This window comes from Zeugodacus cucurbitae, chromosome X, assembly GCF_028554725.1.
Source record: "Zeugodacus cucurbitae isolate PBARC_wt_2022May chromosome X, idZeuCucr1.2, whole genome shotgun sequence".
NCBI lineage: Eukaryota > Metazoa > Arthropoda > Insecta > Diptera > Tephritidae > Zeugodacus > Zeugodacus cucurbitae.
The window spans coordinates 541,114-613,202 of record NC_071672.1 but is presented as its reverse complement, the minus strand read 5'-3'; the positions used below and the strand labels follow the sequence as shown (position 1 = coordinate 613,202).

Here is a 72,089-nt window from a genome sequence, read left to right as displayed (position 1 = left end):
TTTTCATACTCACGCATTTCGGCCTCTTTCTTTTTTTGTCTGCAAATGCGTCTCGCTTCCCTCTTCAGCTCTCGGTATCTTTCCCATCCCGCTCGTGTTGCGGTCGATCGCAACATTGCGAGATAGGCAGTCTGTTTTCTCTCCACTGCGAGACGACAATCCTCATCATACCAGCTGTTTTTTTGACTTTTCCGAAAACCAATGGTTTCGGTTGCAGCTGTACGTAAGGAGTTTGATATGCCGTCCCACAGCTCCCTTATACCGAGATGCTGATGAGTGCTCTCAGAGAGCAGGAGTGCAAGTCGAGTAGAAAATCGTTCGGCTGTCGGTTGTGATTGCAGCTTCTCGATGTCGAACCTTCCTTGTGTTTGTTGAAGTGTACGCTTTTCTACACAGAGGCGGGTGCGTATCTTAGCTGCTACAAGATAGTGGTCCGAGTCGATGTTGGGACCACGAAGCGTACGCACATCAAAAACACTGGAGACATGTCGTCCATCTATCACAACATGATCGATCTGGTTGCGAGTGATTCGATCCGGGGACAGCCAAGTAGCTTGATGGATTTTCTTATGCTGGAATCTAGTACTACAGACGACCATATTTCGGGCCCCGGCGAAGTCGATCAGCCTCAGACCGTTTGGTGATGTTTCGTTATGGAGGCTGAATTTTCCGACTGTTGTGCCAAAGACACCTTCTTTACCCACCCTAGCGTTGAAATCGCCAAGCACGATTTTGACATCGTGGCGGGGGCAGCGCTCATAGGTACGTTCTAGGCGCTCATAGAAGGTATCTTTGATCACTTCGTCCTTCTCTTCCGTCGGGGCGTGGGCGCAAATCATATAAGCTCGAATACTTATATATTTCTAAACTCCGTGAACATCAAAACACTTTGGCTAATGCTTTGGTACATTCCTGCAATCAAACACGTTTAAAATGGAGAGATCTACCAGCCTATTAGAGAGCACCGTTCTACCAAAACAGCTCAACCACATTCCTGAGCTTTTTTAGTTGTAAATAGATTTAAGATTTTATTACTTATTGTTCGGCTTTAAACAAAGCAGACTCAATAAATAAAGAAATATGTATATAAAAAAAAAAAAAATATATATATATATAGATACTAAATAATTTTCATATAGGTACTAAGTTTATGAATTCATACAAGTAAAAAATTTTCATATAAATACTAAATAATTTTCATATAGATACTAAGTTTATGAATTCATACAAGTAAAAAATTTTCATATAAATACTAAATAATTTTCATATAGATACTAAGTTTATGAATTCATACAAGTAAAAAATTTTCATATAAATACTAAATAATTTTCATATAGATACTAAGTTTATGAATTCATACAAGTTAAAAATTTTCATATAAATACTAAATAATTTTCATATAGATACTAAGTTTATGAATTCATACAAGTAAAAAATTTTCATATAAATACTAAATAATTTTCATATAGATACTAAGTATATAAATTCATACAAGTAAAAAATTTTCATATAAATACTAAATAATTTTCATATAGATACTAAGTTTATGAATTCATACAAGTAAAAAATTTTCATATAAATACTAAATAATTTTCATATAGATACTAAGTTTATGAATTTATACAAGTTAAAAATTTTCATATAAATACTAAATAATTTTCATATAGATACTAAGTTTATGAATTCATACAAGTTAAAAATTTTCATATAAATACTAAATAATTTTCATATAGGTACTAAGTTTATGAATTCATACAAGTAAAAAATTTTCATAGAAATACTAAATAATTTTCATATAGATACTAAGTTTATGAATTCATACAAGTAAACAATTTTCATATAAATGCTAAATAATTTTCATATAGATACTAAGTTTATGAATTCATACAAGTTAAAAATTTTCATATAAATACTAAATAATTTTCATATAAATACTAAATAATTTTCATATAGATACTAAGTAATTTTCATATAGGTACTAAGTTTATGAATTCATACAAGTAAAAAATTTTCATAGAAATACTAAATAATTTTCATATAGATACTAAGTTTATGAATTCATACAAGTAAACAATTTTCATATAAATGCTAAATAATTTTCATACAGATACTAAGTTTATGAATTCATACAAGTAAATAATTTTCATATAAGTACTAATTAATTTTCATATAAATACTAATTGTATGAATTCATACAAGTAATTAATTTTCATATAAATACTAATTAAGTTTCATATAGATACTAAGTTTATGAATTCATACAAGTAAAGAATTTTCATATAAATACTAAATAATTTTCATATAGATACTAAGTTTATGAATTCATACAAGTTAAAAATTTTCATATAAATACTAAATAATTTTCATATAGATACTAAATAATTTTCATATAGGTACTAAGTTTATGAATTCATACAAGTAAATAATTTTCATATAGATACTAAGTTTATGAATTCATACAAGTAAAAAATTTTCATATAAATACTAAATAATTTTCATATAAATACTAATTGTATGAATTCATACAAGTAATTAATTTTCATATAAATACTAATTAAGTTTCATATAGATACTAAGTTTATGAATTCATACAAGTAAAAAATTTTCATATAAATACTAAATAATTTTCATATAGATACTAAGTTTATGAATTCATACAAGTAAAAAATTTTCATATAAATACTAAATAATTTTCATATAAATACTAATTGTATGAATTCATACAAGTAATTAATTTTCATATAAATACTAATTAAGTTTCATATAGATACTAAGTTTATGAATTCATACAAGTAAAAAATTTTCATATAGATACTAAGTTTATGAACTCATACAAGTAAAAAATTTTCATATAAATACTAAATAATTTTCATATAGATACTAAGTTTATGAATTCATACAAGTAAAAAATTTTCATATAAATACTAAATAATTTTCATATAGATACTAAGTTTATGAATTCATACAAGTAAAAAATTTTCATATAAATACTAAATAATTTTCATATAGATACTAAGTTTATGAATTCATACAAGTTAAAAATTTTCATATAAATACTAAATAATTTTCATATAGGTAGTAAGTTTATGAATTCATACAAGTAAAAAATTTTCATAGAAATACTAAATAATTTTCATATAGATACTAAGTTTATGAATTCATACAAGTAAACAATTTTCATATAAATGCTAAATAATTTTCATATAGATACTAAGTTTATGAATTCATACAAGTTAAAAATTTTCATATAAATACTAAATAATTTGCATATAAATACTAAATAATTTTCATATAGATACTAAGTAATTTTCATATAGGTACTAAGTTTATGAATTCATACAAGTAAAAAATTTTCATAGAAATACTAAATAATTTTCATATAGATACTAAGTTTATGAATTCATACAAGTAAACAATTTTCATATAAATGCTAAATAATTTTCATATACATACTAAGTTTATGAATTCATACAAGTAAATAATTTTCATATAAGTACTAATTAATTTTCATATAAATACTAATTGTATGAATTCATACAAGTAATTAATTTTCATATAAATACTAATTAAGTTTCATATAGATACTAAGTTTATGAATTCATACAAGTAAAAAATTTTCATATAAATACTAAATAATTTTCATATAGATACTAAGTTTATGAATTCATACAAGTTAAAAATTTTCATATAAATACTAAATAATTTTCATATAGATACTAAATAATTTTCATATAGGTACTAAGTTTATGAATTCATACAAGTAAATAATTTTCATATAAATACTAAATAATTTTCATATAGATACTAATTGTATGAATTCATACAAGTAATTAATTTTCATATAAATACTAATTAAGTTTCATATAGATACTAAGTTTATGAATTCATACACTTAAAAAATTTTCATATAAATACTAAATAATTTTCATATAGATACTAAGTTTATGAATTCATACAAGTTAAAAATTTTCATATAAATACTAAATAATTTTCATATAGATACTAAATAATTTTCATATAGGTACTAAGTTTATGAATTCATACAAGTAAATAATTTTCATATAAATACTAAATAATTTTCATATAGATACTAAGTTTATGAATTCATACTAGTAAAAAATTTTCATATAAATACTAAATAATTTTCATATAGATACTAAGTATATGAATTCATACAAGTAAAAAATTTGCATATAAATACTAAATAATTTTCATATAGATACTATGTTTATGAATTCATACAAGTTAAAAATTTTCATATAAATACTAAATAATTTTCATATAGATACTAAGTTTATGAATTCATACAAGTAAACAATTTTCATATAATTGCTAAATAATTTTCATATAAATACTAATTGTATTAATTCATACAAGTAATTAATTTTCATATAAATACTAATTAATTTTCATATAAATACTAAATAATTTTCATATAGATACTAAGTATATGAATTCATACAAGTAAAAAATTTGCATATAAATACTAAATAATTTTCATATAGGTACTAAGTTTATGAATTCATACAAGTAAAAAATTTTCATAGAAATACTAAATAATTTTCATATAGATACTAAGTTTATGAATTCATACAAGTAAACAATTTTCATATAATTGCTAAATAATTTTCATACAGATACTAAGTTTATGAATTCATACAAGTTAAAAATTTTCATATAAATACTAAATAATTTTCATATAAGTACTAATTAATTTTCATATAAATACTAATTGTATGAATTCATACAAGTAATTAATTTTCATATAAATACTAATTAAGTTTCATATAGATACTAAGTTTATGAATTCATACAAGTAAAAAATTTTCATATAAATACTAAATAATTTTCATATAGATACTAAGTTTATGAATTCATACAAGTTAAAAATTTTCATATAAATACTAAATAATTTTCATATAAATACTAAATAATTTTCATATAGGTACTAAGTTTATGAATTCATACAAGTAAAAAATTTTCATAGAAATACTAAATAATTTTCATATAGATACTAAGTTTATGAATTCATACAAGTAAACAATTTTCATATAAATGCTAAATAATTTTCATATAGATACTAAGTTTATGAATTCATACAAGTTAAAAATTTTCATATAAATACTAAATAATTTTCATATAAATACTAAATAATTTTCATATAGATACTAAGTAATTTTCATATAGGTACTAAGTTTATGAATTCATACAAGTAAAAAATTTTCATAGAAATACTAAATAATTTTCATATAGATACTAAGTTTATGAATTCATACAAGTAAACAATTTTCATATAAATGCTAAATAATTTTCATATAGATACTAAGTTTATGAATTCATACAAGTAAATAATTTTCATATAAGTACTAATTAATTTTCATATAAATACTAATTGTATGAATTCATACAAGTAATTAATTTTCATATAAATACTAATTAAGTTTCATATAGATACTAAGTTTATGAATTCATACAAGTAAAAAATTTTCATATAAATACTAAATAATTTTCATATAGATACTAAGTTTATGAATTCATACAAGTTAAAAATTTTCATATAAATACTAAATAATTTTCATATAGGTACTAAGTTTATGAATTCATACAAGTAAATAATTTTCATATAAATACTAAATAATTTTCATATAGATACTAAGTTTATGAATTCATACAAGTAAAAAATTTTCATATAAATACTAAATAATTTTCATATAAATACTAATTGTATGAATTCATACAAGTAATTAATTTTCATATAAATACTAATTAAGTTTCATATAGATACTAAGTTTATGAATTCATACAAGTAAAAAATTTTCATATAAATACTAAATAATTTTCATATAGATACTAAGTTTATGAATTCATACAAGTAAAAAATTTTCATATAAATACTAAATAATTTTCATATAAATACTAATTGTATGAATTCATACAAGTAATTAATTTTCATATAAATACTAATTAAGTTTCATATAGATACTAAGTTTATGAATTCATACAAGTAAAAAATTTTCATATAGATACTAAGTTTATGAATTCATACAAGTAAAAAATTTTCATATAAATACTAAATAATTTTCATATAGATACTAAGTTTATGAATTCATACAAGTAAAAAATTTTCATATAAATACTAAATAATTTTCATATAGATACTAAGTTTATGAATTCATACAAGTAAAAAATTTTCATATAAATACTAAATAATTTTCATATAGATACTAAGTTTATGAATTCATACAAGTTAAAAATTTTCATATAAATACTAAATAATTTTCATATAAATACTAAATAATTTTCATATAGGTAGTAAGTTTATGAATTCATACAAGTAAAAAATTTTCATAGAAATACTAAATAATTTTCATATAGATACTAAGTTTATGAATTCATACAAGTAAACAATTTTCATATAAATGCTAAATAATTTTCATATAGATACTAAGTTTATGAATTCATACAAGTTAAAAATTTTCATATAAATACTAAATAATTTGCATATAAATACTAAATAATTTTCATATAGATACTAAGTAATTTTCATATAGGTACTAAGTTTATGAATTCATACAAGTAAAAAATTTTCATAGAAATACTAAATAATTTTCATATAGATACTAAGTTTATGAATTCATACAAGTAAACAATTTTCATATAAATGCTAAATAATTTTCATATAGATACTAAGTTTATAAATTCATACAAGTAAATAATTTTCATATAAGTACTAATTAATTTTCATATAAATACTAATTGTATGAATTCATACAAGTAATTAATTTTCATATAAATACTAATTAAGTTTCATATAGATACTAAGTTTATGAATTCATACAAGTAAAAAATTTTCATATAAATACTAAATAATTTTCATATAGATACTAAGTTTATGAATTCATACAAGTTAAAAATTTTCATATCAATACTAAATAATTTTCATATAGATACTAAATAATTTTCATATAGGTACTAAGTTTATGAATTCATACAAGTAAATAATTTTCATATAAATACTAAATAATTTTCATATAGATACTAATTGTATGAATTCATACAAGTAATTAATTTTCATATAAATACTAATTAAGTTTCATATAGATACTAAGTTTATGAATTCATACACTTAAAAAATTTTCATATAAATACTAAATAATTTTCATATAGATACTAAGTTTATGAATTCATACAAGTTAAAAATTTTCATATAAATACTAAATAATTTTCATATAGATACTAAATAATTTTCATATAGGTACTAAGTTTATGAATTCATACAAGTAAATAATTTTCATATAAATACTAAATAATTTTCATATAGATACTAAGTTTATGAATTCATACAAGTAAAAAATTTTCATATAAATACTAAATAATTTTCATATAGATACTAAGTATATGAATTCATACAAGTAAAAAATTTGCATATAAATACTAAATAATTTTCATATAGATACTAAGTTTATGAATTCATACAAGTTAAAAATTTTCATATAAATACTAAATAATTTTCATATAGATACTAAGTTTATGAATTCATACAAGTAAACAATTTTCATATAATTGCTAAATAATTTTCATATAAATACTAATTGTATTAATTCATACAAGTAATTAATTTTCATATAAATACTAATTAATTTTCATATAAATACTAAATAATTTTCATATAGATACTAAGTATATGAATTCATACAAGTAAAAAATTTGCATATAAATACTAATTAATTTTCATATAGGTACTAAGTTTATGAATTCATACAAGTAAAAAATTTTCATAGAAATACTAAATAATTTTCATATAGATACTAAGTTTATGAATTCATACAAGTAAACAATTTTCATATAATTGCTAAATAATTTTCATATAGATACTAAGTTTATGAATTCATACAAGTAAATAATTTTCATATAAGTACTAATTAATTTTCATATAAATACTAATTGTATGAATTCATACAAGTAATTAATTTTCATATAAATACTAATTAAGTTTCATATAGATACTAAGTTTATGAATTCATACAAGTAAAAAATTTTCATATAAATACTAAATAATTTTCATATAGATACTAAGTTTATGAATTCATACAAGTTAAAAATTTTCATATAAATACTAAATAATTTTCATATAGATACTAAATAATTTTCATATAGGTACTAAGTTTATGAATTCATACAAGTAAATAATTTTCATATAAATACTAAATAATTTTCATATAGATACTAATTGTATGAATTCATACAAGTAATTAATTTTCATATAAATACTAATTAAGTTTCATATAGATACTAAGTTTATGAATTCATACAAGTAAAAAATTTTCATATAAATACTAAATAATTTTCATATAGATACTAAGTTTATGAATTCATACAAGTTAAAAATTTTCATATAAATACTAAATAATTTTCATATAGATACTAAATAATTTTCATATAGGTACTAAGTTTATGAATTCATACAAGTAAATAATTTTCATATAAATACTAAATAATTTTCATATAGATACTAAGTTTATGAATTCATACAAGTAAAAAATTTTCATATAAATACTAAATAATTTTCATATAGATACTAAGTATATGAATTCATACAAGTAAAAAATTTTCATATAAATACTAAATAATTTTCATATAGATACTAAGTTTATGAATTCATACAAGTAAAAAATTTTCATATAAATACTAAATAATTTTCATATAGATACTAAGTTTATGAATTCATACAAGTTAAAAATTTTCATATAAATACTAAATAATTTTCATATAAATACTAAATAATTTTCATATAGGTAGTAAGTTTATGAATTCATACAAGTAAAAAATTTTCATAGAAATACTAAATAATTTTCATATAGATACTAAGTTTATGAATTCATACAAGTAAACAATTTTCATATAAATGCTAAATAATTTTCATATAGATACTAAGTTTATGAATTCATACAAGTTAAAAATTTTCATATAAATACTAAATAATTTGCATATAAATACTAAATAATTTTCATATAGATACTAAGTAATTTTCATATAGGTACTAAGTTTATGAATTCATACAAGTAAAAAATTTTCATAGAAATACTAAATAATTTTCATATAGATACTAAGTTTATGAATTCATACAAGTAAACAATTTTCATATAAATGCTAAATAATTTTCATATAGATACTAAGTTTATGAATTCATACAAGTAAATAATTTTCATATAAGTACTAATTAATTTTCATATAAATACTAATTGTATGAATTCATACAAGTAATTAATTTTCATATAAATACTAATTAAGTTTCATATAGATACTAAGTTTATGAATTCATACAAGTAAAAAATTTTCATATAAATACTAAATAATTTTCATATAGATACTAAGTTTATGAATTCATACAAGTTAAAAATTTTCATATCAATACTAAATAATTTTCATATAGATACTAAATAATTTTCATATAGGTACTAAGTTTATGAATTCATACAAGTAAATAATTTTCATATAAATACTAAATAATTTTCATATAGATACTAATTGTATGAATTCATACAAGTAATTAATTTTCATATAAATACTAATTAAGTTTCATATAGATACTAAGTTTATAAATTCATACACTTAAAAAATTTTCATATAAATACTAAATAATTTTCATATAGATACTAAGTTTATGAATTCATACAAGTTAAAAATTTTCATATAAATACTAAATAATTTTCATATAGATACTAAATAATTTTCATATAGGTACTAAGTTTATGAATTCATACAAGTAAATAATTTTCATATAAATACTAAATAATTTTCATATAGATACTAAGTTTATGAATTCATACAAGTAAAAAATTTTCATATAAATACTAAATAATTTTCATATAGATACTAAGTATATGAATTCATACAAGTAAAAAATTTGCATATAAATACTAAATAATTTTCATATAGATACTAAGTTTATGAATTCATACAAGTTAAAAATTTTCATATAAATACTAAATAATTTTCATATAGATACTAAGTTTATGAATTCATACAAGTAAACAATTTTCATATAATTGCTAAATAATTTTCATATAAATACTAATTGTATTAATTCATACAAGTAATTAATTTTCATATAAATACTAATTAATTTTCATATAAATACTAAATAATTTTCATATAGATACTAAGTATATGAATTCATACAAGTAAAAAATTTGCATATAAATACTAATTAATTTTCATATAGGTACTAAGTTTATGAATTCATACAAGTAAAAAATTTTCATAGAAATACTAAATAATTTTCATATAGATACTAAGTTTATGAATTCATACAAGTAAACAATTTTCATATAATTGCTAAATAATTTTCATATAGATACTAAGTTTATGAATTCATACAAGTAAATAATTTTCATATAAGTACTAATTAATTTTCATATAAATACTAATTGTATGAATTCATACAAGTAATTAATTTTCATATAAATACTAATTAAGTTTCATATAGATACTAAGTTTATGAATTCATACAAGTAAAAAATTTTCATATAAATACTAAATAATTTTCATATAGATACTAAGTTTATGAATTCATACAAGTTAAAAATTTTCATATAAATACTAAATAATTTTCATATAGATACTAAATAATTTTCATATAGGTACTAAGTTTATGAATTCATACAAGTAAATAATTTTCATATAAATACTAAATAATTTTCATATAGATACTAATTGTATGAATTCATACAAGTAATTAATTTTCATATAAATACTAATTAAGTTTCATATAGATACTAAGTTTATGAATTCATACAAGTAAAAAATTTTCATATAAATACTAAATAATTTTCATATAGATACTAAGTTTATGAATTCATACAAGTTAAAAATTTTCATATAAATACTAAATAATTTTCATATAGATACTAAATAATTTTCATATAGGTACTAAGTTTATGAATTCATACAAGTAAATAATTTTCATATAAATACTAAATAATTTTCATATAGATACTAAGTTTATGAATTCATACAAGTAAAAAATTTTCATATAAATACTAAATAATTTTCATATAGATACTAAGTATATGAATTCATACAAGTAAAAAATTTGCATATAAATACTAAATAATTTTCATATAGATACTATGTTTATGAATTCATACAAGTTAAAAATTTGCATATAAATACTAAATAATTTTCATATAGGTACTAAGTTTATGAATTCATACAAGTAAAAAATTTTCATATAAATACTAAATAATTTTCATATAGATACTAAGTTTATGAATTCATACAAGTTAAAAATTTTCATATAAATACTAAATAATGTTCATATAAATACTAAATAATTTTCATATAGGTACTAAGTTTATGAATTCATACAAGTAAAAAATTTTCATAGAAATACTAAATAATTTTCATATAGATACTAAGTTTATGAATTCATACAAGTAAACAATTTTCATATAAATGCTAAATAATTTTCATATAGATACTAAGTTTATGAATTCATACAAGTTAAAAATTTTCATATAAATACTAAATAATTTGCATATAAATACTAAATAATTTTCATATAGATACTAAGTAATTTTCATATAGGTACTAAGTTTATGAATTCATACAAGTAAAAAATTTTCATAGAAATACTAAATAATTTTCATATAGATACTAAGTTTATGAATTCATACAAGTAAACAATTTTCATATAAATGCTAAATAATTTTCATATAGATACTAAGTTTATGAATTCATACAAGTAAATAATTTTCATATAAGTACTAATTAATTTTCATATAGATACTAAATAATTTTCATATAGGTACTAAGTTTATGAATTCATACAAGTAAATAATTTTCATATAAATACTAAATAATTTTCATATAGATACTAATTGTATGAATTCATACAAGTAATTAATTTTCATATAAATACTAATTAAGTTTCATATAGATACTAAGTTTATGAATTCATACAAGTAAAAAATTTTCATATAAATACTAAATAATTTTCATATAGATACTAAGTTTATGAATTCATACAAGTTAAAAATTTTCATATAAATACTAAATAATTTTCATATAGATACTAAATAATTTTCATATAGGTACTAAGTTTATGAATTCATACAAGTAAATAATTTTCATATAAATACTAAATAATTTTCATATAGATACTAAGTTTATGAATTCATACAAGTAAAAAATTTTCATATAAATACTAAATAATTTTCATATAGATACTAAGTATATGAATTCATACAAGTAAAAAATTTGCATATAAATACTAAATAATTTTCATATAGATACTATGTTTATGAATTCATACAAGTTAAAAATTTTCATTTAAATACTAAATAATTTTCATATAAATACTAAGTTTATGAATTCATACAAGTAAACAATTTTCATATAATTGCTAAATAATTTTCATATAAATACTAATTGTATTAATTCATACAAGTAATTAATTTTCATATAAATACTAATTAATTTTCATATAAATACTAAATAATTTTCATATAGATACTAAGTATATGAATTCATACAAGTAAAAAATTTGCATATATATACTAAATAATTTTCATATAGGTACTAAGTTTATGAATTCATACAAGTAAAAAATTTTCATAGAAATACTAAATAATTTTCATATAGATACTAAGTTTATGAATTCATACAAGTAAACAATTTTTATATAATTGCTAAATAATTTTCATATAGATACTAAGTTTATGAATTCATACAAGTAAATAATTTTCATATAAGTACTAATTAATTTTCATATAAATACTAATTGTATGAATTCATACAAGTAATTAATTTTCATATAAATACTAATTAAGTTTCATATAGATACTAAGTTTATGAATTCATACAAGTTAAAAATTTTCATATATATACTAAATAATTTTCATATAAATACTAAATAACTTTCATATAGATACTAAGTAATTTTCATATAGGTACTAAGTTTATGAATTCATACAAGTAAAAAATTTTCATAGAAATACTAAATAATTTTCATATAGATACTAAGTTTATGAATTCATACAAGTAAACAATTTTCATATAAATGCTAAATAATTTTCATACAGATACTAAGTTTATGAATTCATACAAGTAAATAATTTTCATATAAGTACTAATTAATTTTCATATAAATACTAATTGTATGAATTCATACAAGTAATTAATTTTCATATAAATACTAATTAAGTTTCATATAGATACCAAGTTTATGAATTCATACAAGTAAAGAATTTTCATATAAATACTAAATAATTTTCATATAGATACTAAGTTTATGAATTCATACAAGTTAAAAATTTTCATATAAATACTAAATAATTTTCATATAGATACTAAGTTTATGAATTCATACAAGTTAAAAATTTTCATATAAATACTAAATAATTTTCATATAAATACTAAATAATTTTCATATAGGTACTAAGTTTATGAATTCATACAAGTAAAAAATTTTCATAGAAATACTAAATAATTTTCATATAGATACTAAGTTTATGAATTCATACAAGTAAACAATTTTCATATAAATGCTAAATAATTTTCATATAGATACTAAGTTTATGAATTCATACAAGTTAAAAATTTTCATATAAATACTAAATAATTTTCATATAAATACTAAATAATTTTCATATAGATACTAAGTAATTTTCATATAGGTACTAAGTTTATGAATTCATACAAGTAAAAAATTTTCATAGAAATACTAAATAATTTTCATATAGATACTAAGTTTATGAATTCATACAAGTAAACAATTTTCATATAAATGCTAAATAATTTTCATATAGATACTAAGTTTATGAATTCATACAAGTAAATAATTTTCATATAAGTACTAATTAATTTTCATATAAATACTAATTGTATGAATTCATACAAGTAATTAATTTTCATATAAATACTAATTAAGTTTCATATAGATACTAAGTTTATGAATTCATACAAGTAAAAAATTTTCATATAAATACTAAATAATTTTCATATAGATACTAAGTTTATGAATTCATACAAGTTAAAAATTTTCATATAAATACTAAATAATTTTCATATAGATACTAAATAATTTTCATATAGGTACTAAGTTTATGAATTCATACAAGTAAATAATTTTCATATAAATACTAAATAATTTTCATATAGATACTAAGTTTATGAATTCATACAAGTAAAAAATTTTCATATAAATACTAAATAATTTTCATATAAATACTAATTGTATGAATTCATACAAGTAATTAATTTTCATATAAATACTAATTAAGTTTCATATAGATACTAAGTTTATGAATTCATACAAGTAAAAAATGTTCATATAAATACTAAATAATTTTCATATAGATACTAAGTTTATGAATTCATACAAGTAAAAAATTTTCATATAAATACTAAATAATTTTCATATAAATACTAATTGTATGAATTCATACAAGTAATTAATTTTCATATAAATACTAATTAAGTTTCATATAGATACTAAGTTTATGAATTCATACAAGTAAAAAATTTTCATATAGATACTAAGTTTATGAATTCATACAAGTAAAAAATTTTCATATAAATACTAAATAATTTTCATATAGATACTAAGTTTATGAATTCATACAAGTAAAAAATTTTCATATAAATACTAAATAATTTTCATATAGATACTAAGTTTATGAATTCATACAAGTAAAAAATTTTCATATAAATACTAAATAATTTTCATATAGATACTAAGTTTATGAATTCATACAAGTTAAAAATTTTCATATAAATACTAAATAATTTTCATATAGATACTAAGTTTATGAATTCATACAAGTTAAAAATTTTCATATAAATACTAAATAATTTGCATATAAATACTAAATAATTTTCATATAGATACTAAGTAATTTTCATATAGGTACTAAGTTTATGAATTCATACAAGTAAAAAATTTTCATAGAAATACTAAATAATTTTCATATAGATACTAAGTTTATGAATTCATACAAGTAAACAATTTTCATATAAATGCTAAATAATTTTCATATAGATACTAAGTTTATGAATTCATACAAGTAAATAATTTTCATATAAGTACTAATTAATTTTCATATAAATACTAATTGTTTGAATTCATACAAGTAATTAATTTTCATATAAATACTAATTAAGTTTCATATAGATACTAAGTTTAAGAATTCATACAAGTAAAAAATTTTCATATAAATACTAAATAATTTTCATATAGATACTAAGTTTATGAATTCATACAAGTTAAAAATTTTAATATAAATACTAAATAATTTTCATATAGATACTAAATAATTTTCATATAGGTACTAAGTTTATGAATTCATACAAGTAAATAATTTTCATATAAATACTAAATAATTTTCATATAGATACTAATTGTATGAATTCATACAAGTAATTAATTTTCATATAAATACTAATTAAGTTTCATATAGATACTAAGTTTATGAATTCATACACTTAAAAAATTTTCATATAAATACTAAATAATTTTCATATAGATACTAAGTTTATGAATTCATACAAGTTAAAAATTTTCATATAAATACTAAATAATTTTCATATAGATACTAAATAATTTTCATATAAATACTAAATAATTTTCATACAGATACTAATTGCATGAATTCATACAAGTAATTAATTTTCATATAAATACTAATTAAGTTTCATATAGATACTAAGTTTATGAATTCATACACTTAAAAAATTTTCATATAAATACTAAATAATTTTCATATAGATACTAAGTTTATGAATTCATACAAGTAAATAATTTTCATATAAATACTAAATAATTTTCATATAGATACTAAGTATATGAATTCATACAAGTAAAAAATTTGCATATAAATACTAAATAATTTTCATATAGATACTATGTTTATGAATTCATACAAGTTAAAAATTTTCATATAAATACTAAATAATTTTCATATAGATACTAAGTTTATGAATTCATACAAGTAAACAATTTTCATATAATTGCTAAATAATTTTCATATAAATACTAATTGTATTAATTCATACAAGTAATTAATTTTCATATAAATACTAATTAATTTTCATATAAATACTAAATAATTTTCATATAGATACTAAGTATATGAATTCATACAAGTAAAAAATTTGCATATAAATACTAAATAATTTTCATATAGGTACTAAGTTTATGAATTCATACAAGTAAAAAATTTTCATAGAAATACTAAATAATTTTCATATAGATACTAAGTTTATGAATTCATACACGTAAACAATTTTCATATAATTGCTAAATAATTTTCATATAGATACTAAGTTTATGAATTCATACAAGTAAATAATTTTCATATAAGTACTAATTAATTTTCATATAAATACTAATTGTATGAATTCATACAAGTAATTAATTTTCATATAAATACTAATTAAGTTTCATATAGATACTAAGTTTATGAATTCATACAAGTAAAAAATTTTCATATAAATACTAAATAATTTTCATATAGATACTAAATAATTTTCATATAGGTACTAAGTTTATGAATTCATACAAGTAAATAATTTTCATATAAATACTAAATAATTTTCATATAGATACTAATTGTATGAATTCATACAAGTAATTAATTTTCATATAAATACTAATTAAGTTTCATATAGATACTAAGTTTATGAATTCATACAAGTAAAAAATTTTCATATAAATACTAAATAATTTTCATATAGATACTAAGTTTATGAATTCATACAAGTTAATAATTTTCATATAAATACTAAATAATTTTCATATAGATACTAAATAATTTTCATATAGGTACTAAGTTTATGAATTCATACAAGTAAATAATTTTCATATAAATACTAAATAATTTTCATATAGATACTAAGTTTATGAATTCATACAAGTAAAAAATTTTCATATAAATACTAAATAATTTTCATATAGATACTAAGTATATGAATTCATACAAGTAAAAAATTTGCATATAAATACTAAATAATTTTCATATAGATACTATGTTTATGAATTCATACAAGTTAAAAATTTGCATATAAATACTAAATAATTTTCATATAGGTACTAAGTTTATGAATTCATACAAGTAAAAAATTTTCATATAAATACTAAATAATTTTCATATAGATACTAAGTTTATGAATTCATACAAGTTAAAAATTTTCATATAAATACTAAATAATTTTCATATAAATACTAAATAATTTTCATATAGGTACTAAGTTTATGAATTCATACAAGTAAAAAATTTTCATAGAAATACTAAATAATTTTCATATAGATACTAAGTTTATGAATTCATACAAGTAAACAATTTTCATATAAATGCTAAATAATTTTCATATAGATACTAAGTTTATGAATTCATACAAGTTAAAAATTTTCATATAAATACTAAATAATTTGCATATAAATACTAAATAATTTTCATATAGATACTAAGTAATTTTCATATAGGTACTAAGTTTATGAATTCATACAAGTAAAAAATTTTCATAGAAATACTAAATAATTTTCATATAGATACTAAGTTTATGAATTCATACAAGTAAACAATTTTCATATAAATGCCAAATAATTTTCATATAGATACTAAGTTTATGAATTCATACAAGTAAATAATTTTCATATAAGTACTAATTAATTTTCATATAAATACTAATTGTATGAATTCATACAAGTAATTAATTTTCATATAAATACTAATTAAGTTTCATATAGATACTAAGTTTATGAATTCATACAAGTAAAAAATTTTCATATAAATACTAAATAATTTTCATATAGATACTAAGTTTATGAATTCATACAAGTTAAAAATTTTCATATAAATACTAAATAATTTTCATATAGATACTAAATAATTTTCATATAGGTACTAAGTTTATGAATTCATACAAGTAAATAATTTTCATATAAATACTAAATAATTTTCATATAGATACTAATTGTATGAATTCATACAAGTAATTAATTTTCATATAAATACTAATTAAGTTTCATATAGATACTAAGTTTATGAATTCATACAAGTAAAAAATTTTCATATAAATACTAAATAATTTTCATATAGATACTAAGTTTATGAATTCATACAAGTTAAAAATTTTCATATAAATACTAAATAATTTTCATATAGATACTAAATAATTTTCATATAGGTACTAAGTTTATGAATTCATACAAGTAAATAATTTTCATATAAATACTAAATAATTTTCATATAGATACTAAGTTTATGAATTCATACAAGTAAAAAATTTTCATATAAATACTAAATAATTTTCATATAGATACTAAGTATATGAATTCATACAAGTAAAAAATTTGCATATAAATACTAAATAATTTTCATATAGATACTATGTTTATGAATTCATACAAGTTAAAAATTTTCATATAAATACTAAATAATTTTCATATAGATACTAAGTTTATGAATTCATACAAGTAAACAATTTTCATATAATTGCTAAATAATTTTCATATAAATACTAATTGTATTAATTCATACAAGTAATTAATTTTCATATAAATACTAATTAATTTTCATATAAATACTAAATAATTTTCATATAGATACTAAGTATATGAATTCATACAAGTAAAAAATTTGCATATAAATACTAAATAATTTTCATATAGGTACTAACAGAAAACATATATGTTGTATGAAACTTTGACATGTAAACATATAAATACTAAATACTTTTCATATAGATACTAAGTAATTTTCATATAGGTACTAAGTTTATGAATTCATACAAGTAAAAAAATTTCATAGAAATACTAAATAATTTTCATATAGATACTAAGTTTATGAATTCATACAAGTAAAAAATTTTCATATAAATGCTAAATAATTTTCATATAGATACTAAGTTTATGAATTCATACAAGTAAATAATTTTCATATAAGTACTAATTAATTTTCATATAAATACTAATTGTATGAATTCATACAAGTAATTAATTTTCATATAAATACTAATTAAGTTTCATATAGATACTAAGTTTATGAATTCATACAAGTTAAAAATTTTCATATAAATACTAAATAATTTTCATATAGATACTAAATAATTTTCATATAGGTACTAAGTTTATAAATTCATACAAGTAAATAATTTTCATATAAATACTAAATAATTTTCATATAGATACTAAGTTTATGAATTCATACAAGTAAAAAATTTTCATATAAATACTAAATAATTTTCATATAGATACTAAGTATATGAATTCATACAAGTAAAAAATTTGCATATAAATACTAAATAATTTTCATATAGATACTATGTTTATGAATTCACACAAGTTAAAAATTTTCATATAAATACTAAATAATTTTCATATAGGTACTAAGTTTATGAATTCATACAAGTAAAAAATTTTCATAGAAATAATAAATAATTTTCATTTAGATATTAAGTTTATGAATTCATACAAGTAAACAATTTTCATATAAATGCTAAATAATTTTCATATAGATACTAAGTTTATGAATTCATACAAGTAAATAATTTTCATATAAGTACTAATTAATTTTCATATAAATACTAATTGTATGAATTCATACAAGTAATTAATTTTCATATAAATACTAATTAATTTTCATATAAATACTTAATAAATTTCATATAAATACTAATTAATTTTCATATAGATACTAATTTTCATATAAGTACTAAGTGTATGAATTCATACAACTAAATAATTTTCATATAAGTACAAACAATTTAAAAAAAAAAATAAATGTTAAGCTATTTTTGATGTTGTAATATTTCTTATAAGCATAATGCTCGTAGAAAATGATATAAATTAATTGTGTATATATGAATTCAAAACTTTTATATGGTTAAAAAGATTTTTTCCATACGATTTCGGGTTGGTGAGGTGTACGTGGCAGAAAACATATATGTTGTACGAAACTTTGACATTAGTACTTGTATGAAAATTTTAATACTTATATGAAATTGCATACTTAGTACTTATATGAAAATTATTTTCATGTAAATATAAAAGTATTTAAGTGTAATATATAAATGAGAGCAAACAAATTTATTCCTGGTTTGCTACAGTTGGTTTAAATAGAAATAATTTTGTTAATAATGAAATGTTATTAATTGAGATTATTCTTCTATACCTAACATAATGTAGTCGTTTTTTTTTTTAATTTAACTTTTTTTGGGGTTTGTTCTTCTATTCACATAAAATATATGTGGGTAAAGAATAAAATTCAATAAAGTTAAATATTTATATTATTACGCTCGAATACTTTCATATCATATATGAAATAAAATGAAAAATAATTGAATTGAAATTATTAATTTCAAATCAAAAGAAAAACGTATATACTCTTAAAAAAATATATATACACTATCTTCTTCTTCTTGACTGGCGTAGACACCGCTTACGCGGTTATAGCCGAATCCAAAACAGCGCGCCACGCATCTCTCCTTCTGGCAGTTTGGCGCCAATTGGTTATTCCATGCGAAGCCAGGTCCCTCTCCACCTGGTCCTTCCATCGGAGTGGAGGTCTCCCTCTTCCTCTGCTTCCACCAGCGGGTACTGCATCGAATACTTTCAGAGCTGGAGCACCTTCATCCATTCGAACAACATGTCCTAGCCAGCGTAGCCGCTGTTTTTTTATTCGCTGGACTATGTCTAGGAGTCTATGTCTATGTCGTCGAATAACACATACAGCTCATCGTTCCATCGTCTGCGGTATTCGCCGTTGCCAATTCTTAAGGGACCATAAATCTTCCGCAAAACCTTTCTCTCGAAAACTCCTAGTGCCGTCTCATCGGATGTTGACATCGTCCACGCTTCTGCACCGTAAAGTAGGACGGAAATGATGAGAGACTTGTAGAGTTTGGTTTTTGTTCGTCGAGAGAGGACTTTACTTTTCAATTGCCTACTTAGTCCATAGTAGCACCTGTTGGCAAGAGTGATTCTGCGTTGGATTTCCAGGCTGACATTGTTATTGCTGTTAATGCTGGTTCCCAGGTAGACGAAATTATCTACAACTTCAAAGTTATGACTGTCAAGAGTGACGTGGGAGCCAAGACGCGAATGCGCTGACTGTTTGTTTGACGACAGGAGATATTTCGTCTTGTCCTCGTTCACCACCAGACCCATACGTTTCGCTTCCTTATCCAGTCTGGAGAAAGCAGAACTAACGGCGCGGGTGTTGTTTCCAATGATATCGATATCATCGGCGTACGCCAGTAGCTGTACACTCTTATAGAAGATTGTACCTTCTCTGTTTAGCTCTGCAGCTCGTATTATTTTCTCCAGCATCAGGTTAAAGAAATCACACGAGAGTGAGTCACCTTGTCTGAAACCTCGTCTGGTATCGAACGGCTCGAAGAGGTCCTTCCCGATCCTGACGGAGCTTTTGGTGTTGCTCAACGTCAGCTTACACAGCCGTATTAGTTTTGCGGGGATACCAAATTCAGACATCGCGGCATAAAGGCAGCTCCTTTTCGTGCTGTCGAAAGCAGCTTTAAAGTCGACAAAGAGATGGTGTGTGTCGATCCTATTTTCACGGGTCTTCTCCAAAATTTGGCGCATGGTGAATATCTGGTCCGTTGTTGATTTTCCAGGTCTAAAGCCACACTGATAAGGTCCAATCAGTTTGTTGACGGTGGGCTTTAGTCTTTCACACAATACGCTCGACAGAACCTTATACGCGATGTTGAGGAGGCTTATCCCACGGTAATTGGCGAAAATTGTGGGGTCTCCCTTTTTGTGTATTGGGCAGATTACACTGAGATTCCAATCGTCAGGCATGCTTTCTTCCGACCATATTCTGCAAAGAAGCTGATGCAAGCACCTTATCAGCTCTTCGCCGCCGTATTTGAATAGCTCGGCCGGTAATCCATCGGCACCCGCCGCCTTATTGTTCTTCAAGCGGGTAATTTCTATTCGAATTTCTTCACGGTCGGGCAATGGAACATCTGCTCCATAGCCGTCGATTGGGGAATCGGGTTCGCCATCTCCTGGTGTTGTACTTTCACTGCCATTCAGCAGGCTGGAGAAGTGTTCCCTCCACAAACTCAGTATACTCTGGTCATCAATAACTAGATCACCCCTGGGGGTCCTACAGGAGTGCGCTCCGGTCTTGAAACCTTCAGTTAGTCGCCGGATCTTTTCGTAAAATTTTCGAGCATTACCCCTGTCGGCCAGCTTGTCAAGCTTTTCATACTCACGCATTTCGGCCTCTTTCTTTTTTTGTCTGCAAATGCGTCTCGCTTCCCTCTTCAGCTCTCGGTATCTTTCCCATCCCGCTCGTGTTGCGGTCGATCGCAACATTGCGAGATAGGCAGTCTGTTTTCTCTCCACTGCGAGACGACAATCCTCATCATACCAGCTGTTTTTTTTTGACTTTTCCGAAAACCAATGGTTTCGGTTGCAGCTGTACGTAAGGAGTTTGATATGCCGTCCCACAGCTCCCTTATACCGAGATGCTGATGAGTGCTCTCAGAGAGCAGGAGTGCAAGTCGAGTAGAAAATCGTTCGGCTGTCGGTTGTGATTGCAGCTTCTCGATGTCGAACCTTCCTTGTGTTTGTTGAAGTGTACGCTTTTCTACACAGAGGCGGGTGCGTATCTTAGCTGCTACAAGATAGTGGTCCGAGTCGATGTTGGGACCACGAAGCGTACGCACATCAAAAACACTGGAGACATGTCGTCCATCTATCACAACATGATCGATCTGGTTGCGAGTGATTCGATCCGGGGACAGCCAAGTAGCTTGATGGATTTTCTTATGCTGGAATCTAGTACTACAGACGACCATATTTCGGGCCCCGGCGAAGTCGATCAGCCTCAGACCGTTTGGTGATGTTTCGTTATGGAGGCTGAATTTTCCGACTGTTGTGCCAAAAACACCTTCTTTACCCACCCTAGCGTTGAAATCGCCAAGCACGATTTTGACATCGTGGCGGGGGCAGCGCTCATAGGTACGTTCTAGGCGCTCATAGAAGGTATCTTTGATCACTTCGTCCTTCTCTTCAGTCGGGGCGTGGGCGCAAATCAGCGATATGTTGAAGAACCTCGCTTTGATGCGGATTGTGGCTAGACGTTTATCCACCGGAGTGAATGCCAGGACTCGACGACGGAGTCTCTCTTCCACCAGGAATCCCACACCGAATTTGTGCTCCTTTATGTGGCCGCTGTAGTAGATGTCACAAGGACCCACCTTCTTCCGTCCTTGTCCCGTCCATCGCATTTCTTGGATTGCGGTGATGTCAGCCTTTACTCTTACGAGGACATCAACCAGCTGGGCAGAGGCACCTTCCCAATTAAGGGTCCGGACATTCCAGGTGCATGCCCTTATTTCGTAGTCCTTTAAACGTTTGCAGTGGTCGTCATCAAATTGGGGTCTCTCATCCGAGGCTGTTTTTTCTTTTTCATTGGGGGGTGTTTTTATGTGGTGGGTCCCAAACCCTACGCACAACCGCATAGGCGGGTTTCGCCTTCTCACTTTAGCTCGCCTCCAAACGGATGTCTGTTGGCTACCCAGAGGATACTTGGTCTAAGACCGGAAGTCGTGAGCTGCTTGAGCCACATGTAAAAGAATCGTTCCTGGCCACTCCCAAGTGAATGACAGTCAGAAACTTTCCTCACTTACGTGAACTTCTACTATGACTCCATCCTCCACACTATATGCATTGAAATAAAGTAAAATGTATAAAAAATGATATTATTTGAAAGTTTAACAAATACAAGAAGAAACATCGTCCTTACATTAATAATTATATTATATATGTATAGAGAACGAAAATTCTTTCGCACGATAAGATACAATCTCAAAGTCCGAATAAGACCGCAATAAATAATACAATAATATGAAATTTAAATGAAATGAAGTAAATTTTTTAATCGATCATTGTAGAAGAAATTTCATAATTATTTATTGTCGCGATTTCGTTCTTCTTTGCATTTTGTATATGTCGTGTACTTAATTTTCAAATATTGAAAATATCATTATAAAAATTTATAATGATAAAAAATATTATTCTGGTTGATCCTGCCAGTAGTTATATGCTTGTCTCAAAGATTAAGCCATGCATGTCTAAGTACAAACAAATTAAAAGTGAAACCGCAAAAGGCTCATTATATCAGTTATGGTTCCATAGATCGTTAACAGTTACTTGGATAACTGTGGTAATTCTAGAGCTAATACATGCAAAATAAACACGGACCTTTTGGAACGTGTGCTTTTATTAGGCTAAAACCAAGCGATCGTAAGATCGTTATATTGGTTGAACTCTAGATAACTTGCAGATCGTATGGTCTCGTACCGACGACAGATCTTTCAAATGTCTGCCCTATCAACTTTTGATGGTAGTATCTAGGACTACCATGGTTGCAACGGGTAACGGGGAAACAGGGTTCGATTCCGGAGAGGGAACCTGAGAAACGGCTACCACATCTAAGGAAGGCAGCAGGCGCGTAAATTACCCACTCCCAGTTCGGGGAGGTAGTGACGAAAAATAACAATACAGGACTCATATCCGAGGCCCTGTAATTGGAATGAGTACACTTTAAATCCTTTAACAAGGACCTATTGGAGGGCAAGTCTGGTGCCAGCAGCCGCGGTAATTCCAGCTCCAATAGCGTATATTAAAGTTGTTGCGGTTAAAACGTTCGTAGTTGAATTTGTGCTTCATACGGGTAGTACAGCTATAATTGTGGTATGTACATTACCTTATGTATGCAAGCGTATTACCGGTGGAGTTCTTATATGTAATTAATACAATGTATTTTTTATATATTCCTCCTATTTAAACCTGCTTCAGTGCTCTTCATCGAGTGTTGTTGTGGGCCGGTACAATTACTTTGAACAAATTAGAGTGCTTAAAGCAGGCTCCAAATGCCTGAATATTTTGTGCATGGAATAATGAAATAAGACCTCTGTTCTACTTTCATTGGTTTTTAGATCAAGAGGTAATGATTAATAGAAGCAGTTTGGGGGCATTAGTATTACGACGCGAGAGGTGAAATTCTTGGACCGTCGTAAGACTAACTTAAGCGAAAGCATTTGCCAAAGATGTTTTCATTAATCAAGAACGAAAGTTAGAGGTTCGAAGGCGATCAGATACCGCCCTAGTTCTAACCATAAACGATGCCAGCTAGCAATTGGGTGTAGCTACTACTATGGCTCTCTCAGTCGCTTCCCAGGAAACCAAAGCTTTTGGGCTCCGGGGGAAGTATGGTTGCAAAGCTGAAACTTAAAGGAATTGACGGAAGGGCACCACCAGGAGTGGAGCCTGCGGCTTAATTTGACTCAACACGGGAAAACTTACCAGGTCCGAACATAAGCGTGTAAGACAGATTGATAGCTCTTTCTCGAATCTATGGGTGGTGGCGCATGGCCGTTCTTAGTTCGTGGAGTGATTTGTCTGGTTAGTTCCGATAACGAACGAGACTCAAATATATTAAATAGATGCTTTCAGGATTATGGTGTTGAAGCTTATATAGCCTTCATTCATGAGTTCATCTTGAATGTGCAAGTGTTTGAATGTGTTTATATAAGTGGAGCCGTACCTGTTGGTTTGTCCCATTATAAGGACACTAGCTTCTTAAATGGACAAATTGCGTCTAGCAGTAACGAGATTGAGCAATAACAGGTCGGTGATGCCCTTAGATGTCCTGGGCTGCACTCGCGCTACAATGAAAGTATCAACGTGTATTTCCTAGACCGAGAGGTCCGGGTAAACCGCTGAACCACTTTCATGCTTGGGATTGTGAACTGAAACTGTTCACATGAACTTGGAATTCCCAGTAAGTGTGAGTCATTAACTCGCATTGATTACGTCCCTGCCCTTTGTACACACCGCCCGTCGCTACTACCGATTGAATTATTTAGTGAGGTCTCCGGACGTGATCACTGTGACGCCTTTTTTTTCACGGGTGTTTCGCAAAAGTTGACCGAACTTGATTATTTAGAGGAAGTAAAAGTCGTAACAAGGTTTCCGTAGGTGAACCTGCGGAAGGATCATTATTGTGTTCCTATCCGTAAATATTATAAAAAAACAAACAAACAAACAAAAAAAGAATAAAAAAGAAAAATTATTTTCTTTTTTTTTCTTTTCATTCATTTATTTGAATGTTTTTCTTTTTTTCTTTTTTTTTACTCCTTGTATTGTAGTATAATGAAAATTATATCGCATACATTGTATTTGAACGCAACAAACCTTTAAACATATATAGTTGAACTTATTATTTATAAAAATAATATAAATGATAAGTTAATTTGTTCTCATTAACGTGTAATTCCTTAAAAATTTATAGAAATTAAATAAAATGTAATAAAAAAGGAATTACTGTTTTTGTTGGACTAAGACATGCGCAGCTTGTAAATGTTTGGGTTGAAAATTACAATTTATTGAAATATGTTTTAAAATAATTTATATAATATACGAAAACGCAATGTTATTCTTTCAATAAATTAAAAACTCTTGACGTTAAATTAAAATAAACAAAAAATTATCACTCTAAGCGGTGGATCACTCGGCTCATGGGTCGATGAAGAACGCAGCTAACTGTGCGTCATCGTGTGAACTTCAGGACACATGAACATCGACATTTTAACGCATATTGCAGTCCATGCTGTTATGTACTTTAATTAATTTTAAAGTGCTGCTTGGACTACATATGGTTGAGGGTTGTAAGACTATGCTAAATTAGTTGTGTTAGCTCAGGTGGTGGAGTAGGGTGTGCTTCTTTTCGTAATCGTGGTTGGCCGTGGGGAAATGGAAGGCGCAAAAGATTCCACACAAAGTTTGCCAAAAAAAGTAGAACAAATTTTCTTTGTAATAAATATAATTTTATTAAATAAATTGGAATGTCACTTACCACGTCTGGATCGGTTGAGAAGTCGCAAAGGAAGGGAGAAGTAAGAAGAAGCAAAGCAAGAGCGCAACTTCAAATATTTAGTTGTGTTCGAATTAGACTTCGAAAAAGCTTCGAAGTAGTGATCTCTCTTCCGACACAGACGTGGCAGTGAAATTAGGCGGGGGCGGCGTCAACATTCCGCCCGCCTTGCAGTATTACTGCAAATGCAGTTTACAATTAATTAATTATTACTTAAAACTAACATGCGACTGGCTCCTGTACTTCCTCTGGCAAGCGATGAATTTCTTGCAGATGGGGTGGCCGACGAGACGAATCGAGTCTGGTTCGGTCCTAATTTCTGGGGACATCTGGCGAAATTTTGGGCACCAGCGAAGAAGGTGATTGTCTATGCATAACGGGCAATTGATGGTCGTCATTTTGAATAATTTCTTGAATGAAAAGAAAATTATTAAGGTGTGAATGTATAGAATAAGTTAACATTGATTGGGTAAAATGACATTTTTTGTGATAGGCCTACAAATTAAGCCGCGTTGAGTTTTGATGACCACAACTCGAACTCGTTGGTCCAACCCTGGATATATTTTCTCCATTCATTTGGAGGTAAATTTTTATCCGGCTCGAAGGACCAATCAATGAGTTTCAATTAAATAGAGTCACTTTCGGGATCAATTGTGCCCCGTATCTAGCAATCCGTACTCTGATGCAACTAGCTGAAGACTCAAAATCAGAGTTCCCTTTGGCTGCAAAAATAATAAAAGCTAATACGTACGTAGACGACGTCTTATCTGGTGCTCATGAAATCTCCACCGCAATAGATTCAAGAGACCAGCTGATTGAACTATTAGCCTCAGCCGGCTTCCCATTAAGAAAGTGGACATCAAACAGCAAGAAAATTCTGAAGGACATACCTAATGATCACCTTTTGACCACAGATTTTCTGGAATTCGACAGTAGTAGCGAAGCCAAAACATTGGGAATTCGATGGAATGCGAGGTCGGACAACTTTTACTTTTCCACTAAACCTCAGGACAACAAAGACTCTTTCACTAAAAGAGAAGTTTTGTCTATGATAGCCAAATTATTCGACCCAGCAGGATGGTTAAGTCCAGTAATCATCGTTGCTAAAATTTTAATGCAGGATATTTGGCTAGAAAAAACCGATTGGGACGAGACTTTGACTTCCAAATCTCTCAATCAGTGGAAGACATTCTTAAACAACTACCCACATATAAGCACTATTAGGATCCCACGATGGGTATCTTACACACCGAACTGTCAAGTACAGTTCCATGGATTCTGCGATGCCTCAGAGAAGGCGTACGGCGCAGCGATCTATTTGCGCGTGCAGGTGAACGATTGCGAGATTAAAACCGGCTTGCTTTTAGCAAAAACAAAAGTCGCTCCTGTTAAAACCATCTCAATACCCAGATTAGAACTATGTGGTGCTCTGCTGTTAGCTAAAATGGTCGAATATCTGCAACCCAAACTAGATATTGTATATCAGGGAATATATTTATGGACTGACTCTACCATCGTTCTCGCATGGCTACGCAAGCCGCCATGTTCTTGGTCGACATTCGTTGCGAATCGTATATCAAAAATTTGCGAGCATACACAAATTGAGAACTGGAGGCATGTCAACTCAGAAGATAATCCCGCCGACCTGGCTAGCAGAGGAATCTCTCCTCAAGATTTGCAACCGAACGATCTTTGGTGATGCGGTCCTAAGTGGTTAAGACTTCAACCATCCAAGTGGCCAAAACAAAATCCTGCAGAAGACCAATCCTGTTGAGACCACCCTGGAGGCCAAAAGCATTCGTGTGCATCAAGCATCTGTTATTGAGACCGAAGACGTTTTGGAACGTTTTTCCGAATTTTCAAGAGCACTCCGTGTAATTTCTCGAATCTTTAGATTCTACAACAGAAGTCATCCAAATTGCAAGACCCCTTCACCGTCTTCAACGCTCACTTCTGATGAAGTTAAATCTGAGTACTCAGAAGCAAAATGTGCCTTCTGAGTTAACTGAATAAGTCTGTGTTTGACATTCGCATTTGGTGATCATAAGAGTGAGATCAGCTTGGAGTGCAGCACCGGTGTACAAAATGTCATTTAAACTTACACCATTGGATGTGGGACATGAAGCATTGAAAACGACTCTAAGTTTAGAGATTGTACTTTCAGGTTTGTAAACGGCGTGCTGAGGGAGATAGTAACTTTTGTGTGGATTTTCTGCCGTTTTGTTCGGAATGCGTTGCATATGACCTAAGTCTATGTACTCCCTCAAGACTTTGCTGTATTCTTCCTTCAGAAGAGGTTGTTTATTGAGAGATGTCTCACTTCTCAAGTATTGTTTCAGTGCAATATGACGAGATGCTCCAAAAGTAGTTTCTGTTGGAACAACTTTGATTGGGAGTGAAACAATGTAACGCCCTTCGCTGTTTCTAATGGTTGTTTTTGAATATAACCTGTCACAATATTGTTCTTCTACAGTGAGAAATGGTTTTTTAGGTATTTCTTCTAGCTCCCAGAATTTGGAAAGCTGATTATCTAACGATACCTCGTTTAAATATGTGACGTAAGTCGGTTTATTCTTTGTTTCTTCGGAGGGAACAGAACCTGTTAAAATCCAGCCGAACACTGTACGTTGGGCAATGAGGGAACCGAAGATCTTTGATTTTACCCCGTTTAATATGATTTTCGGGTAGATATCCCCTCCGATCAACAAGTCAACCTTTTGACTCGTATGGAAATTATTATCCGCTAAGGGGATATTGGGTAACCTTTTAACAATTGAAGGGTTGATTGATCTGGAAGGAAGCAGTCCAGTCAGTTTTGGTAGTACCAACGCTTCCGCTTCTAATTTTAAACCTTTGTTACGGGGCGAGCCAATGGTGATTGAGCATACCGTTTGAACTCGTCCCGACACGGTATTATTCAATCCCGAAACTCGTGCGCTGACCTTCCTGCTTGTCAGATTTAAGCGTTTTTGCAAACTGTTGGTAATGAAGGTTTCTTCAGATCCCGAATCGATCAGGGCTCTGACAGTGAAGGTGTTCTCGTTGTGACATATAGTCACCATAGCTGTACCTAAGAGCATGCTTTGACTGGTCGGCACATTTGATACATTGGCCTTAATGGAGGCCATATGAGATTTAGTGGAAATCTCAGTAGGGTCTGTGCTGGCGGGTGACTGAGCTATTTCCTCACTCTGATCCCGGTGAATCATAGTGTGATGTCTCTGTTTGCATTTAGCACAATTGAACATGCTTTTACAATCTTTGACTTCATGTGTGTCCGATAAACAGTTTAAGCAGACGTGAAGTTTTCTGACCGCATTTAACCTTGCGTTAGACTGCATCTCTATAAATCTTTGACAAGTTTTTAAAATGTGCGATTGAGATGAGCAAAGTTTACATTTAAGACTGTTTGTCGTGACGTGATGGGAATTTATGGGTTTGGACCCTGTCCTTGATTGCAAGGTTGGTGTCCGACCTTCACCAACAGCCGACTGAACCTTGGGTTGAGTAATCGACTCGCCTTTGAGGTTTGATACCCTCTCTAGCGTTTTAACCCGTTTGGTTAGAAATTTGTCTAACTCAACCCATTTTGGAATCTCTGAATCCGAATCCAGAGATTGTTCCCAAAGCGACAGTGTATAGTCAGGCAATCGGATAGAACACAAATACGTAAATAAGGCATCCCAGCTATCTATATTGATGCCATGTATTTGTAAAGCTAAAATGCAGCTATTTATCTCCCGCTGTAAATTTCTGAGTTCGGCCTCAGATTCAGTTGAAATGTGCGGAAGCTTGAATAATAAATTTAATTGTGTATTGACAAGAACTCGCTTGTTTTCATATCTACACAACAAATTATTCCAAGCCAATGCGAATCCATCATTCGTCAGAGGCGCTTTCGAAACGATAGCTTTCGCCTCACCTCGGGTTTTTTGATTAAGGTGGAATAACTTTTCGACTGGGGATAACCTCGAGTTGTTCCCATAAATCGCGGCAAATAGATCCCTAAATGAGGGCCATTGCAACACATCGCCATGAAATATTTCTGTATCACATGGCGGTAAGTTGAGGGAATACCTCACGGGTTCTGCCGTTTGTTGCAACCGTTCAGGTTGAATTGCTGTTGAATTTGAACTAGGGCTTTGGTTGAACCCCGTGAGGTTGTGCATGTGTTCGCCCATCAAGGCCGCGCAACACACATATGCGTGATAACTGTTTGTATATTTAAGTTTTATGTCCTGAATTGTTTTTGTATCGGAAGCATCCACCTTTGGCAAACACAACTTGTATTCCGACTTTACCTCTGCCCACAGAGATTTCAGTTCGGCTCGTTGTACTTCAAGAGAGTAGGCACTTTGGTTGTTTGCAGTTGGAGCAAAAGACTCCTCAAACTCCAGTATAGCGTCTGCAGCTATCATAAAGGCCTTGATGGATTCCATTGTATCAGACAATTTAACCGAAACTGCAAATATATTGCGCAAAATCGTTTCTAAAAATTTGATTTAAATTTGAAAAAAAAATTGCAAATATGTTGCAATAAGTTTAAAAGTTACAGTACCAATCACGGAAAACTGCAAACTGAATTAACGCGTTGTTTAGTTGTGAAACGTACAAATTTTTCGTAATAAAAAATAATGAATTCAATAAAAAAATATTTTTTTTTTTTTATATATGTATATACACTATCACAAATTGATTAGTGCAGAAACAATCAACTTCGTTTCGTTAAAATTTGTTTGAAAAGTGCTTGCTGGGTAATCGTCCCAATGCACTTGCACGCCTAGTATTCGTATAAGTACACAAACAAAGATTGATGTGTGCTTAGTCACTCTTTATTTAAATCAAATTACAAAGAGAATTTCACAAGTACTTATTTCAATTCTATCACTTGCACTTTGGTTTATGGGGTTGTCTCCGCACTAGTGCAATAACCCCACTGTTCCCTTTGTTGCTATCCTTTGGCTCTGCCTGCCTTTGCTGCTCTGCCTTTGCTGCCGGCCTTCTGTGATGGCTGCTGCGCTCCTTTGCCTTTGATTGCGTCGCTCACTTCACGCGTTTGGGCTTTGTGCTCTGGTTTTTTTTTTTTTTGTTTTACTTTTCACTGATCACTCGCGTTACTGCAGCTGCGGTATTGCTGCTTGCCTTTATTGCTATTCGAACAATATGGAAAGGCAGAGTTGAGCGACTAGACTCAAATTAACTACACAAAAGGACCGAGAGAGATTTGTAAAGAGAGCGTAACTGCAGTTACTGTATAGCTGCTTGCCTTTATTGCTATTCGAGCAATATATGGAAAGGCAGAGAGATTTGTTGACGCTCCAGACGTTGTTTGTGCGTCCAAGAATATTAAATTTCGAATAACAGATATTGTTAGGATATATAAAGTGAAGTTAAATAACGAGTGCAAGGCGAGCTGTATTTATTGTTGTACTTAAATGAAGTACAATACAACCTGCAGTATGCGTTGATTTTGTTGGTAGAGTGCCAAAAATTAGTTTTGGTCTCTACTTCACACCGCACAATTGGATTTGTACATACATAAATTATGTACAAATTAACTAATTTATTGCCTTATAGCTTGCAGAGCACAAGTCCAAAATATGTTTGGCTGTCACCTTGCGTGTTGCTAACTAAGGCGAATCAATGCACTTTCATTTTAAAAAATTCAAATTGCTACCTGTTATCCGGCTCGAAGGACCATTGTTAGCTCAGGTGGTGGAGTACGGTGTGCTTCTTTTCGTGATCGTGGTCGGCCGTGGGGAAATGGAAGGCGCAAAAGATTCCACACAAAGTTTTCCAAAAAAAAGTAGAACAAATTTTCTTTGTAATAAATATAATTTTATTAAATAAATTGGAATGTCACTTACCACGTCTGGATCGGTTGAGAAGTCGCAAAGGAAGGGAGAAGTAAGAAGAAGCAAAGCAAGAGCGCAACTTCAAATATTTAGTTGTGTTCGAATTAGACTTCGAAAAAGCTTCTCTCTTCCGACACAGACGTGGCAGTGAAATTAGGCGGGGGCGGCGTCAACAAGTTGCTTATTCTTTTAGTCAATTAAAAGAATTTAAGCACATGGTATATTACTGGATTGTGTTTTTCAATCCATAATATTAATAGCATAAAAAGAAATATAGAAAATATATTCTTGAACACCTCATATTTGAACGAAATTTTATAATAAATAAGAATCTTAGTATTCCCAAAAACAATAAAATTTCAATATTATTTCAAATAATATATACATTTATAGGAACGTCTAGCATAAAATATTATTTTATTCTAGGATTGCCTTTAAATGTAAAAAAGCAAGAAAATAATATTGTTGTTATAATGAAAAGTAGTACGTACGGGATGAAAAGATTGAATATTTATTATTAAGAAAATTATTGGTGTTAAGAAATAATTATGTATGTTTCTTTAAAATAGCAAAAAGCTAAAATATAAAATAAATATAAATATTTTTATACAACCTCAACTCATATGGGACTACCCCCTGAATTTAAGCATATTAATGAGGGGAGGAAAAGAAACTAACAAGGATTTTTTTAGTAGCGGCGAGCGAAAAGAAAATAGTTCAGCACTAAGTCACTTTGTCTATAAGGCAAATGTGAGATGCAGTGTATGGAATATCTTAATATCTAGTATGAGAAATTAACGATTTAAATCCTTCTTAAATGAGGCCATTTACCCATAGAGGGTGCCAGGCCCGTATAACGTTAATGATTACTAGAAAGATATTTCCAAAGAGTCGTGTTGCTTGATAGTACAGCACTAAGTGGGTGGTAAACTCCATCTAAAAGTAAATATAACCATGAGACCGATAGTAAACAAGTACCGTGATCGAAAGTTGAAAAGAACTCTGAATAGAGAGTTAAATAGTACGTGAAACTGCTTAGAGGTTAAGCCCAATGAACCTTAATATCCATTATGAAAAATTCATCATTATAACTGTGATATTTATAATATTATAGTAATAGTGTGCATTTTTTTCATATAAGGACATTGTAATCTAAGTTTATTCAAATTAATTTGCTTTTAGCTTATTAACATAGAATAAATACTGATGATTTGATAAAGTGTTGATAGATTTTACATATATAATGCTTAAATTCTTTTGAATGTTACAATAATATTATTATCATTGATTTTAATATTAATTGTATGCATTTATATGATTAACAATGCGAAAGATTCAGGATACCTTCGGGACCCGTCTTGAAACACGGACCAAGGAGTCTAACATATGTGCAAGTCATTGGGTTATATTAAACCTAATGGCGAAATTAACTTAACTTTTATATAATGGGATTAATTTTTAGTGAAATATTTTACTATTAATTCAATCCCGGGGCGTTCCATATAGTTATGTATAATGATAATTTATTATTATTTATACCTCTAACTGGAGAGTACCTTGAGCATATATGCTGTGACCCGAAAGATGGTGAACTATACTTGATCAGGTTGAAGTCAGGGGAAACCCTGATGGAAGACCGAAACAGTTCTGACGTGCAAATCGATTGTCAGAATTGAGTATAGGGGCGAAAGACCAATCGAACCATCTAGTAGCTGGTTCCCTCCGAAGTTTCCCTCAGGATAGCTGGTGCATTTAAATATTATGTAAAATAATCTTATCTGGTAAAGCGAATGATTAGAGGCCTTAGGGTCGAAACGACCTTAACCTATTCTCAAACTTTAAATGGGTAAGAACCTCACCTTTCTTGATATGAAGGTTGAGGTTATGATATAATGTGCCCAGTGGGCCACTTTTGGTAAGCAGAACTGGCGCTGTGTCATGAACCAAACGTAATGTTACGGTGCCCAAATTAACAACTCATGCAGATACCATGAAAGGCGTTGGTTGCTTAAAACAGCAGGACGGTGGACATGGAAGTCGTAATCCGCTAAGGAGTGTGTAACAACTCACCTGCCGAAGCAACTAGCCCTTAAAATGGATGGCGCTTAAGTTGTATACCTATACATTACCGCTAAAGTACATGATTTATAATACAATTTCGGTTGGATTATAAATTTTGAATTATAAATTTTTGTGCTTTGAAGTGTTTGGCGTAAGCCTGCATGGAGCCGCCATTGGTACAGATCTTGGTGGTAGTAGCAAATAATCGAATGAGACCTTGGAGGACTGAAGTGGAGAAGGGTTTCGGGTGAACAGTGGTTGATCACGAGTTAGTCGGTCCTAAGTTCAAGGCGAAAGCCGAAAATTTTCAAGTTTTAATGAATTGTTGAGAATATATTATTATGTTTTCTTCATAGTAATTAAACACTTGAATAATTTTGCACGAAAGGGAATACGGTTCCAATTCCGTAACCTGTTGAGTATCCGTTTGTTATTAAAAATGGGCCTTGTGCTCATCCTGGCAACAGGAACGACCATAAAGAAGCCGTCAAGAGATATCGGAAGAGTTTTCTTTTCTGTTTTATAGTCGTACTACCATGGAAGTCTTTCGAAGAGAGATACGGTAGATGGACTAGAAGAGCATGACATTTACTGTTGAGTCGATATTTTCTCCTCGGACCTTGAAAATTTATGGTGGGGTTACGCAAACTTCTCAACAGGCCGTACCAATATCCGCAGCTGGTCTCCAAGGTGAAGAGTCTCTAGTCGATAGAATAATGTAGGTAAGGGAAGTCGGCAAATTAGATCCGTAACTTCGGGATAAGGATTGGCTCTGAAGATTGAGATAGTCGGGCTTGATTGGGAAGCAATACCATGGTTTATGTACTCGTTCTGGGTAAATAGAGAATTTCGGTTCTTGTTCCCCGGATAGTAGTTACGTAGCCAATTGTGGAACTTTCTTGCTAAAATTTTATAAGAATTATATCGCAAGATATATATTCTTATTTAATTATAACGATTATCAATTAACAATCAATTCAGAACTGGCACGGACTTGGGGAATCCGACTGTCTAATTAAAACAAAGCATTGTGATGGCCCTAACGGGTGTTGACACAATGTGATTTCTGCCCAGTGCTCTGAATGTCAAAGTGAAGAAATTCAAGTAAGCGCGGGTAAACGGCGGGAGTAACTATGACTCTCTTAAGGTAGCCAAATGCCTCGTCATCTAATTAGTGACGCGCATGAATGGATTAACGAGATTCCTACTGTCCCTATCTTCTCATTCGTTAGTTGGCTTTCGACGCGGATAGACGTGCGTGCGCATCGTGATTTTTCTTGGTGAGTTTTTCTTTGCGGTTTGTTGGTGGAAATTTTTCGGTATTTCCTTTTGTGCGAACATTTGTTTACGCGGTGTGTAGGCACCGTTATTGCCTGGCGTGGGTAGCTAGTGTTGTTGTTGCTACGGTCGCGTGTGAATTTGTGCGACTGCACATTTTGTGCATTCTCCACATTTTTGTGCGCGCGTGGTAACGGGATTCGGTACGGGTGAGTGTTTTTGTACAGTCGCGGTTGAACGGGGCTGCCCACAGGGATCCATCTGTGGTCCATATATTTGGAACCTAATGATGGACTCTCTGCTTGGCCAGCTTGAAGTACTTTGTGGTTGTTGTGCATATGCAGACGACCTCCTTCTCTTAGTTGAAGGTAGTTCACGGCTGGAGTTAGAGCGAAAGGGTGAACGATTTTTAGAAATTGTTCACAATTGGGGTACAGGTGTGGGGGTTGAAATATCGGTTCACAAAACGGTGACAATGCTCTTAAAAGGCATACTGTCATCGGCTCGTCCACCTATTGTCCGAATGAATGGGGTCAATATCAGGTATATGACGCAAGTCAAAGGAGTGATTGGTGTCTCGGACGTCATGCGGTTCGTACCATATATCGCGGCTTATTTGTGGCCTGTGCCACGTATGGAGCCGCTATATGGTGGGAATTAGCATCTAAGGCCCAGGGTCGCCAAAAACTTCTCTCCATACAACGTTGTTTGATGGTTGCCTGTTTGCCTGTATGTCGCACCATTTCTACAGATGCGTTACAGGTGTTGTTAGGTGCGCCTCCTCTTGACCTGATTGTTATACAGCGTGCTGTTGCATTTAGGTTAAGAAGAGGCTTAAGTGTCTCATTGCTGTCAAATTGGGTTTCTGATGAGGATGTTGCGAGGGAGGGCTATCTAAGGAGCAAAAGGCTTCTATATGATAGTGTTAGGAGTAGGTGGCAAGACCGTTGGGACAATAGCCCTAGCGGTTGGGTGACTTACGAGTACATTCGGGATGTTAGGTTTGTAGAGGAAAACCCAGACTTCAGATTCTGTATGAGTCTGGGTTTCTTGCTTACCGGGCATGGACCTTTGAATGCATTTTTGCATCAGAGGAACATTTCCGAAAGTCCGGAGTGTATATGTGGGGCACTCTCTGAGGACTGGATGCATGTCATAACGGAATGCCCGATGTACTCGGACATTAGGGACCTTGGGGGTATGGGGATTAGCTGGACTGATGGACAGCTAGATGTTAGTGGTGTGATCTCAGATAGTCGGAATGCGAACATTTAGGGTCGTTTGATAGGTTTGCACGTGTTTTGTTCAGTCGGCGTAGGCAATTAGTTGTAAATCGGGTAGGGGAGGTATAATTTTTTTTTTTATACCATTAACTTAAATGGTCACCAGTCCGGAGCAGTATGGTAGCTCAACTGGTAGTAGTTTCAACTACGAGGTCTGACCGGAGACTTAATTCTGGTACCACGGGGAGTAGGAGCCCTTGGAGTTCGCTCCAACCTACTCATGCGGACTGGCCCCTCGGGGAGTATCGTGGTGGTTGTGGTTTAATACCCGAATGCCGGAAGAGTGTTTTGATCACTCAATGTGGAGTTGCACTGTAACCGGGTGCTGGACCCAAAGTACGGCAGAGGTTTTAGATAGGCCTCGAACCCCACCAAGGTGGTTAGTGTGTCCATTCCACACTGCCAATTGGTACCGAATAATGCTTAGCATTTTTCGGGGCGCTGATCATCGCATTTTATTGATCCGCTGTGCTTCGGAGCACCGTGAGATAAGGCCGTCATCGGCAGGTACTCACGCAAAAATACACCGGACGTTGTCCCTATCTACTATCTAGCGAAACCACAGCCAAGGGAACGGGCTTGGAATAATTAGCGGGGAAAGAAGACCCTGTTGAGCTTGACTCTAGTCTGGCAGTGTAAGGAGACATAAGAGGTGTAGCATAAGTGGGAGATATATAATTTCGGTTATGTATCAACAATGAAATACCACTACTCTTATTGTTTCCTTACTTACTTGATTAAGTGGAACGTGTATCATTGCTTAGCCATTATATGGGTATATTTATATATCGTATGGTATTGGGTTTTGATGCAAGCTTCTTGATCAAAGTACCACGAGTTTGTTATATAATTGTAAACATATTTTAATGAAATGATAGCATTTCGGTGTTATTGTTATAATTAAAATTTGGTATAACTCCAACACTCAGGTATGATCCAATTCAAGGACATTGCCAGGTGGGGAGTTTGACTGGGGCGGTACATCTCTCAAATAATAACGGAGGTGTCCCAAGGCCAGCTCAGTGCGGACAGAAACCACACATAGAGCAAAAGGGCAAATGCTGACTTGATCTCGGTGTTCAGTACTCACAGAGACAGCTAAAGCTCGGCCTATCGATCCTTTTGGTTTAAAGAGTTTTTAACAAGAGGTGTCAGAAAAGTTACCACAGGGATAACTGGCTTGTGGCGGCCAAGCGTTCATAGCGACGTCGCTTTTTGATCCTTCGATGTCGACTCTTCCTATCATTGTGAAGCAAAATTCACCAAGCGTTGGATTGTTCACCCAATGTCAATGCCTAGAATCAATTGTAAACGACTTTGGTAACGGGCAAGGTGTTGTAAGTGGTAGAGCAGCTGCCATACTGCGATCCACTGAAGCTTATCCTTTGCTTGATGATTCGATCAAACTGTTTATAAATTATTTATATGTATATATATATGTGTGTGTGTGTTGTTGTAATATACCGTATATATTTATATTATAAATAATTTATATATATGTATATATATGTATTTTTTTTTAATGTATATATATATATAATATAGAAGAAAAATCTAAGTTTAACATTATTAGTTAAGTTTAATAGTAATAATTTAGATTAAGTATTTTATATTATTATGTATTGAAAAAAATAAAATATATATAATATATGTAATATATAAATATTTATGTTATATTAACATACTTGTTATATTATTTTTAACAGTTTTTTAAGAATCTTCATAAATTAATTGAATATAAGAAAACATTTTTTGTTTTTTGAACGCGAAGTACTTTATTTTCTCAATATTCATTGAGAACATAAGGTAGTGTTACAGATTGTTATCAAACGACTATTACAATATACTGAAAAACAATTGTGAAATATACAAAAATTAATATATAATGGTATATTGTATAGTTGTTAGAGAGAATCTTAACATAAAGATACAGATTTTTGAACGCAAAGTACTTTATTTCTCAATATTCATTGAGAACATATGGTAGTGTTATAGATTGTTATCAAACGACTATTACAATATACTGAAAAACAATTGTGAAATATACAAAAATTAATATATAATGATATATTGTATAGTTGTTAGAGAGAATCTTAACATAAAGATACAGATTTTTGAACGCAAAGTACTTTATTTCTCAATATTCATTGAGAACATAAGGTAGTGTTATAGATTGTTATTAAACGACTATTACAATATACTGACTGAAAAACAATTGAAATATACAAAAATTAATATATAATTGAATATTGTACAGTTGTTAGAGAGAATCTTAACATAATGATACAGCTTTGAACGCAAAGTTATCAAACGACTTTTACAATATACTGAAAAGCAATTGAAATATACAAAAATTAATATAAAGGTATATTGTAAAATATAAAAACTATGTTTGGTTAAACGGCGGACATAAAAATGATTATATTTACGTAGCCAAATGCATCGTCATCTTATTAGTGACGCGCAAGAAGGAATTCAGGAGATTCCTACGTCCCTCTAATTTACCTTGCGGGTTTGGGTAAAGAATATGCCCGAGGTAAGGCATGCCTGTCGTAAGAGGCGACTAAAATCCAAACATGCACAAATAGGTAACAGGCTGATGCTAATGGCTGATACTCAGGCTGTTATCTATGCGTGCTAGATAATATATTTCATGGCTTGAACGGAATTATGTTATCTTTTTGATTTAGCTTTTTCCAAAAAGGAATTGGTCACTCCTTTCAAAAAGGGCAATTGTGTTCAAGCCACAATTGCCTACCAGTGCAGAGCAGTATGGAAAGGCTCAACTGGAAGTAGCTTCGGCTACAAAGTCTTACCAGAGACTTAAACTCGGTGCCACGGGGAGCAGGAGCCCAGGAGGCTTCGGTTTCCGCCTGCTCGTTGGGTTACGGCCCTTCGGGGAGTATCGTGGTGGCTGTGGTTTCTAAACCTAAAAGCAGGCAGAGGGCCTTTGGCTTCTCGGTGTGGAGTTGCAACCAACCGGGTGCCGGACCCAAAGTACGGCAGAGGTTTTAGATGGGCCTCGGCCCTACCAAGGTGGCATAAGTGTGTCCATACCACACGCCAATTGGTACTGGAAGTGTGCATAGCTACAATACAGGGCGCTGATTGAAGCATTGTATTAATCCATTTGTGTTTTTGAATACACGTATGGTAAGGCCTTCACAGGCAGGTACATACGTTAAAACAAATCCACAACTGTCCCTATCTGCGAAGAGCCGAAACCACATGGTGATATATTTGCATATAAGTACTAATTAACTTTCATATAAATACTAATTGTATGAATTAATACAAGTAAATAATTTTCATATCAATACTTATTGTATGAATTCATACAAGTAAATAATTTTCATATAGATACTAAATAATTTTCATATAGGTACTAAGTTTATGAATTCGTACAAGTAAAAAATTTTCATATATATACTAAATAATTTTCATATAGATACTAAGTTTATGAATTCATACAAGTAAAAAATTTTCATACAAATACTAAATAATTTTCATATCGATACTAAGTTTATGAATACATACAAGTAAAAAGTTTTCATATAAATACTAAATAATTTTCATATAGATACTAAGTTTATGAATTCATACAAGTAAAAAATTTTCATATAAATACTAAATAATTTTCATATAGATACTAAGTTTATGAATTCATACAAGTTAAAAATTTTCATATAAATACTATATAATTTTCATATAAATACTAAATAATTTTCATATAGGTACTAAGTTTATGAATTCATACAAGTAAAAAATTTTCATAGAAATACTAAATAATTTTCATATAAATGCTAAATAATTTTCATATAGATACTAAGTTTATGAATTCATACAACTAAATAATTTTCATATAAGTACTAATTAATTTTCATATAAATACTAATTGTATGAATTCATACAAGTAATTAATTTTCATATAAATACTAATTAATTTTCATATAAATACTTAATAAATTTCATATAAATACTAATTAAGTTTCATATAGATACTAATTTTCATATAAGTACTAAGTGTATGAATTCATACAACTAAATAATTTTCATATAAGTACAAAAAATTAAAAAAAAAAAAAAATGTTAAGCTATTTTTGATGATGTAATATTTCTTATAAGCATAATGCTCGTAGAAAATGATATAAATTACTTGTGTATATATGAATTTAAAACTTTTATATGGTTAAAAAGATTTTTTCCATACGATTTCGGGTTGGTGAGGTGTGCGTGGCAGAAAACATATATGTTGTATGCAACTTTGACATTAGTACTTGTATGAAAATTTTAATACTTGTATGAAATTGCATACTTAGTACTTATATGAAAATTTTTTTCATATAAATATAAAAGTATTTAAGTGTAATATATAAATGAAAGCAAAAAAATTTATTCCTGGTTTGCTACAGTTGGTTTAAATAGCAATAATTTGGTTAATAATAACTAATGAAATGTTATTAATTGAGATTATTCTTCTATACCTAAAATAATGTAGTTGTTTTTATTTTATTCAACTTTTTTTGGGGTTTGTTCTTCTATTCACATAAAATATATGTGGGTAAAGAATAAAATTCAATAAAGTTAAATATTTATATCATTACGCTCGAATACTTTCATATCATATATGAAATAAAATGAAAAATAATTGAATTGAAATTATTAATTTCAAATCAAAAGAAAAACGTATATACTCTTAAAAAAAGATATATACACTATATGCATTGAAATAAAGTAAAATGTATAAAAAATGATATTATTTGAAAGTTTAACAAATACAAGAAGAAACATCGTCCTTACATTAATAATTATATTATATATGTATAGAGAACGAAAATTCTTTCTCACGATAAGATACAATCTCAAAGTCCGAATAAGACCGCAATAAATAATACAATAATATGAAATTTAAATGAAATGAAGTAAATTTTTTAATCGATCATAGTAGAAGAAATTTCATAATTATTTATTGTCGCGATTTCGTTCTTCTTTGCATTTTGTATGTGTCTTGAACTTAATTTTCAAATATTGAAAATATCATTATAAAAATTTATATAGTATAAAAAATATTATATAAATGAATAAAAAATATTATTCTGGTTGATCCTGCCAGTAGTTATATGCTTGTCTCAAAGATTAAGCCATGCATGTCTAAGTACAAACAAATTAAAAGTGAAACCGCAAAAGGCTCATTATATCAGTTATGGTTCCATAGATCGTTAACAGTTACTTGGATAACTGTGGTAATTCTAGAGCTAATACATGCAAAATAAACACGGACCTTTTGGAACGTGTGCTTTTATTAGGCTAAAACCAAGCGATCATAAGATCGTTATATTGGTTGAACTCTAGATAACTTGCAGATCGTATGGTCTCGTACCGACGAGAGATCATTCAAATGTCTGCCCTATCAACTTTTAATGGTAGTATCTAGGACTACCATGGTTGCAACGGGTAATGGGGTATCAGGGTTCGATTCCGGAGAGGGAGCCTGAGAAACGGCTACCACATCTAAGGAAGGCAGCAGGCGCGTAAATTACCCACTCCCAGTTCGGGGAGGTAGTGACGAAAAATAACAATACAGGACTCATATCCGAGGCCCTGTAATTGGAATGAGTACACTTTAAATCCTTTAACAAGGACCTATTGGAGGGCAAGTCTGGTGCCAGCAGCCGCGGTAATTCCAGCTCCAATTGCGTATATTAAAGTTGTTGCGGTTAAAACGTTCGTAGTTGAATTTGTGCTTCATACGAGTAGTACAGCTATAATTGTGGTATGTACATTACCTTATGTATGCAAGCGTATTACCGGTGGAGTTCTTATATGTAATTAATACAATGTATTTTTTATATATTCCTCCTATTTAAACCTGCTTCAGTGCTCTTCATCGAGTGTTGTTGTGGGCAGGTACAATTTTTTTGAACAAATTAGAGTGCTTAAAGCAGGCTCCAAATGGCTGAATATTTTGTGCATGGAATAATGAAATAAGTTCATTGGTTTTTAGATCAAGAGGTAATGATTAATAGAAGCAGTTTGGGGGCATTTACTAGATATTAAGATATTCCATACACTGCATCTCACATTTGCCATATAGACAAAGTGACTTAGTGCTGAACTATTTTCTTTTCGCTCGCCGCTACTAAGAAAATCCTTGTTAGTTTCTTTTCCTCCCCTCATTAATATGCTTAAATTCAGGGGGTAGTCCCATATGAGTTGAGGTTGTATAAAAATATTTATATTTATTTTATATTTTAGCTTTTTGCTATTTTAAAGAAACATACACAATTATTTATTAACACCAATAATTTTCTTAATAATAAATATTCAATCTTTTCATCCCGCGTACTTCTTCATTATAACAACAATATTATTTTCTTGCTTTTTTACATTTAAGGCAATCCTAGAATAATATAGAGTAATATTTTATGCTAGACGTTCCTCTAATTGTATATATTATTTGAAATAGTATTGAAATTTTATTGTTTTTGGGAATACTAAGATTCTTATTTATTATAAAATTTCGTTCAAATATGAGGTGTTCAAGAATATATTTTCTATATTTCTTTTTATGCTATTAATATTATGGATTGAAAAACACAATCCAGTAATATACCATGTGCTTAAATTGTTTTAATTGACTAAAAGAATAAGCAACTTGTTGACGCCGCCCCCGCCTAATTTCACTGCCACGTCTGTGTCGGAAGAGAGAAGCTTTTTCGAAGTCTAATTCGAACACAACTAAATATTTGAAGTTGCGCTCTTGCTTTGCTTCTTCTTACTTCTCCCTTCCTTTGCGACTTCTCAACCGATCCAGACGTGGTAAGTGACATTCCAATTTATTTAATAAAATTATATTTATTACAAAGAAAATTTGTTCTACTTTTTTTTGGAAAACTTTGTGTGGAATCTTTTGCGCCTTCCATTTCCCCACGGCCGACCACGATCACGAAAAGAAGCACACCGTACTCCACCACCTGAGCTAACAATGGTCCTTCGAGCCGGATAACAGGTAGCAATTTGAATTTTTTAAAATGAAAGTGCATTGATTCGCCTTAGTTAGCAACACGCAAGGTGACAGCCAAACATATTTTGGACTTGTGCTCTGCAAGCTATAAGGCAATAAATTAGTTAATTTGTACATAATTTATGTATGTACAAATCCAATTGTGCGGTGTGAAGTAGAGACCAAAACTAATTTTTGGCACTCTACCAACAAAATCAACGCATACTGCAGGTTGTATTGTACTTCATTTAAGTACAACAATAAATACAGCTCGCCTTGCACTCGTTATTTAACTTCACTTTATATATCCTAACAATATCTGTTATTCGAAATTTAATATTCTTGGACGCACAAACAACGTCTGGAGCGTCAACAAATCTCTCTGCCTTTCCATATATTGCTCGAATAGCAATAAAGGCAAGCAGCTATACAGTAACTGCAGTTACGCTCTCTTTACAAATCTCTCTCGGTCCTTTTGTGTAGTTAATTTGAGTCTAGTCGCTCAACTCTGCCTTTCCATATTGTTCGAATAGCAATAAAGGCAAGCAGCAATACCGCAGCTGCAGTAACGCGAGTGATCAGTGAAAAGTAAAACAAAAAAAAAAAAAAACCAGAGCACAAAGCCCAAACGCGTGAAGTGAGCGACGCAATCAAAGGCAAAGGAGCGCAGCAGCCATCACAGAAGGCCGGCAGCAAAGGCAGAGCAGCAAAGGCAGGCAGAGCCAAAGGATAGCAACAAAGGGAACAGTGGGGTTATTGCACTAGTGCGGAGACAACCCCATAAACCAAAGTGCAAGTGATAGAATTGAAATAAGTACTTGTGAAATTCTCTTTGTAATTTGATTTAAATAAAGAGTGACTAAGCACACATCAATCTTTGTTTGTGTACTTATACGAATACTAGGCGTGCAAGTGCATTGGGACGATTACCCAGCAAGCACTTTTCAAACAAATTTTAACGAAACGAAGTTGATTGTTTCTGCACTAATCAATTTGTGATAGTGTATATACATATATAAAAAAAAAAAATATTTTTTTATTGAATTCATTATTTTTTATTACGAAAAATTTGTACGTTTCACAACTAAACAACGCGTTAATTCAGTTTGCAGTTTTCCGTGATTGGTACTGTAACTTTTAAACTTATTGCAACATATTTGCAATTTTTTTTTCAAATTTAAATCAAATTTTTAGAAACGATTTTGCGCAATATATTTGCAGTTTCGGTTAAATTGTCTGATACAATGGAATCCATCAAGGCCTTTATGATAGCTGCAGACGCTATACTGGAGTTTGAGGAGTCTTTTGCTCCAACTGCAAACAACCAAAGTGCCTACTCTCTTGAAGTACAACAAGCCGAACTGAAATCTCTGTGGGCAGAGGTAAAGTCGGAATACAAGTTGTGTTTGCCAAAGGTGGATGCTTCCGATACAAAAACAATTCAGGACATAAAACTTAAATATACAAACAGTTATCACGCATATGTGTGTTGCGCGGCCTTGATGGGCGAACACATGCACAACCTCACGGGGTTCAACCAAAGCCCTAGTTCAAATTCAACAGCAATTCAACCTGAACGGTTGCAACAAACGGCAGAACCCGTGAGGTATTCCCTCAACTTACCGCCATGTGATACAGAAATATTTCATGGCGATGTGTTGCAATGGCCCTCATTTAGGGATCTATTTGCCGCGATTTATGGGAACAACTCGAGGTTATCCCCAGTCGAAAAGTTATTCCACCTTAATCAAAAAACCCGAGGTGAGGCGAAAGCTATCGTTTCGAAAGCGCCTCTGACGAATGATGGATTCGCATTGGCTTGGAATAATTTGTTGTGTAGATATGAAAACAAGCGAGTTCTTGTCAATACACAATTAAATTTATTATTCAAGCTTCCGCACATTTCAACTGAATCTGAGGCCGAACTCAGAAATTTACAGCGGGAGATAAATAGCTGCATTTCAGCTTTACAAATACATGGCATCAATATAGATAGCTGGGATGCCTTATTTACGTATTTGTGTTCTATCCGATTGCCTGACTATACACTGTCGCTTTGGGAACAATCTCTGGATTCGGATTCAGAGATTCCAAAATGGGTTGAGTTAGACAAATTTCTAACCAAACGGGTTAAAACGCTAGAGAGGGTATCAAACCTCAAAGGCGAGTCGATTACTCAACCCAAGGTTCAGTCGGCTGTTGGTGAAGGTCGGACACCAACCTTGCAATCAAGGACAGGGTCCAAACCCATAAATTCCCATCACGTCACGACAAACAGTCTTAAATGTAAACTTTGCTCATCTCAATCGCACATTTTAAAAACTTGTCAAAGATTTATAGAGATGCAGTCTAACGCAAGGTTAAATGCGGTCAGAAAACTTCACGTCTGCTTAAACTGTTTATCGGACACACATGAAGTCAAAGATTGTAAAAGCATGTTCAATTGTGCTAAATGCAAACAGAGACATCACACTATGATTCACCGGGATCAGAGTGAGGAAATAGCTCAGTCACCCGCCAGCACAGACCCTACTGAGATTTCCACTAAATCTCATATGGCCTCCATTAAGGCCAATGTATCAAATGTGCCGACCAGTCAAAGCATGCTCTTAGGTACAGCTATGGTGACTATATGTCACAACGAGAACACCTTCACTGTCAGAGCCCTGATCGATTCGGGATCTGAAGAAACCTTCATTACCAACAGTTTGCAAAAACGCTTAAATCTGACAAGCAGGAAGGTCAGCGCACGAGTTTCGGGATTGAATAATACCGTGTCGGGACGAGTTCAAACGGTATGCTCAATCACCATTGGCTCGCCCCGTAACAAAGGTTTAAAATTAGAAGCGGAAGCGTTGGTACTACCAAAACTGACTGGACTGCTTCCTTCCAGATCAATCAACCCTTCAATTGTTAAAAGGTTACCCAATATCCCCTTAGCGGATAATAATTTCCATACGAGTCAAAAGGTTGACTTGTTGATCGGAGGGGATATCTACCCGAAAATCATATTAAACGGGGTAAAATCAAAGATCTTCGGTTCCCTCATTGCCCAACGTACAGTGTTCGGCTGGATTTTAACAGGTTCTGTTCCCTCCGAAGAAACAAAGAATAAACCGACTTACGTCACATATTTAAACGAGGTATCGTTAGATAATCAGCTTTCCAAATTCTGGGAGCTAGAAGAAATACCTAAAAAACCATTTCTCACTGTAGAAGAACAATATTGTGACAGGTTATATTCAAAAACAACCATTAGAAACAGCGAAGGGCGTTACATTGTTTCACTCCCAATCAAAGTTGTTCCAACAGAAACTACTTTTGGAGCATCTCGTCATATTGCACTGAAACAATACTTGAGAAGTGAGACATCTCTCAATAAACAACCTCTTCTGAAGGAAGAATACAGCAAAGTCTTGAGGGAGTACATAGACTTAGGTCATATGCAACGCATTCCGAACAAAACGGCAGAAAATCCACACAAAAGTTACTATCTCCCTCAGCACGCCGTTTACAAACCTGAAAGTACAATCTCTAAACTTAGAGTCGTTTTCAATGCTTCATGTCCCACATCCAATGGTGTAAGTTTAAATGACATTTTGTACACCGGTGCTGCACTCCAAGCTGATCTCACTCTTATGATCACCAAATGCGAATGTCAAACACAGACTTATTCAGTTAACTCAGAAGGCACATTTTGCTTCTGAGTACTCAGATTTAACTTCATCAGAAGTGAGCGTTGAAGACGGTGAAGGGGTCTTGCAATTTGGATGACTTCTGTTGTAGAATCTAAAGATTCGAGAAATTACACGGAGTGCTCTTGAAAATTCGGAAAAACGTTCCAAAACGTCTTCGGTCTCAATAACAGATGCTTGATGCACACGAATGCTTTTGGCCTCCAGGGTGGTCTCAACAGGATTGGTCTTCTGCAGGATTTTGTTTTGGCCACTTGGATGGTTGAAGTCTTAACCACTTAGGACCGCATCACCAAAGATCGTTCGGTTGCAAATCTTGAGGAGAGATTCCTCTGCTAGCCAGGTCGGCGGGATTATCTTCTGAGTTGACATGCCTCCAGTTCTCAATTTGTGTATGCTCGCAAATTTTTGATATACGATTCGCAACGAATGTCGACCAAGAACATGGCGGCTTGCGTAGCCATGCGAGAACGATGGTAGAGTCAGTCCATAAATATATTCCCTGATATACAATATCTAGTTTGGGTTGCAGATATTCGACCATTTTAGCTAACAGCAGAGCACCACATAGTTCTAATCTGGGTATTGAGATGGTTTTAACAGGAGCGACTTTTGTTTTTGCTAAAAGCAAGCCGGTTTTAATCTCGCAATCGTTCACCTGCACGCGCAAATAGATCGCTGCGCCGTACGCCTTCTCTGAGGCATCGCAGAATCCATGGAACTGTACTTGACAGTTCGGTGTGTAAGATACCCATCGTGGGATCCTAATAGTGCTTATATGTGGGTAGTTGTTTAAGAATGTCTTCCACTGATTGAGAGATTTGGAAGTCAAAGTCTCGTCCCAATCGGTTTTTTCTAGCCAAATATCCTGCATTAAAATTTTAGCAACGATGATTACTGGACTTAACCATCCTGCTGGGTCGAATAATTTGGCTATCATAGACAAAACTTCTCTTTTAGTGAAAGAGTCTTTGTTGTCCTGAGGTTTAGTGGAAAAGTAAAAGTTGTCCGACCTCGCATTCCATCGAATTCCCAATGTTTTGGCTTCGCTACTACTGTCGAATTCCAGAAAATCTGTGGTCAAAAGGTGATCATTAGGTATGTCCTTCAGAATTTTCTTGCTGTTTGATGTCCACTTTCTTAATGGGAAGCCGGCTGAGGCTAATAGTTCAATCAGCTGGTCTCTTGAATCTATTGCGGTGGAGATTTCATGAGCACCAGATAAGACGTCGTCTACGTACGTATTAGCTTTTATTATTTTTGCAGCCAAAGGGAACTCTGATTTTGAGTCTTCAGCTAGTTGCATCAGAGTACGGATTGCTAGATACGGGGCACAATTGATCCCGAAAGTGACTCTATTTAATTGAAACTCATTGATTGGTCCTTCGAGCCGGATAAAAATTTACCTCCAAATGAATGGAGAAAATATATCCAGGGTTGGACCAACGAGTTCGAGTTGTGGTCATCAAAACTCAACGCGGCTTAATTTGTAGGCCTATCACAAAAAATGTCATTTTACCCAATCAATGTTAACTTATTCTATACATTCACACCTTAATAATTTTCTTTTCATTCAAGAAATTATTCAAAATGACGACCATCAATTGCCCGTTATGCATAGACAATCACCTTCTTCGCTGGTGCCCAAAATTTCGCCAGATGTCCCCAGAAATTAGGACCGAACCAGACTCGATTCGTCTCGTCGGCCACCCCATCTGCAAGAAATTCATCGCTTGCCAGAGGAAGTACAGGAGCCAGTCGCATGTTAGTTTTAAGTAATAATTAATTAATTGTAAACTGCATTTGCAGTAATACTGCAAGGCGGGCGGAATGTTGACGCCGCCCCCGCCTAATTTCACTGCCACGTCTGTGTCGGAAGAGAGATCACTACTTCGAAGCTTTTTCGAAGTCTAATTCGAACACAACTAAATATTTGAAGTTGCGCTCTTGCTTTGCTTCTTCTTACTTCTCCCTTCCTTTGCGACTTCTCAACCGATCCAGACGTGGTAAGTGACATTCCAATTTATTTAATAAAATTATATTTATTACAAAGAAAATTTGTTCTACTTTTTTTGGCAAACTTTGTGTGGAATCTTTTGCGCCTTCCATTTCCCCACGGCCAACCACGATTACGAAAAGAAGCACACCCTACTCCACCACCTGAGCTAACACAACTAATTTAGCATAGTCTTACAACCCTCAACCATATGTAGTCCAAGCAGCACTTTAAAATTAATTAAAGTACATAACAGCATGGACTGCAATATGCGTTAAAATGTCGATGTTCATGTGTCCTGAAGTTCACACGATGACGCACAGTTAGCTGCGTTCTTCATCGACCCATGAGCCGAGTGATCCACCGCTTAGAGTGATAATTTTTTGTTTATTTTAATTTAACGTCAAGAGTTTTTAATTTATTGAAAGAATAACATTGCGTTTTCGTATATTATATAAATTATTTTAAAACATATTTCAATAAATTGTAATTTTCAACCCAAACATTTACAAGCTGCGCATGTCTTAGTCCAACAAAAACAGTAATTCCTTTTTTATTACATTTTATTTAATTTCTATAAATTTTTAAGGAATTACACGTTAATGAGAACAAATTAACTTATCATTTATATTATTTTTATAAATAATAAGTTCAACTATATATGTTTAAAGGTTTGTTGCGTTCAAATACAATGTATGCGATATAATTTTCATTATACTACAATACAAGGAGTAAAAAAAAAGAAAAAAAGAAAAACATTCAAATAAATGAATGAAAAGAAAAAAAAAGAAAATAATTTTTCTTTTTTATTCTTTTTTTGTTTGTTTGTTTGTTTTTTTATAATATTTACGGATAGGAACACAATAATGATCCTTCCGCAGGTTCACCTACGGAAACCTTGTTACGACTTTTACTTCCTCTAAATAATCAAGTTCGGTCAACTTTTGCGAAACACCCGTGAAAAAAAAGGCGTCACAGTGATCACGTCCGGAGACCTCACTAAATAATTCAATCGGTAGTAGCGACGGGCGGTGTGTACAAAGGGCAGGGACGTAATCAATGCGAGTTAATGACTCACACTTACTGGGAATTCCAAGTTCATGTGAACAGTTTCAGTTCACAATCCCAAGCATGAAAGTGGTTCAGCGGTTTACCCGGACCTCTCGGTCTAGGAAATACACGTTGATACTTTCATTGTAGCGCGAGTGCAGCCCAGGACATCTAAGGGCATCACCGACCTGTTATTGCTCAATCTCGTTACTGCTAGACGCAATTTGTCCATTTAAGAAGCTAGTGTCCTTATAATGGGACAAACCAACAGGTACGGCTCCACTTATATAAACACATTCAAACACTTGCACATTCAAGATGAACTCATGAATGAAGGCTATATAAGCTTCAACACCATAATCCTGAAAGCATCTATTTAATATATTTGAGTCTCGTTCGTTATCGGAACTAACCAGACAAATCACTCCACGAACTAAGAACGGCCATGCGCCACCACCCATAGATTCGAGAAAGAGCTATCAATCTGTCTTACACGCTTATGTTCGGACCTGGTAAGTTTTCCCGTGTTGAGTCAAATTAAGCCGCAGGCTCCACTCCTGGTGGTGCCTTCCGTCAATTTCTTTAAGTTTCAGCTTTGCAACCATACTTCCCCCGGAGCCCAAAAGCTTTGGTTTCCCGGGAAGCGACTGAGAGAGCCATAGTAGTAGCTACACCCAATTGCTAGCTGGCATCGTTTATGGTTAGAACTAGGGCAGTATCTGATCGCCTTCGAACCTCTAACTTTCGTTCTTGATTAATGAAAACATCTTTGGCAAATGCTTTCGCTTAAGTTAGTCTTACGACGGTCCAAGAATTTCACCTCTCGCGTCGTAATACTAATGCCCCCAAACTGCTTCTATTAATCATTACCTCTTGATCTAAAAACCAATGAAAGTAGAACAGAGGTCTTATTTCATTATTCCATGCACAAAATATTCAGTCATTTGGAGCCTGCTTTAAGCACTCTAATTTGTTCAAAGTAATTGTACCGGCCCACAACAACACTCGATGAAGAGCACTGAAGCAGGTTTAAATAGGAGGAATATATAAAAAATACATTGTATTAATTAGTATTGAACCACAACCACCACGATACTCCCCGAGGGGCCAGTCCGCATGAGTAGGTTGGAGCGAACTCCAAGGGCTCCTACTCCCCGTGGTACCAGAATTAAGTCTCCGGTCAGACCTCGTAGTTGAAACTACTACCAGTTGAGCTACCATACTGCTCCGGACTGGTGACCATTTAAGTTAATGGTATAAAAAAAAAAAATTATACCTCCCCTACCCGATTTACAACTAATTGCCTACGCCGACTGAACAAAAAACGTGCAAACCTATCAAACGACCCTAAATGTTCGCATTCCGACTATCTGAGATCACACCACTAACATCTAGCTGTCCATCAGTCCAGCTAATCCCCATACCCCCAAGGTCCCTAATGTCCGAGTACATCGGGCATTCCGTTATGACATGCATCCAGTCCTCAGAGAGTGCCCCACATATACACTCCGGACTTTCGGAAATGTTCCTCTGATGCAAAAATGCATTCAAAGGTCCATGCCCGGTAAGCAAGAAACCCAGACTCATACAGAATCTGAAGTCTGGGTTTTCCTCTACAAACCTAACATCCCGAATGTACTCGTAAGTCACCCAACCGCTAGGGCTATTGTCCCAACGGTCTTGCCACCTACTCCTAACACTATCATATAGAAGCCTTTTGCTCCTTAGATAGCCCTCCCTCGCAACATCCTCATCAGAAACCCAATTTGACAGCAATGAGACACTTAAGCCTCTTCTTAACCTAAATGCAACAGCACGCTGTATAACAATCAGGTCAAGAGGAGGCGCACCTAACAACACCTGTAACGCATCTGTAGAAATGGTGCGACATACAGGCAAACAGGCAACCATCAAACAACGTTGTATGGAGAGAAGTTTTTGGCGACCCTGGGCCTTAGATGCTAATACCCACCATATAGCGGCTCCATACGTGGCACAGGCCACAAATAAGCCGCGATATATGGTACGAACCGCATGACGTCCGAGACACCAATCACTCCTTTGACTTGCGTCATATACCTGATATTGACCCCATTCATTCGGACAATAGGTGGACGAGCCGATGACAGTATGCCTTTTAAGAGCATTGTCACCGTTTTGTGAACCGATATTTCAACCCCCACACCTGTACCCCAATTGTGAACAATTTCTAAAAATCGTTCACCCTTTCGCTCTAACTCCAGCCGTGAACTACCTTCAACTAAGAGAAGGAGGTCGTCTGCATATGCACAACAACCACAAAGTACTTCAAGCTGGTCAAGCAGAGAGTCCATCATTAGGTTCCAAATATATGGACCACAGATGGATCCCTGTGGGCAGCCCCGTTCAACCGCGACTGTACAAAAACACTCACCCGTACCGAATCCCGTTACCACGCGCGCACAAAAATGTGGAGAATGCACAAAATGTGCAGTCGCACAAATTCACACGCGACCGTAGCAACAACAACACTAGCTACCCACGCCAGGCAATAACGGTGCCTACACACCGCGTAAACAAATGTTCGCACAAAAGGAAATACCGAAAAATTTCCACCAACAAACCGCAAAGAAAAACTCACCAAGAAAAATCACGATGCGCACGCACGTCTATCCGCGTCGAAAGCCAACTAACGAATGAGAAGATAGGGACAGTAGGAATCTCGTTAATCCATTCATGCGCGTCACTAATTAGATGACGAGGCATTTGGCTACCTTAAGAGAGTCATAGTTACTCCCGCCGTTTACCCGCGCTTACTTGAATTTCTTCACTTTGACATTCAGAGCACTGGGCAGAAATCACATTGTGTCAACACCCGTTAGGGCCATCACAATGCTTTGTTTTAATTAGACAGTCGGATTCCCCAAGTCCGTGCCAGTTCTGAATTGATTGTTAATTGATAATCGTTATAATTAAATAAGAATATATATCTTGCGATATAATTCTTATAAAATTTTAGCAAGAAAGTTCCACAATTGGCTACGTAACTACTATCCGGGGAACAAGAACCGAAATTCTCTATTTACCCAGAACGAGTACATAAACCATGGTATTGCTTCCCAATCAAGCCCGACTATCTCAATCTTCAGAGCCAATCCTTATCCCGAAGTTACGGATCTAATTTGCCGACTTCCCTTACCTACATTATTCTATCGACTAGAGACTCTTCACCTTGGAGACCAGCTGCGGATATTGGTACGGCCTGTTGAGAAGTTTGCGTAACCCCACCATAAATTTTCAAGGTCCGAGGAGAAAATATCGACTCAACAGTAAATGTCATGCTCTTCTAGTCCATCTACCGTATCTCTCTTCGAAAGACTTCCATGGTAGTACGACTATAAAACAGAAAAGAAAACTCTTCCGATATCTCTTGACGGCTTCTTTATGGTCGTTCCTGTTGCCAGGATGAGCACAAGGCCCATTTTTAATAACAAACGGATACTCAACAGGTTACGGAATTGGAACCGTATTCCCTTTCGTGCAAAATTATTCAAGTGTTTAATTACTATGAAGAAAACATAATAATATATTCTCAACAATTCATTAAAACTTGAAAATTTTCGGCTTTCGCCTTGAACTTAGGACCGACTAACTCGTGATCAACCACTGTTCACCCGAAACCCTTCTCCACTTCAGTCCTCCAAGGTCTCATTCGATTATTTGCTACTACCACCAAGATCTGTACCAATGGCGGCTCCATGCAGGCTTACGCCAAACACTTCAAAGCACAAAAATTTATAATTCAAAATTTATAATCCAACCGAAATTGTATTATAAATCATGTACTTTAGCGGTAATGTATAGGTATACAACTTAAGCGCCATCCATTTTAAGGGCTAGTTGCTTCGGCAGGTGAGTTGTTACACACTCCTTAGCGGATTACGACTTCCATGTCCACCGTCCTGCTGTTTTAAGCAACCAACGCCTTTCATGGTATCTGCATGAGTTGTTAATTTGGGCACCGTAACATTACGTTTGGTTCATGACACAGCGCCAGTTCTGCTTACCAAAAGTGGCCCACTGGGCACATTATATCATAACCTCAACCTTCATATCAAGAAAGGTGAGGTTCTTACCCATTTAAAGTTTGAGAATAGGTTAAGGTCGTTTCGACCCTAAGGCCTCTAATCATTCGCTTTACCAGATAAGATTATTTTACATAATATTTAAATGCACCAGCTATCCTGAGGGAAACTTCGGAGGGAACCAGCTACTAGATGGTTCGATTGGTCTTTCGCCCCTATACTCAATTCTGACAATCGATTTGCACGTCAGAACTGTTTCGGTCTTCCATCAGGGTTTCCCCTGACTTCAACCTGATCAAGTATAGTTCACCATCTTTCGGGTCACAGCATATATGCTCAAGGTACTCTCCAGTTAGAGGTATAAATAATAATAAATTATCATTATACATAACTATATGGAACGCCCCGGGATTGAATTAATAGTAAAATATTTCACTAAAAATTAATCCCATTATATAAAAGTTAAGTTAATTTCGCCATTAGGTTTAATATAACCCAATGACTTGCACATATGTTAGACTCCTTGGTCCGTGTTTCAAGACGGGTCCCGAAGGTATCCTGAATCTTTCGCATTGTTAATCATATAAATGCATACAATTAATATTAAAATCAATGATAATAATATTATTGTAACATTCAAAAGAATTTAAGCATTATATATGTAAAATCTATCAACACTTTATCAAATCATCAGTATTTATTCTATGTTAATAAGCTAAAAGCAAATTAATTTGAATAAACTTAGATTACAATGTCCTTATATGAAAAAAATGCACACTATTACTATAATATTATAAATATCACAGTTATAATGATGAATTTTTCATAATGGATATTAAGGTTCATTGGGCTTAACCTCTAAGCAGTTTCACGTACTATTTAACTCTCTATTCAGAGTTCTTTTCAACTTTCGATCACGGTACTTGTTTACTATCGGTCTCATGGTTATATTTACTTTTAGATGGAGTTTACCACCCACTTAGTGCTGTACTATCAAGCAACACGACTCTTTGGAAATATCTTTCTAGTAATCATTAACGTTATACGGGCCTGGCACCCTCTATGGGTAAATGGCCTCATTTAAGAAGGATTTAAATCGTTAATTTCTCATACTAGATATTAAGATATTCCATACACTGCATCTCACATTTGCCTTATAGACAAAGTGACTTAGTGCTGAACTATTTTCTTTTCGCTCGCCGCTACTAAAAAAATCCTTGTTAGTTTCTTTTCCTCCCCTCATTAATATGCTTAAATTCAGGGGGTAGTCCCATATGAGTTGAGGTTGTATAAAAATATTTATATTTATTTTATATTTTAGCTTTTTGCTATTTTAAAGAAACATACATAATTATTTCTTAACACCAATAATTTTCTTAATAATAAATATTCAATCTTTTCATCCCGTACGTACTACTTTTCATTATAACAACAATATTATTTTCTTGCTTTTTTACATTTAAAGGCAATCCTAGAATAAAATAATATTTTATGCTAGACGTTCCTATAAATGTATATATTATTTGAAATAATATTGAAATTTTATTGTTTTTGGGAATACTAAGATTCTTATTTATTATAAAATTTCGTTCAAATATGAGGTGTTCAAGAATATATTTTCTATATTTCTTTTTATGCTATTAATATTATGGATTGAAAAATACAATCGAGTAATATACCATGTGCTTAAATTGTTTTAATTGACTAAAAGAATAAGCAACTAATTTAGCATAGTCTTACAACCCTCAACCATATGTAGTCCAAGCAGCACTTTAAAATTAATTAAAGTACATAACAGCATGGACTGCAATATGCGTTCAAAATGTCGATGTTCATGTGTCCTGCAGTTCACACGATGACGCACAGTTAGCTGCGTTCTTCTTCGACCCATGAGCCGAGTGATCCACCGCTTAGAGTGATAATTTTTTGTTTATTTTAATTTAACGTCAAGAGTTTTTAATTTATTGAAAGAATAACATTTCGTTTTCGTATATTATATAAATTAATCTTTCAATAAATTGTAATTTTCAACCCAAACATTTACAAGTTGCGCATGTCCAACAAAAACAGTAATTCCTTTTTTATTACATTTTATTTAATTTCTATAAATTTTTAAGGAATTACACGTTAATGAGAACAAATTAACTTATCATTTATATTATTTTTATAAATAATAAGTACAACTATATATGTTTAAAGGTTTGTTGCGTTCAAATACAATGTATGCGATATAATTTTCATTATACTACAATACAAGGAGTAAAAAAAAAAAAGAAAAAAAGAAAAACTTTGAAATAAATGAATGAAAAGAAAAAAAAGAAAATCATTTTTCTTTTTATTCTTTTTTTGTTTGTTTGTTTTTTTTTTATAATATTTACGGATAGGAACACAATAATGATCCTTCCGCAGGTTCACCTACGGAAACCTTGTTACGACTTTTACTTCCTCTAAATAAAAAAAAAAAACACACACACGAAAACACGTCTGAACAATCTGAAATTCCAATAGATAGGGACGTAGGAATCTCCTTAATTCCTTCATGCGCGTCACTAATACGATGACGATGTATTTGGCTACGTAAATGTATTCATTTTTATATTCGCCGTTTAACCAAACTTAGTTTTTTTTATATGCAAATATACGTGGTTTCGGCTCTTTATATGTGGTTTCGGCTCTTTATAGATAGGGACATCTAAAGCCAATATTAACGTGAGTACCTGCCGACGACGGCCTTTCCTCACGGTGCTCAAAAGCACAGCGGATCAAATCAATGCGATGATCAGCGCCCCGAAAAATGCAATGCATTATTCAGTACCATTTGGCGTGTGGAATGGTGGGGTTCGAGGCCTATCTAAAACCTCTGCCGTACTTTGGGTCCGGCACCCGGTTGCAATGCAACTCCACATTGAGTGACAAATATAACTCTCCCCGCATTCGGTTATTAAACCACAACCACCACGATACTCCCCGAGGGGCCAGTCCGCACGAGTAGGTAGGTTGGTCCGCACGAACTCCAAGGGCTCCTACTCCCCCTGGTACCAGAATTAAGTCTCCGGTCAGACCTCGTAGCCAAAAAAACTACTACCTGTTGAGCTTCCATACAGCTCTGGACTGGTGACCAGGGATTGAATCCCATTCTCTCATCCAATTCATACACCTTTCACACCAGAAGCTAACCCCGGTCTTCAGCCAATTGTCTTCGCCGCCTGAACAACACGCTCGCAAATCTTTCAAACGACCATAACTGTTCGGCATTCCGACTAGTGGAGATCACACCACTAACATCTAACCGTCCATCAGTCCAACTAATCCCCATACCCCCAAGGTCCCTAATGTCTGAGTACATCGGGCATTCCGCTATAACATGCACCCAATCCTCAACACACGCCCCACACATACACTCTGGACTATCTGCTAGGTGCCTCTTATGCAAGACTGCATTAAGAGGCCCATGCCCCGTAAGCAGGAAACCCAGACTTAGACAAAATCTGAAGTCTGGGTTTCCTTCTACATACCTAACGTCCCGGATGTACTCATAAGTCACCCGACCATTGAGACTACTGTCCCAACGGTCTTGCCACCTACACCTGACCCTATCATCTAGAAGCCTCTTGCTCCCTAGATATCCCTCCCTCTCCACATCATCATCGGAAATCAAATCATTCCGCAGCAATGACACACTCAGACCCCTTCTTAACCTGAATGATACAGCACGCTGTATGACAACCAGGTCAAGAGGGGGGGCACCTAGTGACACCTGCAACGCATCCGTAGAAACGGTGCCACATACAGGCAGACAGGCGAGCATCATGCAACGCTGGACGGAGAGGAGCTTTCGGCGACCGAAGACCGTCGTAGCAGTTCGCCACCATACAGCAGCTCCATAAGTGGCACAGGCCACAAACAAGCCGCGGTATATGGTGCGAACAGCACGACGTCCGAGGCCCCAATCACTCCGTAAAACGCGCATAACCTTACCTACGACCGCCTGCAGTCGCACCTTCACACTCACCAAGTGTGGAGTAAAACACAATCTTTCACTCATGGTCAACCCCAGGTACTTGACTTGCGTCACATACCTGATGCCGACCCCATTCACTCGAACAACCGGTGGACGCCCCGGTGACAGTCTGCCTTTTAAAAGCATTGTCACCGTTTTGTCCATCGAGATGTCTACACCCACACTTATCCCCCAGTTGTGGACAATTTCTAAAAATTGTCCTCCCACCCGATCCAACTCACGCCTTGAGCGACCTTCAACAAGGAGAAGAAGGTCGTCCGCATACGCACAACACTTACAGAGTGGTTCGAGCTGCCCAAGCAGAGAGTCCATCATGAGGTTCCATATATATGGACCACAGATGGATCCCTGCGGACAGCCACGAGCCACTCCAATCTCCACACTCCCATTCATTCCAACGATAGAGGCTTTTCTGTCCGAAAAGTAGCTTCGCCAGAGACTAATTTCCGGACAGCCAAGTTCCTCTAACCGTTCTATCACTCGATCCCAGATCAGATAATCGAATGCCCCCTTGAAGTCAACAAATATGCCTAGGACATACTTGTTGACATTCTCCCTAACAACATTCTGCACATACATCCACGCATCTTCCACACTGCGTCCTTTCCTGAACCCATACTGCCTATTCGACCACATACCCCGCGTTAGCTCCTGAAGTCGTTCCACCATAACCCTCTCCAGTACTTTTCCAAGCACCGGAAGAAGGCTGATGCCCCGATAAGAACGAGGATTACTCCTGATCTTATCAGGGGACTTCAGGAGAGGGACGACCTTGCACTTTTCCACTCACGTGGAAAATATCCCTCCCACACGCACTTGTTATAAATGGCCTCCAAGTATTCCGGAATGAACTTCCACAAGCTTTTGCACATCTCTCCGTTCAAACCATCAAAACCTGGGGACCGTTTAGACCTAACCAGGCCAAAGGCGTATCCCAACTCCTCATCTTCTAGTGGAGGAACAGGTACCTCTTGTGCTTGAGGTGCCTGAACCTCAGCCCTGGGAAAGAACGCTCCTAACAGAACCTCCGCACACTCTCTCCACGTTGATAACACAGAGTCACCAACGCGGAGAGAGGTGATATCCTCCCTCTTACGACCCCTGCAGATCCTGTAGACCTGCCCCCAGGGGTCGTCCCTATTCTCCCCAACAAAGCTCCTCCATTCCTCTTCTTTTATTCTCACAAGCATATCCTTATACTCCCTAACCGCACAACTAAAATCATATCTGATCTGGGATAACCTATCCGAATTGGACCGCCGAGCGCGCTGAAACTTTCGTCTCAACCGCCGGACAGTCCTCCTCTTCAAGGTTAACTCATTCGTCCACCACTTAATTTTCCTAATCCTAGAACTTTCATACTTCCTGAAAACCCTATCATTAACACACCAGACCATCTCATACAGCCGAGCAATTTGCTCGTCCATCCCCAGTTCCTCAAACTCACTAAGCGGTATTTCCAATACCGCTTCCCTTATATTCTGTCCATATTGGTTCCAGTCAGTACCAGAGTTACGCCATCGCCACAATGGACCCACGTACGCCGAGGGTGGGGATTGCGGAGAAACCATAATTTGTATCAAATTATGGTCACTCAATCCCCACCCTCTCCTAATCACCCAACTGACGTCAAACGCTCTCCTTGCTGCCTCATTCATTAACGTTACGTCAATATCACTCATGCCCCTAGGCCCCTCAAACGTAAACCATTCACTCGGCTCATTCAAAATGTGGAGGCTCTTAGCCAACACCCATTCACTCAATACCTCGCCTCGGATGTGGCTTTGATATCCAGACGAATGTCTGGATACCTTACTAAACCACATCGAGGACGAGGCATTCGCATCCAACCCTAGGATAAATGGGCTACTACTTCCCAGTAGTAGTAGCGTATCCATGCAAACTAGCGACAATCATTCTACCGAACTCCCCCTCTACTGAAACACACACCCCCTGTTGCGACGAATCCAACACTACGCAATCGTAGTTTGGATCCGTCACAATAATTGCGGCATTACCCCAAGGTCCGTAAAGACCCTGAAAACCCCAGGAAGACCCCGAACCACACCATTGGTGGTGTAGGGCTCCTGGAGTAAGGCAATGCCGCACCCACCCTCAAGCATACAACCCCCCAACTCACACATCACGGCATACGATCCCTGACAATTTAGCTGAAAGATACCCTCCATCAGTGTCTGGCGAGGGCGCGCTCAACAACGCCACAGTATATGGGGCAGACAGCGGACATCATAAGATGCCCAGCTGGCCTACCCTTAAATGCACAGTTGCGACAATGGGGTGCATTGACGCTACCGGCAGCTCTGTGGCCTTCCTGACCGCACCTCCTACAGACATCTGATTTGGACCTACACTCAGCCACTCTATGGTCAAAACCCATACACCGGAAGCAGCCAGCAACAGGGGTATCCGGTCGAACCCTGAAGGAAAACCACTTTATGTAGCACCTTCCCGCTTCCAAGAGGGCGGACATTGATTTGTCCGAACCCTCAAGGACAACGTTGGGGCTACCATCAGCGGCCACCTTCCAGGGCCGACTGACCATCCGCACATCCGACTTTCGTGCCTCAGGGCTGACCTCCTGGAGGTTCAACCGAAAGAGCTCCTCCATGAAGTCATCATGGGAGATTTCGGTGTGAACCCCCTGAACCACAACCCGCGGACCCAACTTCCGGTTCACAGTCACATCCAATCCCACCTCCCCGAATTTGGCATTATTCGCCACCTTTTCCCTCTCTAAAACAGAGGGTGCGAATAACCACCCCACCACCCTTAATCGGCTTCACCTCGTGCACTCGCACTCCGAGGGAAGGTCCCACCTCTTTCGCCACCTTTTTGATGACTTCCTTAGAGGAAGTCGTCGGGGCCTTGCTGCGTACAACCACCGACCACGTCTCCACGGGCTTCGGCAATGCCGGAGCAATCGCCTAAAACACAGGTGCTGGAGGCGCACGCACCGACTCAGCCGGAGCCAACCCCACAACCGACCTCTTCGGTTAGGCAATATATCCCCCACAACCCCCCCTTAGAGCGTCAACCTGACCGTCATCAGGAGCGCCTCGTACTTCGAGGCAAGCTCCATCAGTCCCTTCGCGGTAGTGACCTCAAAGTCCTTCACCCCAAACACCAAGGCATTTAATTCAGCCGTCACTGCCTTCATGGCAGCGACATGGCTGATAGCGCCTCCCCCAACCACACCCCCATTACCTCCACACTCACTTTTCCCCCCTCATTTACCGAGCTGACTTTCACCGAACCCCCCTTCGCGACGATCTTTTTAGCGACGCCCTTTTTCGCGACGCCCTTCCCAGTGCCGTTGTTACCGCCGCTCTCGGCCGGCTTAGCAGCACCCGAAACTGCGGGGTGAGCAACCACTTTTCCAGCGGTGCCACCAATTCCGCTACCGCTCTCACTACCGCTCTTCTCCGATTTTACCAATAGAGGCGACCCCAAACGCGCCCTCCTCCGCGGCGGAGACCTCACCGCTGGCCTCACCTCCTCGTCACCCGATGACGTTTCAACCATCACGGTTGTGGGGCCCGATCCGTCGCTTTCAGCGAGGGACTGAACCCTCCTCCTCCGTGGTGGAGCCATTCCCACCTTCGGCCTACCCCCAGGCAGGCTGTTACGCCGGCGAACACTGGCGCAGAAGCTACCTGCTCAGGTAAAACCCGAAACAGCTGCTCTCCAGGCGCGCGCAACTGAAGCACTGAAGACGCTGACTCACACGTATATTCGCTCTGTAGCAGTCACCACCCAAGCAGTCGGTTAATGCGCTCTCGCGAGGGCACAGCCCACAACCCAGCCAAAGGTCTGGAAAGGCTACTCGAAAAGACCGCCGGACAGATCAATGTCCCCGTAACGGTCGCGAGTCAACCGCTGTGGCACTGTACCAACCGCACTGTGGGCTTAACAGCACTCTGCTACGACCGCAGTCGACGCAACAGTCAGCGACCTCAGCACTGGGACAGCCCCAGGCACCCTTTGAGCACAACTGTACGGGCAAACCCGAAACAAGCGCAACCGAACGCCAGGCGCTCAGCACAGCACTCACTGGTAGGCAATCCAGCCAGCAGGAATACCAACAACACGGTAAACCACTGAAACTGTGCGACAGCCCACCAACAACAACTATGTGGATACCCACGCTACTTGATATAACAACAATGTTGTACTTTCCAAATACGCACTGTACAGTCTACCAAAACTGTACAAAAACACACGCCCGTACCGAAAAACCGCAACCACGCGCGCACAAAAATGCGAAGAATGCACAACAATGTGCAGTCGCACAAATCCACACGCGACCGTAGCAACAACAACACTACCTACCCACGCCAGGCAATAACGGTGCCTATAACACACCGCGTAAACAAATGACCGCACAAAAGAGAATACGGAAAAATCGCAAAAACAACTCGCCAAGAAAAACTCACCAAAAATCGCAACGATGCGCACGCACGTCTATCCGCGTCGAAAGCCAACTAACGAATGAATAGATAGGGACATCTAAAGCCAATATTAACGTGAGTACCTGCCGACGACGGCCTTACCTCACGGTGCTCAAAAGCACAGCGGATCAAATCAATGCGATGATCAGCGCCCCGAAAAATGCAATGCATTATTCAGTACCAATTGGCGTGTGAAAGGGACACACTAACCACCTTGGTGAGGTTCGAGGCCTATCTAAAACCTCTGCCGTACTTTGGGTCCAGCACCCGGTTGCAATGCAACTCCACATTGAGTGACAAATATCACTCTCCCCGCATTCGGGTATTAAACCACAACCACCACGATACTCCCCGAGGGGCCAGTCCGCACGAGTAGGTTGGAGCGAACTCCAAGGGCTCCTACTCCCCGTGGTACCAGAATTAAGTCTCCGGTCAGACCTCGTAGTTGAAACTATACCAGTTGAGCTTCCATACTGCTCTGGACTGGTGACCAGGGGTTGGACCCCATTCTCTCATCCAATACACACACAATACACACACCATTCACACAAAGAAACTATACTTAGTTTCCAGCTAATTGTCTTCGCCGCTTAAACACCTCACGCGCAAACACACCAAATAATTCTAATCGTTCGGCATCCCAACTAGTGGAGATCACACCACTAACATCTAACCGTCCATCAGTCCAACTAATCCCCATACCCCCAAGGTCCCTAATGTCTGAGTACATCGGGCATTCAGCAATAACATGCACCCAATCCTCAACACGCGCCCCACACATAAATTCCATTCCATCAGAGAGGTGCCTCTGATGCAAAAAAGCATTCAAAGGCCCATGCCCCGTAAATAGGAAACCCAGACTCAGACAGAATCTGAAATCTGGGTTTTCCCCAACAAACCCAACATCCCGAATGTACTCATAAGTCACACGACCGTTAGGACTATTATCCCAACGGTCTTGCCACCTACTCCTAACCCGTTTAACCAAACATAGTTTTTATATTTTACAATAATCCATTATATTAATTTTTGTATATTTCAATTGCTTTTCAGTATATTGTAATAGTCGTTTGATAACAATCTATAACACTACCTTATGTTCTCAATGAATAATGAGAAATAAAGTACTTTGCGTTCAAAAATCTGTATCTTTATGTTAAGATTCTCTCTAACAACTATACAATATACCATTATCTATTAATTTTTGTATATTTCAATTGTTTTTCAGTATATTGTAATAGTCGTTTGATAACAATCTATAACACTACCTTATGTTCTCAATGAATATTGAGAAATAAAGTACTTTGCGTTCAAAAAAAAATGTTTTCTTATATTCAATTAATTTATGAAAATTCTTAAAAAACTGTTAAAAATAATATATATATAACAAGTATGTTAATATAACATAAATATTAATATATTACATATGTTATATATATTTTATTTTTTTCAATACATAATAATATAAAATACTTAATCTAAATTATTACTATTAAACTTAATTAATAATGTTAAACTTAGATTTTTCTTCTATATTATATATATATACATTAAAAAAAAATACATATATACATATATATAAATTATTTATAATATAAATATATACGGTATGTATATTACAACACACACACATATATATACATATAAATAATTTATAAACAGTTTGATCGAATCATCAAGCAAAGGATAAACTTCAGTGGATCGCAGTATGGCAGCTGCTCTACCACTTACAACACCTTGTCCGTTACCAAAGTCGTTTACAATTGATTCTAGGCATTGACATTGTATTAAATAATGTTTTAATAAGTAACTAGCGAGTTACATGTTACAATACTATCTCGATGTAAATGCAACATAATTAATAATTACTTTGCATATTCTATTACATTATAATAAGCAAAACTGAACGATGTTCCACATCCCAACTAATTCCTGTTCCTTTAGCTTAATTACACATACATACAAAATGTAAGCGGTCACGCCACTTTTTCTTGTCAATAGCTATTACATATGTAATATGCCGTACTCAATTCTAATTAGACAGTCTTAAGATTGGCGTCGCCGCGAAAGCATCACTACGGAAATTAACTCCGAAGAGTTATTGTTCCGCTTGCTTTGTCGCTTTAAATTTTTAATAAATTGTAATTAAATTCGATTCAGAAGAATATTTTATTAGTTGTAAAATAACTCGGTCGAAATCCGAAAAGGTAACTGGCGCAGTCGGGTAACCTTTGATCAGAAGATCAAAGAAAACGGGCATACACACATCGGTTGTACCTAAAGTTTAACGCAAAGCGTAACGGAAAGTTTATGGAATGTTTAACGGAAAGTGTAACAAAAAAATATAACCAAGAAAAACCGAAAAGTTTACATCGAAAAATAGAAAAATAGACGAACAAAGTGAACAGTTTAAAATAAATACTAAAATATAGATTTTACAAAAAAAAAAAAGAAAAGTGCGAAAATATGCAGTACAAAATTTTATAATAATCGAAAGTACAGTGAAACCCAAAAATATAGACATCTTATAAAAAAAAGAAAAACACAAGTAAAAGTTCAAAAAAGAAATACAGTGAAAATAATATAGAAAGTGAATACAAGCTACAGCGAAAATAGCACAAAATTTTATAAAAAACGAAAGGGTAGTGAAACTCAAAAATGAATAGGAATCTTATAAGCAAAAAACAAGTAAAGAAATTCTAAAAAAAAAAGAAAAAATACAGTGAAAAGAATATAGAAAGCGAAAGCTACAGTGGGTAATAAAAACAATTTTTGGTGAAAATCGAACACAAAGTAAAAATAAGCGCTAAATATCATCAAAGTTTAGTGAAAATCAAACCAAATATACAAATCATCTTTAATTATAAAAAAAAGGAAAACGTTACAAAAAAAAGTATTCTACAAAAAATTTAAAATTTCGCCAAAAAAGTGCTATTGCGTCACGTAGTCAAAGTCTTACAAAAAACTACAGTAAAATTGCATAAAAAAATTGCGGTAAAATAATACTGTTTGGTGCACAAAACAACAAACAATTTTTTTCCTGTAAAAAGTACAGTACCGACAAAACTAAAATTAACAGCTTGCAACATGCGCTAAAACGGTAACAACGGAAATTGCGGTATATATACACATATACGTACATAAAGTACAGATTAAAAAAAAAAAGAAAAGCAACTAAATTTTTATAACCGTTTTGTGAAACGTCACAAAAAACAAAAAAAAAAAGAAAGTAAAAACAAATATTTCACATGGCAACAAAATTAAAGCCAACTCTCAACATACAGTAGCGAAGCGTTTATTCTCACCTTTTATCAAAAAAAAAACGCATTTTTACAAAAAAAAAACAGCAATAATAATAATATAAATATATATATGTATGTATATAAAATATTGAAAAAATAAAATAAACTAAGAAAAGCTAAAATATTTTTGTGAAAACACAATTTACTACAAAAAAATAAAACACAAAATATATACAGCTACAGACAATCAAATAGAACCATCAGAATATTGAGAAATATTAAGGACAGCGGCCTACTAACGAAGCCAACGTGTATCCTGAAATATAAACCAAATACAACAAGTTGCGAGAGTATAAAAACAAAGTGCCCAGAACGTCATCAAAACAAGAAAGGAGACCACATCTCTACGTTTATGCAACTGGTCCAAAAAGAATCACTTCGCAGCCCACTACTTACTAAAACTACTTGCCTATAACTACTATTATACAATAATGGAGAATTTAAATCAAACCATCGCCGAGCTGGAAAGGGTAATCGGGAGGCAAGAAGAGTTACTACAAACCCAACAACAAGAAATGCAACAACAACAAGCTCAACATCTACTACAACTACAAATGAACCAACACCAAATGCAACAACAGTTTTACAAATTAAACATGTCACCAAGAGACATCATGGACCAATTCCGAAGAATGAAGCCACTAGATGACCACCACAACCCAAAAGCGTTTATAAAAGCAGTCGAAACCAACATTTCTCTCTGCGGCACAGACCAGGAATTAATCCAACACTGCATCAATATTATAAACAACGAAAAAATACTGGGCACCGCTGGAAAAAGAACGAGAGAGCTAGAGGACAACCCATCGTGGGAAACCATCAAAACCAAAATTCTACAAGGATCTCGTCCAAGGAAAACATACGCAGAGGTATTCAATTATTGTAGGACGGTCAAAGTAAGTAATCTCAATGAACTATTCATAATTTTTGAAAAATGTAAAGTAGACATAAATGAAATATATATATTTGACCCTTTAAAACCGGGCATTTACAAACCCGAAAATGTAGATAGGGACCTAGTCGATATATTGTTAGAGAAAATCGATGGGCCTATAAGGGCACATATAACCGAAACGGAAACATTAAATGACATAATTATAAAATACTCAAAATTAAAATTGCTTCAGGACAAAAGAGCAATAGATTATAGACATCGAAAATATGTCGATAAAAACAAAACAAATTACGAAGGCTACAAGAAAAATTATAGATTTTACGAACATAACAAAATTTCAGACAATAGACAAACCAATATCGATAACAAACAACCAAATAGACAACAAAGCGGGAACAACAACAATTACATACGCAATATAAATTTTAATCGAAACAATTACAACAATCGGAATAATTACGAATACGGGTACAACAATTCTACAAATAAAATACAACCAAATTTACCGAGACAAACTAAAAGTTCCCACATGAGCGTCGATTACAACCCAAGCACAAGTCGTTTATCCAATAATTCAAATTTGATGGAAATTGGCAATGGTGAAGAAAAGGAAGTAAATTTTTTAACACCGCCTCATACTCTCAACTCCCCATAATAACAGTAACAATAGGAAATCACAGAATTAAATGCCTAATAGATACAGGTTCAACAACTAGCATCATAAAACCAAACGTTCTTTTCAAAAATTTTCAAAATTAATTAACGAAATCAAATATAAAATTGTAACACCTTTTCCGAAAGAATTTAATTTCTTAGGTACTTTATCATGGACAGTAATAGATTTTAATAGCAACAAATACTAAGCTATTATAGGACAAAATTTTCTTATTCCTTTTAAAGCCAAAATCGATGTGGAAAACACATTTATTAATATATTAGGAAACATAATTAATTTCGATCAACGAATTCCTTACGAAAAAACGGAAATTTGCGCACTCGAATTCAGCGATATGAAAAACTTAAACTTGAACCATTTAAATATCGAGGAAAGCCAATCGATAAAAGATTTATTACAATAATTTAACGAAATATTTTTCAAAGAAGGAGATAAACTTTCTTTTACTCATGAAATTAAACATCAAATTATTACATCAAACGATATACCTATTCATTCGAAAATTTACAGGTATCCACAAATTCATGAATTAGAAATTCAAAAACAAATAAAAGAAATGTTACAACACAATATAATTAGAGAAAGCAACTCTGCTTACAATAGCCCTTTATGGATAGTCCCTAAAGAAGCGGATGCATCCGGAAATAAAAAATGGCGTATCGTTGTCGATTACAGGAAACTTAATGAAATGACTATTAGCGATAAATTCCCGATACCTAATATCGATGGTATCATGGATAAATTAGGAAGAGCACAATACTTCTCCTCTATCGATCTCGCGAATGGTTTTCATCAAATACTGGTGGACGACAACGATAGAAAGAAAACAGCGTTCTCTACTACGTTAGGACATTATGAATTCCTAAAAATGCCATTTGGTCTTAAAAATGCTCCATCGACATTCCAACGTCTAATGAACTCAGTACTTCGAGATTTTATAAACAAGATATGCGTTGTATACTTAGACGACATTTTGATTTTTAGTCAGAACATATAGATAATATGCGGAAAATTTTTACAAAATTAAAACAAGCAAAGTTGAAAATACGTTTAGAAAAATGCAGTTTTTTAAAGAAAGAAACAGACTTCTGGTCCAACTGGTCCAAAAAGAATCACTTCGCGGACCACTACTTACTAAAACTACTTGCCTATAACTACTATTATACAATAATGGAGAATTTAAATCAAACCATCGCCGAGCTGGAAAGGGTAATCGGGAGGCAAGAAGAGTTACTACAAACCCAACAACAAGAAATGCAACAACAACAAGCTCAACATCTACTACAACTACAAATGAACCAACACCAAATGCAACAACAGTTTTACAAATTAAACATGTCATCAAGAGACATCATGGACCAATTCCGAAGAATGAAGCCACTAGATGACCACCACAACCCAAAAGCGTTTATAAAAGCAGTCGAAACCAACATTTCTCTCTGCGGCACAGACCAGGAATTAATCCAACACTGCATCAATATTATAAACAACGAAAAAATACTGGGCACCGCTGGAAAAAGAACGAGAGAGCTAAAGGACAACCCATCGTGGGAAACCATCAAAACCAAAATTCTACAAGAGGTATTCAATTATTGTAGGACGGTCAAAGTAAGTAATCTCAATGAACTATTCATAATTTTTGAAAAATGTAAAGCAGACATAAATGAAATATATACAGTTGATCTCCTTTTTGCACAGTTAACTGGGACAGTAAATTACACGTGTAAAAAAAAACGTGCAAAAAAAAATCAAATTTTTATATAAAACTCACTATTGGGACCAATTTGAGAAAAAAATCGTGCAAAAAATAGAAAACGTGTAAAAAAGATCTAATTTTACATGAAAATCTATCTATTCGTACAGAGTATTTACAATGTTGTTGTTGTTATAGACTTTTCTGGTATTATATGTATGTACATATTACTGTTAGAAGGAACAAACAACAACTATTCTGGGAATGGTAAAAAAATAATACATTTCACAGTTTCGTCAATAATCGCTGTGTCTTCTTTTTTCTTACTTCTTCATATAGCTTCATTTATTTGTTTACGTATTGAAATTGTTGCAACCTTTTCACTGGCTTTCGAATCTATAATTTGTATTTTTTAGTTTAAATCTAATTTAAAATTTATTAAATTCTATTAACAGAATTGGATTTGTGACGTATTGACGTATGGAATTTTGATTTTATTGCAAAAAAGTATACAATTAAAATAAAATATCCGTGTAAAAAAAGTAAAACCGTGTACAAATGGTAACTGGGAAGTGTTCAAAAACACCGTGTAAAAAAAACCGTGCAAAAAAAAACCGTGTAAAAAGGAGATCAACTGTATATTTGACCCTTTAAAACCGGGCATTTACAAACCCGAAAATGTAGATAGGGACCTAGTCGATATATTGTTAGAGAAAATCGATGGGCCTATAAGGGCACATATAACCGAAACGGAAACATTAAATGACATAATTATAAAATACTCAAAATTAAAATTGCTTCAGGACAAAAGAGCAATAGATTATAGACATCGAAAATATGTCGATAAAAACAAAACAAATTACGAAGGCTACAAGAAAAATTATAGATTTTACGAACATAACAAAATTTCAGACAATAGACAAACCAATATCGATAACAAACAACCAAATAGACAACAAAGCGGGAACAACAACAATTACATACGCAATACAAATTTTAATCGAAACAATTACAACAATCGGAATAATTACGAATACGGGTACAACAATTCTACAAATAAAATACAACCAAATTTACCGAGACAAACTAAAAGTTCCCACACGAGCGTCGATTACAACCCAAGCACAAGTACCGTTTATCCAATAATTCAAATTTGATGGAAATTGGCAATGGTGAAGAAAAGGAAGTAAATTTTTTAACACCGCCTCATACTCTCAACTCCCCATAATAACAGTAATAGGAAATCACAGAATTAAATGCCTAATAGATACAGGTTCAACAACTAGCATCATAAAACCAAACGTTCTTTTCAAAAATTTTCAAAATTAATTAACGAAATCAAATATAAAATTGTAACACCTTTTCCGAAAGAATTTAATTTCTTAGGTACTTTATCATGGAAAGTAATAGATTTTAATAGCAACAAATACTAAGCTATTATAGGACAAAATTTTCTTATTCCTTTTAAAGCCAAAATCGATGTGGAAAACACATTTATTAATATATAAAACATAATTAATTTCGATCAACGAATTCCTTACGAAAAAACGGAAATTTGCGCACTCGAATTCAGCGATATGAAAAACTTAAACTTGAACCATTTAAATATCGAGGAAAGCCAATCGATAAAAGATTTATTACAATAATTTAACGAAATATTTTTCAAAGAAGGAGATAAACTTTCTTTTACTCATGAAATTAAACATCAAATTATTACATCAAACGATATACCTATTCATTCGAAAATTTACAGGTATCCACAAATTCATGAATTAGAAATTCAAAAACAAATAAAAGAAATGTTACAACACAATATAATTAGAGAAAGCAACTCTG

At 33.0% G+C, this 72,089-nt stretch overlaps 2 non-coding genes and 4 pseudogenes across 2 annotated transcripts; 3 read left to right on the top strand and 3 right to left on the bottom strand.

Moving 5' to 3' along the window:
* Positions 1–24,050: 24,050 nt before the first annotated feature.
* Positions 24,051–26,040, top strand: LOC128923310 (small subunit ribosomal RNA). The gene has a single exon (XR_008472277.1). It is a non-coding gene; the product is annotated as a small subunit ribosomal RNA (ribosomal RNA).
* Positions 26,041–26,529: 489 nt separating this feature from the next.
* On the top strand, positions 26,530–26,707 carry LOC128923237 (5.8S ribosomal RNA; annotated as a pseudogene).
* Positions 26,708–33,376: 6,669 nt separating this feature from the next.
* On the top strand, positions 33,377–39,012 carry LOC128923388 (large subunit ribosomal RNA; annotated as a pseudogene).
* Positions 39,013–50,280: 11,268 nt separating this feature from the next.
* Positions 50,281–50,458, bottom strand: LOC128923236 (5.8S ribosomal RNA; annotated as a pseudogene).
* Positions 50,459–53,764: 3,306 nt separating this feature from the next.
* LOC128923421 (large subunit ribosomal RNA) lies at positions 53,765–56,485 on the bottom strand (annotated as a pseudogene).
* A 451-nt stretch (positions 56,486–56,936) lies between these two features.
* LOC128923177 (5.8S ribosomal RNA) lies at positions 56,937–57,115 on the bottom strand. The gene has a single exon (XR_008472212.1). It is a non-coding gene; the product is annotated as a 5.8S ribosomal RNA (ribosomal RNA).
* Between the last annotated feature and the right edge of the window lie 14,974 nt (positions 57,116–72,089).